The following is a 72,089-nucleotide window of genomic DNA, read 5'->3' as shown; positions in this document are numbered from 1 at the left end:
GTGAATATTTGGTGAACATTTGATAGAGCATTTGTTATAAGGTGATTGTATATTAATAATTTGCCATAAATAAGTGTGTAAAATTTTTAAGAAGTGTTTACTAATCTATGAAGATATGTGTGTAACTGTGCATGGCAATAAGATGGAGTTGATGATAATTTTTAGTGTTCCTGATGCTGTTTTCCGAGTTTCCTGATGGATTGTCTAAAGTCTTCCTTTTGATGTTGCAGTAAGATCTTATGGAACAGAGGGTCGGAAGAAGGATGGTCCACAAGTGCCACCAAGTGATAAGGTGTATGAATACGTTCTCTTCCGTGGAAGTGACATTAAGGTAAGTGAGAGCATTTCATGAATCTGTCCTCGTGGTTCTTTTCTTTTGAATCAGCAATAAAATTTGCATTTTGTTGCTCATGTTATGTGTACAGTGTTGCTTGTTTATTTTTGGGTTGGTTGGATGTCCCTTGCTAACGGGTCTTGTATAATGTGTTTATGGTGTTTAAAGCTTTTTCTATTTTATTCCTCTCTCTGTTGTCGTATGCTGGACTATTGTGAACGATAATTTTCTCTGCTATCGCAACTCTTTGCTCAAACGATTGTGCATCATAGTAGATTTTATCATTTTCGAAGATGCTTTTTGGATTACTCTGATGAACATAATTCTTTTTTCTTTATTTTTTATATATGGTGCTTATGCATTTATTTACAAACTATGAGTAGATGTATCAGTCTTTTTCTGGTGCCAGTTTGTCCTGCTACTTTTCTGGCAGCTTCCGTTGATAAATTAAAATTCTTAGTAATTGCTGGAAAGGTAAAGTCATTTGTTGAGTCTCACATACGTGCATATATACCAGGAAAAAAAAAAAGCAGAAAGATATCTGATTTGAGAATGTGAAACCTCAAGTGTCAGTAGTTATCAAAACTTGGCATGACTATAATTGTGCAAAGTGAAAATGGCATTGGAATGTGTAAAGCACATGATTAATGGGTGTTTTGTCTGTTTGGAATGTTCTTTTAGAGTTTAGGTATTTGGCACCATTAGTGTCCAATTGATCTTAAGCTTCAGGACTCTTCTTGTCAAATTTCAAGAAAGTTAATCAATTTATTATATTATGCTTTTAGTCTCATGCATCTGAAAGTTTTACTTTGTACTTTGCCCCTTCTCTTTGGCTCTTTTTGGGAGTTGACTGTCTACATTGACCAATGCATGTTCTCTTTTAACTTTCTATGTGATACATTTCTTATTCTTGTTAGAACGAGTAGGAGTAAAAGCACAGAAAACTAACTAAGGCATTTATGTGAAGTTTAAAAAGATTTGGTTTGCATATAATCAAAATATTAGATTTTAAGGTAAATGGTATGATGCATAGTCTTCTAGTTTGACAATATCAGAGGAAACAAGAAACATTGTCTCATATTAAAAAATGTCATAGAAAACGCTGTTGTTTGTAATGAAAGCATCTCATGTAAACATTGCTATTAAGAGTGATTAAGCTATTTAATATCAATAAGAACATCCATGGAAATTAGAGTTTGCATGCATAGAAGTAGTTCTGTCGGAGAACAACCATTTAGGCACCACAACGAGGTTTTGGGTTGAATCTTGTCCACTCAAGGATAATGCTAAATCTTATGGCAGGCCATTGGGAGCTCTTCAAATTTTTTGCTCATTGATTCTGATTGTACACATATACACATGCATGTGTGCTCATAATAAATTGTTAGAATGTTATAAGATAATGATTCATGGTGTTTGCTGATTTCTATTGAGACATTCAATCCAGGATTTGCAAGTTAAGTCTTCCCCTCCTTTGCAAATAGATGAGCAGATTCACTATGACCCTGCCATTATTCAGGTATCATTTAAAAATATTTAAAATCTAAAATCTTCCAAAGGTCAAATTTAAGAGTAATTAATTTTCCTCTTGTGTTACTTCCCTTTGCAGTCACGGTTTGCAGGTGTGTCTCTTTGCCCTTCTCCATCAGTTTCAATTGGTTGTAGAACTTTAACAGAATCAACTCAGTGGCAGGATACCCCTGCACTAGCCAGTAGGGTCTATCCAAGTGCTTTGCCAAGACATCAATTTCCACCTCAGGTGGATCCATCAAATTCATCAAATCATTCTCAGGCTGCTCAAAATGCTGGTACTCCATTATTTTCCAATCTGTTGTATTGGCACGGATATAGTGGAACACCAATCAATGTTTCTCAAGCTCAACAGAACCCTATTCCTTTTCAATCTCTATCAATGTTGTCATCTCCTATGACAGTGCAGAGTCATGTAAACGATCCTGATCTTCGCTCTTCACCCATTATGGGATTGATAAATGCACCAGAACCTGTTAACCCTCTCCTTTCGTCTACTACATCTAGTTCTTTACACTCTACTGCTACAGGCTCTTTTACTCCAGTGCAATGTTCCATGTCCCCTGATATGCCATCCTGCTCATCCTTAAAGGCACCACCCTCACAGGCTGCATATACTTCTAATAAACTGACAGTGTCTTCTTTTCCTTCATCTTTTGAAGACACAAACATCTCTCAATCTCAACCTGTCGGCAAAGCTGTTAGTAGCCCTGCTGCTGCTACCGCCAGTCCTTTATCTATTCTTCTCACCCCCATGCCTTATCTGGCTGGTTCTTCAGGTTCCTTGCTAACATCATCTCCATCTTTATTAACTCCGGGTCATCTAGCACAGACCAGACCCCATGCGCTTTCTTCAACACAGAATACATATCCTGATCGTAAGGATACAACTGCTTTTACATCTCTATCCTCTTATACTCCATCTGTGAATTCTACTCCAGTAACTCAACCACCATTGTTGCCTCTGCCAACTCCTGCACAACAGGTCAGATAATTTTTCTTTTCCTAAAGTGTCTTTGTGCTTTGTTGAATCTGAAAACTTATGCTTGTGAATAGCCATGCATAAATATTGTAGTGTTCCCATTAGTTGGCCTCAAAGGAAATACAGATGTTAGCCATCCTGTTTGTATTTGTACTATTTTGACAAGATCCTTAAATGGTTGTACATTTTGTCCAGTTCTAGGAACAAAACTACCTGGCAGAAATTCCAAGTTCCGTAGATTGTCTTTTCCTAAACGTTAGACTAACCAATATATTGAATCCTTTGAAAAAAAGTATTCTAACCTGTGCCTTTGATTCTTTTATTGTATATATAAATGGACCTATATGGAGTTGAAGAATGTGTAGATGTTATTGGATGGTCTTGTTTTATTCATTTATGTAGATAGAATTGGATAGGTTGAAATCTTAGTAAAAGCTACTTGTTGCATATTATTGAATTTTGCAGTCTTTAGACTCCACCCCACAGTTTACTGAAGAATTTGATTTTGAAGCCATGAATGAGAAATTCAAAAAGGATGAAGTGTGGAGCTACCTTGGGAAGGCAAACCAAAAGGATATAGCAGAAGAAGGCATAAAGGATGATGTGTCTGATCAGACCTTGGTGGACAAATGGGGTATTGGCCGCCTACTCTCAAATTTTGATCCAAAGGTTTTTCTCTCTATCTTTATATACAAGTCAGGGTTTGCGAGTTTCATAATTTTCAATATGAATTAAAGTCACAGCTTGTATGGATATTGTTATTATTTCATATAGATTCATATAAACACTTTTGAGTATTTCTGCAGCCTGCTTACAAGAAGGATGACTTTTTTGACACAATTTCCTGTAATTCTCAATCCCGTAGTGCAAGGAATGAACAGAATCGTTTCTCTGAGAGAATGAAGTCAGATAGTGAGGTTTGTTACATTTTTCTTTCCTTTTCTTTTTGACCAAAGGTTTGTTATATTTTTCACAAAAAAGAAAATAGGTACAAAACTTCGTGAAAAGTTTTGTTAAATAATTGATTTCTTGTTCATTTTTAACTTTCCAGACGTTTGGCAACTTCCAACAGAGGTCTCGTGTCAGTTATGGACCTTATGGTGGCTATAGTACTGGACATGGTCAGAACTACAGGGCATCTTATAACGGGGGTAGGGGATATGGCTATGGTGGGAGGGGTCGTGGGAACATGTATTTCTGATGCTACATGAGTCTAGTATCCTGTTAAATCCCATGACTGCTAGAGACAGTGTCATCTGTCATCTCAGTTTACCCGATCAACCTTTGGCTTTATGAAGACATGAATTATATCAAGGTAAATGAATGTGGTTGTTTGGGATTTTCTTGCTGAGGTGCTTGATAGGGAGCTACTAAACTGATATATTATGGCAGGTTCATATGTGTGTGTGTTTTTTACTCATATACTGGCCTTTTCCCAATAGGAAAGAATCATTGTAGCTTGATGCCTATATGTGAATGATGATTTACCGTCCACCATCCTTGTACGTCAGAATTCCACCATCACAATTTTTTTGCTGGATTTTGGTAATTTCCATCTACGACACTAACACCCATTTTTAACCATTCATTTTATCTGCAGTAAACCTGCTATAATGCCCTTTTTATCTTTTCTTTTCTTTCTTTATCAAGTTTTAAATCATTAGTTAGAAATTTCGAGACCTGGACTCAACATAAGCTAGTAACCACTCACTGACAACTGGTTTGGCAGTGTGAACTGATATTTTACAAGGAAAGTGTTCACACTGAAAGGGATGTAGTGCCTGTTAATGTTTTAAACCACTTTGTAACAATGAAAAAGTAGGGTAAAGAAGGTGATTGGATTACGACTGGTTGATCTGTAGTAATTATGGTATGTATATTTCAAAATTAAATGTTTATGTAGAGAAAGTGCTGTGGAATGTCTTTTTGGTGCAGCCACCAATTTTAGACTGCCACTGACTGACCCGATAGAAGAAACGGTTCAACTTGTAAAAATGATTATGATGAAATGGTTTAACATGTAAAATGGACCAGCTAGATGTTAGAGGAAACTTTGTAGGAAATATCAATGATTAATAATAAAATACTATAAGACGATGCCTGTCGAGATGTGTAACCCCTAGGAAAAGGCATAACAAGAATAAGAATTTTTTGCTTTGGTATAGTTAGTTATGACAAGTGTGGAGCCCTCTTTGGAAGTGTTGTTCAAGCATGTATGGAAGAGGGGTCAGAAAGATTTAGTTCCTCCCTCGTCCATTTGGTATTAGTAAAATTTCCCTTGGTATCCAATGTGGTTTCTTCACTCTTGCCTTAATCCCTGTCATTCGTGGAATGTTGCTTTTTTTTTTTTTTCCCATTATAAAACGTTGTTGGAGAGAACTCTGAACCGTCCCAAGTTTCATTGTCATTAGCTTTTTCTTCTCAGGGCGTGCTATTGTTTTTGTTTTTTGTTTTTGTTTTTCTTTTTTTGTTGCTGCATAGACGTTTGAAAATCTTTAATTAAACCCCAAGTATAGTGGTATGGGACTTCAATTTGTTGACCAGGGAGCCAGCTTTAGTAGGTAGATCCCAAGAAGCTTAAAAAAAAAAATTGGCGCTTTAGTTTGCTTGAATAGGGAAAACATTTATAAGATCTGGATTAAATTAAATTCACTATCGTGGTGGAGGGTCTATCTACATCATCAACTAACTTTTGTGGGGAATATATGCAAAAGAACCATCTCTTATATTTTTGTTCTTCTGACTTTAGGAAGGGGCCGAAGAACTGGAGTGGGTAGTGGGCCATCCCCTTTGGGCCCTGACTCATTGTCCTTTGTTCTGTATATCAAATATCAAGTTGGAAAAGAATTCTAGTATTGCTTTTGAAGCCTTCGGTTGGGCCTTTTGGCTTCTGTACTCTGCACTGTTCAGTTGTTTGACTTTGTTATCAGTTGTGGTATTGATTGTTTCTTTCAGAGTTCAAAACCCATCGTTTCTCTTGAAACTAAGCCTCCAAAAATCCCGAGTCTATCACTGGTTACTTTGTTTTCTTCACGCATTCTGTGCACACACTTTATGGCCTTGATCAACTTGATTCATCCATATCATCATGGCGGCTGCCCCAAGCAGGTCCAGCACGGTAGCCAGGCTTAAAACCCCAGAGCTTATGTACACTCCGTCTCTAACTCTGTAGCATTCACCGTCCAACCACCCTTCTCCATAGGGTTGTTCTCTGCTCATAATCGTGGCCGCGCTTATTAAGATAGCCACAACTCCAAAGCTGATCCTGCAAGAACCGAAGCTTTTTAACTTTTTTTTCTTCTAAAAAAAATGAAGACCGTGTTTCTGTATGACTTTTAACAGTATAGCAAAGTCCAAGTGTCACGGGTCGAGACTTAAGCTCCGAACCCGCGCGGTTCCGGGACCCGGGCATTCACCCTTCCGGCGTCCCAGATCAGCCTTCCGCCACGGTTCACACCCTTGTGAGGTATTGTCCGCTCTGGCCCCCTGACCTCACGGTTTTGTCCTACAAAAGGCGCCTCACAAGGCGGAGATGGTGTGAACCCTTATATACCCCAGGGACCCTCCTATTATGTTCGATGTGGGATTCAGGACTCCCCCTTAGGTCTGTGACATTCTCCCGCACCCAACCTCGTGACGTCCTCGTCACGGAGGCCGGCCACCCTGCCTACCTCCCTCGAGGCGCTCGGCGTGGATCGAACGGTTTAGGGCTGGCTCTGATACCACTTGTCACGGGTCGAGACTTAAGCTCCGAACCCGCGCGACTCCGGGACCCGGGCATTCACCCTTCCGGCGTCCCAGATCAGCCTTCCGCCACGGTTCACACCCTTGTGAGGTATTGTCCGCTCTGGCCCCCTGACCTCACGGTTTTGTCCTACAAAAGGCGCCTCACAAGGCGGAGATGGTGTGAACCCTTATATACCCCAGGGACCCTCCTATTATGTTCGATGTGGGATTCAGGACTCCCCCTTAGGTCCGTGACACAAGACCATTTTTCTGTTATCTTTATTAAATTATATTTTCGTCGGCGTTGAATCTGAGGGGAGATTATGAAACTGAGACATTTCCAGCTGTTCATGTTCATTTATTCGTTTTCCCAACTAGTTGGTCTCCTCTATCTCTCTCTTAAATAACATTCTAGGTCTGATCTGTACACAATCTGATTCATCCACATCACTCGAGTTAGCCCACCGGGAAAGGCTGGGAAATGTGTGAAATTGATATGAAATTAGGCTTTTTTTTTTCTGGCAAGTGTTATCCGATTCCTATTCTGGTGATCAGAAATTCTAGAAATTAAAGGGTTAGAAGATTTTTAGCAAAGGATTCTATGATCAACCTGAAGGTTTTTTTTTTTTTTTTTGGGTTTTTGGGTAAATGAAACTATGTACGGCTTAAAATATGGATCCACTTTACAATTCTACCAGCAGTTAGCAGCCCAAGATTGTCTCTGTTAGCATGGCAATCCACATAACTGATTGCCTCAATAGACATACAAGAGATGGATCACCTACCAGGAAAATGCTAGGAGAATTGCAGTAAGAATTGGTTTCTTAGCCTTTCGTCTCGACCAGTAATATGCACAGACTACTATGTTCCCTATGATTTGAGCGATTGAGAGACAGATTAATGCTGCAACTCCGAATCCAAAGGCATGACTCGCAGGTATGAAACACAGATTTCTATCCAGTTTGAGATCACCCTTCTGCAAAACCACCTCAAAAACAAACAAACAAATTAACAAACAAAACGAAAACACACGCATTAGTTGCAATAAATGAATAAAATTCATTAGTACTTTTATCAATGATCGATATAGCAACCTACGTACGTACCTTGGGTCTCTTAGCCTCAGCAACAAGGCATGAGGTGAAGGAGACAAGGCCGAGGGAGGCAATGACAGAGAAGAGTAAGACGCAAGTAACTTGATGTTTTCCCATGGCAGGCAGCTTTTTGTTGGAAGTGCCTTGAAAGGAGAATAGAGTTTAGGTAGGGGCAATAAGAAGGAGGCTTGGGGCTTACTTAAGGCCTGTTGGACGTTATCCTCCTCTGTCGGTCCTTTAGGTTTCTTCCTTTTGCGGTGGTTGAGCTTTTCTACCAATAATTCTGTCATTGCTTCCAAGGAGAGACACCATGTCCTAACCGTATTTACTCTTTAGGTGGTCTTAAGATTATATATGGAAATTAAGCTTTATTATTATTATTATTATCTTCTTTTTTTTTTTTTGTGAGAACCGTTTGTTTTTGTTAGACATTGGGGTGGCCAACAACGACCTCAAGAGTCAAGCTGGATAAGTTTGAACTCCATTTGTTGAAATACAAAATGATAAAACACGACAAGCAGTAATTTGATAATCATAATATTGAGGTTTAATTGAGGAGGAGGAGGAGGAGGAGGAGTGGTAGTAGTAGTGGATATAAACAAACAGTGATAGTAAGTAATTGATTTTTAGTGGTTTTAAATAATAATAATAATAATAATAATAGTGATACAACTATCAATATGTGCCTATTTGAAGGTTATTATTATAAGATAAAGATGGGGAAGTGGGCAATTCATTACATATAATTTCAATGTTCGGTTGCAGATAAATATTTTTGTTTATGGTTATTATTAGGCTTTTCCAGGGAGATGTATAGCTTTCGCTTTATGCGGTGCAAGTTGGGTCTATAAATACTATATTAAAATAAGAGAGGAAAAGGTTAAGGCATTGCCATTGCCATGGGAAGTCAAATTAATTATCCAATAAACTATTGACATATACAGTTACGTGAACAGATTGGGTGCAAGCAGTACTACTGCCGCCTGATACCAAGGAACAAATTAAGGATGCTTTCAAATTTCTAATTCTTTAGATCAGATAGAGATTTGCTTGCTTGAGCTGTTTGTGCGTTTTGTACTTGGCCAAAAGCATCTGATTCCAATGCTGAATTCCTGTGTGGCTAGCACATTAATCCAACCATGAAAAATTGAAAGAATGTATGATTCCTTGCCTTTTTTCTTAAAAGGACAAATAATATTTCACAACAGTTAAATCTTTCTACTTAATCCGCCACTAAATGCATATGTAGAGAGATGGATTGATGGTCGAAATCGTACATCAATCATTTCATTTTGGAAAGCAAGGCAAGAATTAGGGTTCCAATAGCTCTACCCCCCAACCCAACCAAGTTTAATTAGCTACATGTTCTATTGTTATGCATTGATCAAGTTCTGAATGTTTTTGTTTGTAATTATTAAAACATATTAACACTTTGATTCTTCATTCATACATTTTCACTAGATGATTTATGCAAGAGTTGAGGTTTAAAGGTCAAATACATAAATAATTATTCGAGTTTAGGAAACCTCGCAAAGCTAATGCTTAAAATACTCTTTTTTTTTTTCCAAGCCCAAGTTTTTAATGTTAAATCTTGACTTGGGTAAGCTCCAATTGAGCCTTGCTGCCTGCCTTTGGTTCAGTGAGCTAGGGAGTTAGTCCAAACTATAAATCAAAATGCTTAGTTGGGTTGGGCTCACGTATAGAGGTGTTTCAGTTGACATCTTAAAAATTTTGGCCAATTTGCCCGTGTTCCCCGTTCAACTCAATTAAAGTTGAGAACATACTACTGAGTGCAATGCTGGTGTACGTCTGTAGCACTGCGCCATATTAGCAACAACAGTAGACATTGCTGTCCTTCATAACTCTTCTTCTCTTTCTCTGGCCAAGCATCGGACAAAGGTGCATCTGAAAATTAAGTATCCCCAGGCCATTGCCACAGGATATGGAGAATCAAAATTTTCCTAATGTTAACCACTTCTTTTCAAGCAAGGTGAAGTACTGAGAGCCCCACAAGCAACAATGGTCGCAATGGCTTTTCACTACTCCACAATGAACATGTCTTTGGCCGATGCCTGCATATTTTAGCCACGATGATGAAGATGTCTTTTGCCCCTACCACAATGAAGATGGCTTTGAGTTGCCTGATTCTTCACACTCTATTCTCAAAACTGCAACACATTAACAAGCCTCCCCTTTCTTGGTGGATAAAAAGTAAGAATCCAAACAAATTATAATGGATAACATTTTATCCGAAATTTTTTAAATAACTTGTATTAAATAAAATATTGAATAATTTGTCTCAAGTAGATGATTTGCACTTCTCCCTCTTGTATAAAAATAAAAATAAAAAACTCATAATTAAATTCTATTCCGTTACATAATTAGATTTCACTATAATAGATAATATATCCAAATTTTAGTTTATTAATTTATCAAGTTTTGATGTTTGATTTTAGTTTTTTAATTAACTTAAGTTTCCTATTATAAAATAAATTTAGGATAAAGACTATTCTATCTATTGTTTAATAACCATTGAATATTTACAGAGAAAAAGAATAGTTTCTTTTTTTTTTTTTTTGTTTGTTTTTACACAATAATGCATGCGGATGCCATTTTCAAATATAGTTCTTTTTATATTTTCTAATGTGGATTAGTTCAAGAAAATAAACTATATGATTCTCAATATCTTTTATTATTTTATTTTTCCGTTTTTTAGAATGATATTGTTCTCATTATATAAATATATATATATATATATATATATATTAAGTCTTTATTTAACTAATGAATATTCATAAAGTTTAACAAATCAAACATAAAAATCCTGTCACCGACCTTAAGCAGCCTAGCTAAGAGACGGGCGGAAAGGTTAAGGCCTGAGAAAGACAAGGCTGCATGTCAAATACGTTCCACTTAATTACTGGTCATGCCCACCCAGCAAGCAGTAAACCCAGTATTCGAAGATAGAACTATTGGTACTCAATTTCCAAACCACTAGTTGATAAATTGATATTTTGCATCGTCAAATTGCATTTTTCAATTGCTTAGATGATCCATGGCCAAAACACTACTACGTACTACTACAGAGTACGTACATGTATACTATACAACTTTAATACTCTAATCCATCCTACGCTTTAGCTTTAGATTTAGGGTTTCCACTCTTCAAAAGCACTCATATGATCTCTTTGTAGTAAAAAAATGCCAGTACCTGCAATTAGCAAGAAACACAAACAAAACAAGTTCCATCATTCTTGAAAAATGCAACTCATCAACATTAATGGATACACGTATACGTAGGTACAAGAGCAAATATTTCTCCTCTATCTATTTATCTATCTATCTATATATATATATATATATATATATTTATATATATATAGGCATCAACGCTTGAAGATTCTCAAGTTAATTTTTATATATTTGGAAATTGAGGGATTCAAAGCTGCACGTTTTTTAACCCAAAAAAAAAAAAATCATTTAAGTTGCTTTTTAAATCAGCTCTAATTGTCAAACTCGGAGAATTAAAATTATAATAGTACGAATATGTAATAAGATAAGTTCAGCCTTCGAAATTAAGGTTACTCAGTGGTTACCAACTCATGACATATATGTTTGTGCATTTACACACAAATGAATTTTTAAGTATGAATTTAATTACAGCAACTGGTGTACATGTAAGGCGTGTACTTAACATTAATGCACGGTAGAATTGTAGATTCTAGTTCTTATATATTTCTCAATGACCAATAATTACCTTAACCTTAATGATATGATGATGATTAATTACAAGGCATTTCAGGAAAGAAAAAAAAAAAAAGAGAATTATTAAATCACATGCTGGTCTGCCAAATTCCCGTGTCATAAGGACATGTCCATTGCCGTGGGATTACTTGAAGCTCAATTTTTTTTTATTTTTGATACTGTTAAGGGTATATAACGATAAAAAAGATATAGTAATTTTTTTTTAAAGTCTTTAATAAATAATTAAAGATATTTTGATTATTTGTATTAATTTAATGTATTAAATTAATTTGACATGATCAATATTATCTCATCTCAATTCAACTTTATCTTAATTATTTTATTTTTGTTCTTCTCAATTTATCTATAAAAATGAAAATTCAAATGCCATGAAACCAAACTATCATATTCTTCTTTTTTTTCTTTCTTTCTTATTTTTTTCACTTCTTTTTTTTATCTGATTTTTATTAATTTATATATCAAAATACAAATATAAAAAATACTTTTCAGTTTTACCTTTTAACTACCCTTTCTTTTTGTACTTACAAAACACCCTTTAAGACAAAACTCGATACCAACAAATACCAAAACTTCAATTCCAGCCCTCTCCAACTCAAGTCCAGCTCAAACTGACCACAACAACTGTACTTCAAACAAATTTACACCTGCAAATTACAAAAGAAAATAAAAAATCGCGGGGCTGTGCTTGCTGCTCTCTGCTGGCCGGGCAACTGATAATCGACTTTGTTGGTGGGGGCATCTATCGAAGACTTTATGGATACAACTTTCTAGAAAATAATAAATAATGCAAACTGGGGCCTAGGAAAGATATTTTTGAGTATCAAATCTGACCAAGGCAAGAAAGATGTGCAGAATTTTATATTTACTCCAAAAGCTAGTATCAAAGGACAGGACAGTTGAATCATCACAAAAACCAAAATCGATGATGTGATTGTGCTGCCTTTTCGTGTTTCAGAGAGAAATAGAAGGAAATTGATTCAGTTGGTTAGGTTGATTTCTTTTTATAAAAAAATTTTAGATTAAAATTTTATAAATAATTATTTATTAAGAATATTTTAAATATATAATTTATAATTATTTATTTTAAATTATTAAATATGATATATTTTATTTTAATTTAAAAAATTAAATAATTTATCTATTTCAAATTTATTCTTACAAAAAAAGAATTATCATATATGGATATTCAAATCAAACAATTAAGTCATTTGGATTCTTGAATTTATCATTTTCTTACTTAAATTTAAATATTAATTTTAATAAAATTTATTTAATATGAAATTTTTTTTATTTTTTAATTACAATTATAATAATTTATTTTAACCATAATTATAATAATAATAATTTTTTTAATTTTACTAGAGTTGATCTTATTATCTATCGCAATGAAATTTAAAAATTTGTTTAGATGAATGATGAAATTAATATTAATAAAATTAAAAATAATGATAACGATAAAATTAATTATTATAGTGATGAAATTAGATAATGTAACAATAAAATTAAAATTAATAATAAGAAATATGTTTGAATGTAAATGCAATGGTGATGATGATATAAAATATAATAAAAAAATTATTATTATAGATATTAGATTAAAATTGATATATAATAAAATTTATAATATATTTGATATTTATAAAGTTAACAAATAATTAAAATTTAATATTATTGTTTTTATGTCAAAATAATAATTATTTTTAGTTTAAAATAAAGTTTAAAAAAATAAAAGAACGAAAAAAAAAAAACTTGAATGCATTGTAGTTTCAAAAGTAAAAAAAAAAAAAAATAAGGTCTTTTATGAAAAATGAAACTACTGTGAGAGTGAAAATTCTCACCTTACTCCCATTCCTCCGGTGAAAATTTGAAGACACGATAACTTTTTTTTTTTCAATCACATTGATAATATGATATCCAAACAATTTATCAATATATAATTGCATAAAAAAAGAGAATAAACGCACTGAAACAAGACTTCAGTCATATCCATATGCAGCCTAAGTCATCCAAGGTCGACAAGTAGGATTTTCCCTTAAATTAATTAGGAATCAAGTTCTTGGTTGATCATCGTAACTAAATTAATGTTTCTTAATTAATTTATTACCACTATAAGTAATATTGAAGATGATAAACATCATCATACTTTTGATTGCACCTAATCCAACCCTTCACTCATGACATACATATATATGATCTCAGAATGGAAAAATAAAACAAAATAAAGGAATAGCGACTGGAACTGGATATATAAATATTATTGCTTCAAATCACTCTTGCACTTGATTTCTCAGCCAATATCCAAGATGAAATAAAATACAACGTCTAGCTAGTGATATATATATATATATATATATATGCCATCAGAAAAAGAAAAATTACCTTGAAAATTGAAGGTGCTAAAGGGAACATCCTAACTCATATATCACTCTGTCACGCACTCGGCAACTAGAATATATATATATATATATATATATATATATATATATATATATATATATATATTAACCTAGCTGGCTACCTAGATATTGAGATTATTGAGATCAATCGATTCTCAATGAGCAGTTGGGGGATCGAAGTGACCAAAACCAGGGCTATGGCCGGGACAAGTTGGCCGATACGCAGCAGTCTCAATCATCTTATAGCGATTTATGATAAACCTATCAAAATTAAAGGAAGGAGGACTTGGCTTGCTCAAAGGCGATGCACGAAATGGTACTAGCAGGCGTGATGCTGAAATCAGATCAAAATGCTGCTGTAAAAGTAGAAACATAAACAAAGAAAGCATCAAAATATCAGGTCTGTTTGCCATCAATTGATCAGAAAGAGAACCGCGGGGGGGGGGGGGGGGGGGGGGGGGGGAGGGTATATATGGACTAGAGAAAATAATATAGGAAGAATTAACAAGAGATGAGAGCTTCTAAGCTTCAGTTATCAGTTTGCGGCACACTATCACTAAGACTGAGCTATTTAAGACGATGGTAGTAGGGTCCACTAGCAGTTTTTTTAGTCTTCGAGAAAGCAAGGGAATAATTTCCATGAATGGCTAGCATTTCTTACCACATTCTCCAATTCAGTCACCTTTCTCTCAGCCGTAAATTGATTAGCTTATAGAATTTTTAATGAGGACGGCATGGATTTTGATTAGACAACACACCATTAACATTATTAGGAAAATGGGATTCAGTCTTATGTAAGTGTTTTTGGACTAAATAAAGGTCATAGCCTTGATCTTTCATTTTACACAAAACCCTAATTATTTAATAAAAAAGAGTTGAGGTTGTTTTAAGAGAGTGTCGAAAACCAAGTAGAAAAAGAAGAAAAACTAAAAAAAAAGAGAGAGAAAAAAGAAAAGAGAGAGTTAGTTGAAAGAAAGTCGATCCGTGGTCCGATTGAGTTGAAACCTTGTCAGGAGGTTTATGATTCAGAGTTCTACATTCTAATGGTGAAGATCGAGTTTGAAGCTTTTCAAGAATAAATCCAAGGTATATTTGTTGAATCACTTATTTGGTGAGATTTCTCAAATTGTTTCTCTAATTGTTGTTTAGCTCTAGTTTTAGCTAGAGAAGAACTTTGTATACCTATTATTTGATAGTGAAGATTTTTTTGGTGGTTCGTGATTTTTTTCCTCTACACTAAAGGGTTTTTCACGTAAATTTTGGTGTGCTTTATTTTTCTTACGTTTTTTATTATTAATTGTTGTCTATTACTTCTATATTGTTGTGATTATTGCTTCAGGCGCAACAAGTGATATCAGAGTGAGGGTTATTTTGAGACATCGATACAGAAGCAACCCATGATAGAAGTAAATTCTATTTGAGATCATGGAGGGTGATACAGGTTTCATGATAAAATTGACAGCATCGAATTATTCAATTTAAAAGCCTATGATGGAGGATCATCTATACTGTAAAGATTTGTATGAGTCAGTATTGAGTGATTCGACTAAACCAGTAGATATGAAAGATGAAAGCTGAAAGAAGCTAGGTAGAAAGATGCTGGCTACAATCAAAAAATGGGTTGATATCAGCGTGTTTCATCATGTAGCGCAGGAGTCAGATGCTCACATTATTTGAAAAAAATTGACAATATTGTATGAGAGAAAAATATGTATGAATAAAATTATGCTTGTTAAAAAGCTTATAACTTTACAGTACAGGGATGGACAATCTGTTACAGAGCACTTGAGTGATTTTCAAGATATATTTAATCGGATGACTACTATGGAGCTTAAGATAGATGATGAAATAAAGGCGTTATTTATTTTGGGCTCACTGTCAAACAGCTAGAATACTCTAGTTGTGACTGTTTTTAATTCAGTTCCTGATTATAAGGTGACATTAGAGATGATAAATGACAGTATGCTTAATGAAGAAGTAAGGTGAAAAGATGTAGACCCTGAGAATCAAGCTCTGATCACAGAGAACAGGAGTAAAAACATCGACAGAGATCAGGACTCAAAAGGTCGTGGTAAGTCTAAACATAGATCAAGTCTAAAGGTAAAGTGAAGTATTTCTATTGTGGTAAGGTAGGTCATATAAAATGAAACTGTAAAATCTTGAAGCAAGAGCGAAAAGATAATAAAGATAAAAGTTTAGATTATGACAATGTTATAACAGTGAATTCAGATAGTGATTCAGTTACTTTGATTTGTACACATGATGATTGTAATCATGTTAGTGATCTCGATATTGAGTGGATAGTTGACACAGGATCGGCATATCATTGTGTTCCTAAAAAAGTTATTTACAACTTACAAAGTATAAAACTTTGGTTGTACCAAGATGAAAAATAAGAGTGTGTCACAGATTATTGAGATTGGTGATATTATTATACAAACTAATACAAACTGCATGTTGACTTTGAGGGATATCAGACACATTCTAAATATGAGAATGAACTTATTTTCTATTAATATCCTTGATAAGGAGGGATATGAAAGTCGATAAAAGAATGGACAGTGAAAGCTTCTCAAAGGATTTATGGTAATTGCAAGAAAAAAAACTATGTTGCACAATGTATAAGACATGGATACAATTAAAAGGTAACAAGATAAATGCTATTGAAAATGATGCTTCAGCAAACTTGTGACACAAGAGGTTGGCACACATGAGTGAAAAGAGGTTACAGGTTTTGGCAAGATAGTCTCTTATTCCCTTGACCAAAGGTATGTCTCTCGATTCATGTGATTATTATTTGTTTGGTAAGCATCATAGAGTTTCTTTTCGTAAAAGTTCTCAGAGAAAAGAAAATAGATTAGAATTAATTTATTCTGACGTATGTGGTCCAATTAAGGTTGAGTCATTAGGTGATAGCAGATATTTTGTTACTTTCAGCAAACTTGTGGCACAAGAGGTTGGCACACATGAGTGAAAAGAGGTTACAGGTTTTGGCAAGATAGTCTCTTATTCCCTTGACCAAAGGTATGTCTCTCGATTCATGTGATTATTGTTTGTTTGGTAAGCATCATAGAGTTCCTTTTCGTAAAAGTTCTCAGAGAAAAGAAAATATATTAGAATTAATTTATTCTGACGTATGTGGTCCCATTGAGGTTGAGTCATTAGGTGATAGCAGATATTTTGTTACTTTTATTGATGATGTTTCACATAAGACTTGGGTGTATATGTTGAAATACAAAAGTCGAGTACTATAGTATTTTTCAAAAATTTCATACCACGATTGAAAGGATGATAAGGTTACCCTTAAAGTGTATTCGAACTGATAATGGTGAGGAATACACATCTAAAGGCTTTAAAGAGTATTGTTCAAAGCATGGGATCAGGTATGAGATGACAGAATCTGAAATACTGTAGCATAATGGTATAATTGAAAGAATGAATCACACTATTGTAAAAAAATTTAGATGTATGTTGAGGATGGTAAAATTATCAAAGTCATTCTGGGGTGAAGCAGTCAACACAGCTTGTTACTTACTTAACAGGTCACCATCAGTTCTTTTGGGCTTTAACATTTTAGAAAGAGTGTGGACAGGGAAAGATACTCTATACTCTCACTTAAAAGTTTTTTAGTGTAAAACATTCATGCATGTGTCAAAAAAGCAAAGATCAAAGCTTGATAGTAAAGTCACACAGTGTGTGTTTGTAAGATATGGTGATAAAAAATTTAGTTACAGGGTATGGGATCCAGTAAAGAAAAAGATAATCAGAAGCACAGATGTGGTCTTTCATGAAAAAAAATTTATAGCAAACCTTGAAAAAAATAAAAAGACTACATGAGTTACTATTGAATGTGATGTTTCAACACCGACAGGGATTTCACAAGAAAGAGCCACAGATAGTGGAAATGAATAAGAAACAAAACTTGAAGATATGAATGAGCCAACCATAGTTAGTGATGAGCCAAATGCAATTAGTTTTGAGCATGGAGAGCAATCCTCTCTACCTAAGAGTGTTGAGCAGAGAGAGCTACCTTTGACATCAGGTGATGTAGAGTCTCAGCCCAGAAAATCTATTAGAGAGCGCAAGCCATCTACTAGGTATCTAAGTTTATATTTTATTTTAGTTACCAGTAAAAAAGAGCCAGAAAGCTTCTAAGATGTGCAGACTGCTTTGGATAGAGAGCATTGATTAAAAGTAATGAAAGAAGAGATTGAGTCATTACGAAAGAATGGTACTTATGATCTTGTTAAACTTTTAAAAGGGAAAAGGTCATTAAAGAATAAATGGGTGTTCAAGTTGAAAAAAGATGGTGACAAACTGTGAGGTATAAAGCTCAATTGGTAGTAAAAAATTTTTCTCAGAAACTAGGCATCGATTTTGATGAGATCTTTGCTCCAGTTGAAAAGATGAGTTATATTCGAGTGATACTGGGATTAGCAACTAGTTTGAATCTTGAGCTTAAGCAACTTGATGTTAAAACTATATTTTTGCATGGTGATTTATAGGAGGACATTTATATGAATCAGCTTGAGAATTTTGAAGTAAAAGAAAAATAGCACTTAGTTTGCAAATTGAAGAAAAGCTTGTATAGTTTGAAACAAGCTTCGCGATCGTGGTATAAGAAGTTTGATTCTTTTATGATGAGTCATAGCTATAAAAAATAAGCAGCAGATTCTTGTGTGTATGTTAAACAATTTCCTAATGGTAACTTCATTATCCTATTATTATATGTTGATGATATGTTGATTGTATGACAAGATCCTAGTATGGTTTACAGGTTGAAAGAACAATTATTTAAGTCTTTTGATATGAAGGATTTAGGTCCAGCAAAATAGATTTTTGGTATAAAAATTATCCGGGATAGGAGAGCTAAAAAGCTGTGGTTGTCAAAGAAAAAGTATATTGAATGAGTGCTTGGTAGATTCAACATGCAACATGCTAAATCAATTAGCAGTCCACTTGCTAACCATTTTCATCTAAGTAAAAAATCTTGTCCAGTGTCTAAGGAAGAGCAACTAACTATGTCTAGTATTCATTATTCTTTTGCAGTCAATTTTTTAATGTATCTTATGATTTGTACAAGGCCTAACATTACTCATACAGTTGGTGTAATGAGTAGATTTTTTTTAATCTGGGGAAAGTTCACTGGGAAGCAGTTAAATGAATTTTTAGATATTTGAAGCGTACCTTAAAAATGTGCTTGACTTATGAAGTTTCATAACCAATTCTAGAAGGGTTTACTGATGCTGACATGGCATGTGATCTTGATGGTAGAAAATCTACTTCAGGGTATTTGTTCACTTTTACAAGAGGAGCTATATCTTGGTAATTTAAGTTGCAGAAGTGTGTTGCTTTGTCAACTACAGAAGCTGAGTATATTGCAGCAATCGAAGCATGTAAAGAAAATGCTTTGGATGAAATGTTTTTTTCTTGAATTGGAGTTGAATCAAAAAGAGTATGTGGTATTTTGTGATAGTTAGAGTATTTTAAATTTGAGTAAGAATGCCATATACCATGCTAGAACAAAGTACATTGATGTTAAATATTATTGATTACGTTTAGTGATTGAAGAACATCAGATGCTATTGAAAAAAGTCCATTATGATAAAAATATAACAGATATGTTGACTAAGATACTTTTAAAAAAAAAAAAGCTTGAGCTCTGTAGTAACTTTGTTGGAATGAGTTCCCTGACTAAGGTAAGTTCCAAATGAAACTGCTATGGTGATGAATCTCTTCTTAATAGGGCTGAAGGGAGAGATTGTTAGGAAAATGGGGTCTAGTCCCATGTAAGTGGTTTTGGACCAAGTAAAGGCCATGGGCCTTGATCTTTCATTTTACACAGAGCCCTAGCTACTTAATAAAAAAAAGATGTGGTTGTTTTAAGGGAGTGTCAAAAACCAAGTAAAAAAAGAAGAAAAGCAAAAAAAAAGTAGAGAGAAAAAAGAGAAAGGAGAGTTAGTTGAACGGAAGTCGATCCGTAGTCCGATTAAGTTGGAACCTTGTCAGGAGGTTTATGATTCAGAGTTCTACATTCTGAACGGTGAAGATCGGGTTTGAAGCTCTTTAGGAACAAATCTAAGGTGTATTTGTTGAGTCACTTATTTGGTGAGATTTCTTTAATTGTTTCTCTAGTTGTTGTTTAGCTCTAGTTTTAGCTAGAGAAGAACTTTGTATATCTATTATTTGATAGTAAAAATTGTTTTGGTGGTCCGTGATTTTTTTTCTTTACATTGGAAGATTTTTCACGTAAATTTTGATATGCTTTATTTTTTCTATATTTTTTATTATTGATTGTTGTTTATTATTTTTATATTGTTGTGATTATTACTTCGTAACAAACATGTATATTTTGAGAAAGGGACTGAAATCTGAAACATTAATGTATATATCTAGCTCCGGTAAGGCTTGGTTTTAAAAGCAAATGCTTCTTCCACTAAGCGGATTACTTACTCGTTAAAAATTTAAAGTGATGGCTTATTTTGTTCTTTCTCCTTCTTAATACTATAAATTGTGTGGGTGTGTGTTCTTTTTCCCTAGGAAATTTGCATTTAATTAATGCAAATGGCTCATTCCTCAATATTGTCAGTTTGCTTAAAGAGGAAATTAAACCCAGGTTAATTTAATGCAAGTTAATTTTAAGCATTAATTAGCTCATCACTTCCACGGGCTGGGTATACCTTTCAAGCTTTGACGATGATTGATTGGGTTGAAGGTGTCACTTTGTTAGGTGATTATCAAGGTAAGTCCTAAAATTATGAGCAATAAAGCAATTTTTTTTTGTATAACAAAAAAAAAAATTTCCCAGTCACACAAGCATTTTTGTAACCTTTTTTTCTTTTTTTGGCCAAAGAAAGAATTTTTTTTTTTTTTAACCTGTTTAAACGACCCTAAATTCCTTTGAAAATTAAAATACAATTTCTATTTTTTGGTATTAACCATATATTTGCATTAATATAATATCCTTGATATTAATTGTCTTTCTAAATAAAAACTATGATAGTTAACAAAATTTGATTAGATTGATATTAGTATATTTTAAAATATAAATAAAAATACAAATTATTTTCAAATTTTTAAAAAATTATTTATTCATCTTAATAAAAATATTTGCTTCTGCGACAACGGTCATATTCATATATATATATATATATATATATATATATATATAGAGAGAGAGAGAGAGAGAGAGAGAGAGAGTACATTGGTTGCTTTTAATTTTCTGCTCGATTCTTCTCATTTTGTCTTTACTTGCAGATTGTTTTTTTATATATATAGAAATCAATCCCCATCTAAAAAGAATTTTAAATCGTCGAAACAAACAAATATATATATATATATATGTACGCGTGTGTAAATCCTTTCGATTTTGTTTAAGGAAATCCTAACCTTAAAAATCATAAGTAGCGCTTAGGGCTATCAGCTGATAGTCTATGCCTATATACCCACACGGTAGGAAAAAAAACCTATCCACCACCCTTTCTATGCCTGGGCCTGAGCAAACCATATACGCCAAGAACCGAGTTTGTAAAAGAAAATGGGACAAAAAATCCCTTGGTTTACCGCATTCTTCGGAGCCATATGATATTTATATATCGAGATATTATAATGTTCAATTCTCCTACTTAGACATATGCATATATACCGTTAGTTTGATTTCCACTATGTCTTGTCACTTGGCATTTTAGAAAGACTGCCTCCCACTTGTTCTGGTAGGCTTAGGAGGAAAAACACTTTAGGATTTTGAACCAATCAGACGGTGAGTGATGAGTCAGCCGCTGATGAGATCGCAATGCTGAAATTGTTTTGTTTTTTAGCTAATTTGACTATATGAAGAATGGAACATGATCATGGTTTTTGCCAATTAGAAAGCATATCTGCTGATCAGATTACTTGTCCATCACATTCACGTTCATTGACAGAACCAACAATTAGGATTTTGAACCAATCAGACGGTGAGTGATGAGTCAGCCGCTGATGAGATCGCAATGCTGAAATTGTTTTGTTTTTTAGCTAATTTGACTATATAAAGAATGGAACATGATCATGGTTTTTGCCAAATAGAAAAGCATATCTGCTGATCATATTACTTGTCCATCACATTCACGTTCATTGACAGAACCAACAATTAGTACTTACTGTGCGATAGATTGATGAGTGGTATATACGAGTGGGTGCACATACGTCCTCCAAACACTCATGCAGATCCATCGACACCATACATGGACAGACATATATAGATGGAAACATAGACTTAAAAAATATTTAGAATATTATCTAACTTAGAATTAAACACGCGTTTCGTTTACTATATTATAATATAGTATAGACGACCCAAATTAGAGCTGGCGATATTTAAAGGCATGAAGACTCAGTGTGATTTGGTTGTAACTTTGTACACAGTTGACTGCAACTAATTTTGTGTACATCCCTACCTTAGCCATTAATTAATTTGTTTGAGAGCTAGGTATATATTATATATATAAGTATCTTCTTACGGAATTATTTTACTATCTCAAGATGCATAACCTACTTGAGAGTGTTAGTATGCAACTATGCATGGACACTTTGATCTTCACCATGGCACACATCAAAACTTTTACCCTAGGCACCATCGTGAAGAATTTTATTCTCTCTAGTAAATTAAATAGATATTCAATTTTATTCGAATTAATTTGAATTTATTCTAACTGGTTTAAGAGTTTTTTTTTTTTTTTTTTTGAGCTCAATTTGAATTTTTTGAGTCTGTTTTAACGTTAAATTAAATTTGTTTAAATTTGTTTTGAATTATTTATTTTTATTATTATTTATTTAGAATTAATTTAATTAATTGAAAATTTACAAAAAAAAAATATATGAAGAAATAATCAATTAATCAAATTATTATTACTACAATTAATCAAAAAAATATTAAATAAAAATTAATTAATTACAAAAGTTAATTTAAAAAAATAATAAATAAAATTATGAAAAGGAGAAAAAATAGCAAAAAAGGAGTGGCCGACAGCCACTACCGATTCTGTCTGGGTCACTGCCTTAACAAGCCAAATGCCACAACAGAGCCCCCCAAGCCAGCACCAGACCATCCCAGTCCCTGCTCCACCACTACCCTGCAGTCCACTACTCTGTGATTCTATAAGTTTTGGACTGATTACAAATGGTTAGATTAAAAACCAAGGGAGGAGGCTAGCCCCCATCAGAGAGAAGAGAGGAACACACAAAAAAAAGCTCTATTAAACCGTCCCACCCCTATCATCGATCCCCTCCTCAGCACCATTCACAGTCCTAGCAAAGGAGCCTGGGCATCCTTCACATTGGCACCTTGCACTCTCGCACAAACCCTGGCCAAGCCCCAAATCGTGTCACATTCAGCCTTCACCCATAGAACCCCAACACCATTTCAAGCAAACACCAACCATTCCTTTTGCACCTTCATCCAAACACCCAAGCACCTTCATTAGAACCCAGCCTCCACCTACATCCCCGAGCCCGGTCGACCCTCCATCTCAGCCAACCGCACATCGTCTCAGCTCTAATCCCTTCACGAGCACTTACTTCACAACATCGACCAGAAACCCTAACTCACCAGAACCATCCTCTGCCCGCGTTAACCCCTACCAAACCTCCTTACGGGCCTACCCCATTCCCACAGAAACCACAGCCAACTCCCTAAGCCATCAAACCCACCAGAGGAAACAGCCCCGGCCTAGCACCTCGCCCGCACCCTTCACCCAGGCATATGACCAGGCCCTCACCTGTCACCAAACCCATCCCCAACACCATCCCAGACTCCCTAACAGCCTTGCTAAGCCTCACCCTAACCAATACCCTGGTCCCAACACGAACCCAACCACCAAAGCCCCCAACAGAGGCAACCAACCACCATAAAATCCAACAAAAAATCAGCCACAAATGAAAAAAGAACAAATGCTAAACACAAAAACTAACACACACACATATTCACAGTCCTCCCCCGAGGGAGGAACCCAACGCCGACGACCTAAAAAAAAACAAACAAAAGCAAAAAAAATAAAATCAGTCCCTTTATAAAAGATAACAAAAAAAGAAAAAAGAGAGAGGAAGACGTCGATGAAGTAACAGAGCAATGCTGGCGGCAGGACAGAGGTGACAAGGGATGGCAAAAACGGTGGCGATGCATAAAAAAAAAAAAAGGAAAAATTTAGTCTCGCCAAAAAAAAGAACAAAAGAGTGAACGGCAGCAATCTTCTGGGCAATCCACGATGGTGGAATGATGGAAGAGAAGAAGGAGGACATCATATTTTATTTTGGGAAAGATCAGACGGTGGAGGTGAAGGTTATGGTTAAACTTCAATCCTAGATTAATCAATTTAGAGGGATTTTTTTGGATAAATCTAAGGCTAGAACCAAGAAGAGGAGGCCGAGGGGAACTGCGGGTGAAACTTTGGGTTAAAGGACGTCAGCCGACAGCAGCGCCAGCGACGGAGCAGTGGCAACCTTCGCCGCACACTGTGCTGTGGAAAGTTTTGTTCTATTTTTGAAGAAGAATTTTTTTTTTTTTTCAGAAAAAGAAGCAAGAAATGATTATTTAAAAAATTGGGGATTTTATAGTGAACTAAAAGAAAAAAAAAATGAGTGAATTGGGTGGACTCGGATCCGATTTGGATCCTACCCGACATAACCTAACCAACCCGGATGACGGCCTAAACCCGCCAACCCATTGGACCAGAGACTATCCAATCCACCACTCACTCAAGCTTGTGGATTTCTATTTTGGGCTGCAATGTGAAAAGCTTGTTGGGCAAAATTTTCTCTTTTAAATTTTTAAACATGTTTGTATATTTTTACATACCTTTACTTAATTTATAGAAAAATGCATGTTTAGGAATTAAAAATTATATATGTTTGCATTAATATTATATTTAATTTTTCTAATAGGATATGATTATTAAATAATTTTTATACAAAATAAATGATTTTTGAAAATTTTGCCTAGATGTTGGAGGAAATTCAAAATCGCGTTTTAAAAAAAAAAATTTCGCATAGATATTGAAAAATTAAAAAAATTAATCAAATCAAAAATAAAAAATTAAGTCAAGTTAAATTAAATTAGAATTTAAAATATAGGGTAAAAAATGTCATAAGTAAAATTAAATGCCAAATAAAATTTATTTCAGTTTTAATTTCTAAAAAAAAATTAATAACAAGTAAATATGAATATAACACGTATAAAATCAAATAAATTGGTTGTTTTAATTTTTTATTTTCATTCACATAAGTTATTTGTTTCATGTTGCATTAATATAAATTGTCAAGAAAAAAAATCGTAAAATTGAACTTATTTTAAAAGTTCGTCTAAATGTTTGAGATTCTTAGAGATGTTAGTAATTTTTTAAAATTGGAACCAGACCTACCTAAAACTCCAAACTCGTTTTTATTTTATAAACATTTGCATGAAAACCTTTTACGAAATAATCTATTCCTAAATATTGTCTAAATGTTGGGATATTTAGAGAATTTTATTTTCATAATTAAAAAAAAATAACGTCGTTTCATTTGAACCATGATTATAACAATACAATAATAATAAAATAATAAGATGAAATTTTAAATATAAAAATTTGTACCTAAACTCTGCTTAGATGTTAGAAAGTTCAAATAGTTTCTTTATATTTGAAAACTCAATTCTTGAATTTGTGTTTGATCATCATTTGCATACGTTTCATTTAGATTAATGTTCTCATTTATAATTTGTATATATGTTTGCTCTAGTTATAGTCGTTAAATATTAATTACATTATATTTCGTTTTTTACTACATAAAAAGTTTTCTTAAAATTTTTTATTTTGAATAAATAAAATTAAAATAGCATTTTGTGAATTATAATTAATTGATACTTTGTCTAAATATTAGAGAGTTATCAATAATTATCATTTACAAATAATATTATTTTATTATTTTTAGAAGGAATGTTATAGTAAATCTTAAGTGAAAAAATTATCTTCAAATTCTACTTTTATATCAGAGACTTTGAAAGTATTGTTTTAATTTAAAGATTTTCATAACATTCTTAAGTAAAGATTTTTTAAAACTAATTTTATTTCTGATAAAATGAAGGCAATTATAATTAAATTTCATATAAAAATCATTTTTATTTACAATTATAAATAGTGTATAATTAATTGGTACTAATTTATAGGCGTTGTGGGAGTATTAATCATTTTTCACTCGTAATCGACTTTCAAATCCGATCTTATTTTCATATACTAAAATCATTTTTTAATAAAGTTTTAAACTCGTTTTATTGTTTTATTAAAAAGATAAAATTTTTTAGTAATCAATCACATCCTAAAAAAGATTAGTGACTACTTATCGTATTTTTTGATGATTTTAAATTTTTACGTCAGTAATTGAATCCCCAAATCGATAAGTTATGACAAACTATGTTCTTAATCTTGCATCCAAATTTGCAATATGACAAAACAAATTAATTAAAATAACAATTCTAATACACTCAACCCATTTTTAGGAAAATAGATAAAACTTTCACAACCTTTGTCATAGATTCTAATACCTAGCTACGCGTTATGCAGGGCAGCATTTGTATCTCTAATAATTTAGCTCAGACTGATTTAGAGTTGTAAGGGCTTTGTATCTGGTCCCAAGCGTCAAACAAATGCACCTTGAATAACAACCAAAAGTCAAGGACCTCATACGGTTGGAAAGCTAGCCAGGTAAGAATGTGAGATTGTTGAACATGGCAAAGATTCTGGCCAAAAGAGGAACATGACAAAGATGACAACTAATTAACTAGCCTAACTGCTAGTTCACATACCAGGACCTCCATAATCTACCTCAAGAGATGATTAATTGCACGAACAAAGTGTAGCATATAGTTCTGCATGAGGCAGCAAAAAGGACTCGCAAAATTCTCCGGACTTAATTTCGAATTAAAAGTGTAAAGCCAAGGAACGTTTGAAGAGTCTTATATTCATTACTCTTACACATAGAATATCAACACACTGTACTGCTCCTAAAAATCAGCAAAAGAACGTTTGAAGAGTCTTATATTCGGGAAAGGAAATCTTGAAGTCGAAATTATTCTAGAAGATGATAATCAAGTAAACATCAGAAAATCAGTGATTAACTCAAGGGGGAGGAATATGATACACAGCAGTAAATAAAACAATATCAAATTACCCTATTGCATTTCTACTGTATATTACTTGGTTCCGAAGTCTAGAATGGCAATCTTAAAATGAAGCCATGATGAAACAAAGGAACAATCCAGTTAAAGTCCCCAAAAGAGCCAGAAGTGTCATAAACCGACAAATAAATGATCTGCAAAATACATCCAAGAAGGAGATAAGTTTGAGTGCCCATTATCTAAAACAAAGTCTTCTCTAGTCAATCCTATATAGAATATCTGACCTTCTCTATGTCCTCCTCTATAGTTTCCGACTTGTTGGGTAAGCCCTGAAAAACACAGCTGTCCGATTGGGAGTTGGTTGCAGCAAGGGCTACTAATAGGACTTGAGCATTTGGTTACTGAGAATTTAGCGCTAAAGTTTGAATACCCTTTAGAATTGCATCAGAAGTATCCTGGTTATGAGAGGCTTTGGGGTCAAATTCAAAGGAGAAGGGGTTATGAAATTCACGTTGTATAGGCCCCTCGATGGTTGGGCTGCATCGGATTCGGGTATAGACATGATATTAACCCATTTTTAATTTGTTTAGGCCCAGTCCAACTTGAAATATGGACTTGCTTTTTGCTATCCAAATTCAACCTATTTTAAAAAGGAGTTGCTAAACCGCTCAAATTCGCTCGTACCTCAATTTAAAAGATAAAAATAATTTTTATAATAAATATTCATTAAAAAAAAAATCAATTAAATAAATCTAAAAAATAACTTTGTTAATTTAATTTGATATTTGAATGGGATTGATACATATAGATATATAATATTAATGTGAATACACATATTAATTAATTATATATTTATTTTTATGTAATATAATTATAAATATAAAATATATATAAATTATTTTGGTTAAGCCGAATCTTAAATGTCATATCTAAAGTTGGATCTATTTTTTAAATAGCTTAAAATTTAATTTTTAATTCATTTAATAAGTTTAAAATTTATATTTAAAATTCTCTCAAATTTAGATCTTGAAATGAATAATTCAATCTTAGACAAATCTAATATAATAATAGCAACATGAGCAAATATATATATATATATATATTTTATCTTGTTATAGAAAGTTTTAAAAACAAAGTTCTTTATTTTTTTTTTCAGTACGCTAATTATCATTCCAATTCCAAGTAAATTTCTCTCTACAAAATTAAGTTGAACATCTTGAAATAATGTAATAAGAGTAAAATGACCAAAGTTACTTTTTTTGTCCTTATCTTGTTATAGAAAATTTTAAAAACAAAGTTCTTTCCTTTTTCAGTCTGCTAAATATCATTCCAATTCCAAGTAAAATTCTCTAAACAAAATTAAGTTGAACATCTTAAGATTTGCTTGTTGTTTTATCATTTGATTTATTATGTATAAGAAACATTAAACCAACCATAGTTGATAGTCCATATATATATATATATATATATATACATATACAACAATTCATTCGAGTTAATAATAATTAAATCAAATTATTAAAATTAAAATATTTATTTGAATTATACTACGTAAATAGGATGTTAAGATTTTTTTTCTTTTCAAGAGAAAAAAAGAAAATGTTGAGATTAAAAGAGTGTTGATTGAATATTGAGGTATTATATTGAATATTTCAATAAGAAACTATATCATATAATAGTTAAAAAAATAAAATAGGTTTTGTTGTAATACTATTTTTTTATCATTAATAAATATGATAAAAAATTTCGTAACAAATTTTTGGTTGTTGTATAAAATATATATATAAAAAAGTGTTAAGTAACAACTTCAAAAAATTATTAAAAATGAAACAAGTTTATATCAACAATTTTTTTTGTTATAAATATGATTAAATTTTTCATATTAATTTTTTTGTTATTGTATAAAATATTAAACAAATAATTGAAGCAACGATATTGAAAAATAATTACAAATAAAATAAATTTTCAAAACAATTTTATCTTGTTGTTACGAATATTATACACTTTTTTGTAGCAATTTTATTTGTTATTGTATAAAATATTAAAAAATATTTTAAGTAATGACTTCAAAAAATCATTGCAAATAAAATAAGTTTACACAATAATTTTTTATTTGGTTACGAATATGATCAATTTTTTTGTAATAATTTTTTTTTGTTATTGTATAAAATATTAAACAATGATATTAATAAATAATTGCAAATAAAATAAGTTTTTACAACAATTTTATGTTATTGTTATAAATTTTATTTATCGTTGTATAAAATATTAAAAAATATTTTAAGCATAAAAAAATAAGATAAGATTATGCAACAAAAATTTTTTTTATCATTATAAATATGATCAAAATTTTGTAATAATTTTTTTAGTCATTATATAACATTTTAAAAAAAAACCTTAAGCCATGATATTAGAAAAACGTTACAAATAATATAAATTTTCACAATAAAATTTTTTGTCCTTATAAATAATTGAGAAATTCAAAACAATAAATTTTATCGTTGTATAAAATATTAAAAAATTTAATTACATAATATTTATAAAGTATTATTGTAAATATACCAATAATTCATAATGATATTTTCAGACGCAGGGTTACTAAATCTCCCTTTCTTGTAGTGATTATAAGTAGTGCCTTTGTTCATAAGACGGACGACTAAGGATTTAGAACCCAACTGAAAACATCTATGGTATTGGGTTTGGGTTTGGGTTTAATCCATCCAGGTGACAATTGACAATGTTCAATGCCAAAATAAATATACGGCAATGGCAATGGCTAGCCGACTGCAACTTGGCCGGAAGATGACAATGCTCTATACAGTGTAAACGAGGTGAATACCTGCGAGGGCAATAGATTGTTTTCCGTCCCCGGCCATCCCCACTTTCACCCCAAAGGCTTCAAAGCTTTTTCGATTTTTGGGCAGAAGCACGACAGCCATCTCTCAGGTTCTTTCTCTGCAACTCTCACTCCGTCCGTTGCCTGACTGATTCTTTCCAATTCAATTTTTTAGGGTTATTTATTATTATTGTTTTTATGTATTCGAACTCTCCTGCTTTTGTTTAGTTAAAAATCGAATGAGTTCAAGATTCGGACGTGAAAGGTATTGATATTTTAAATCAATTTAATTGTTACGATATATATTAATTATAAGATATTATTTATTTTAATTGTTTTAATTTTATAATTTTATCTTTGAAAAAATATCTTATAAATTAAACGTAATATGAATTTTTTATTTTTTTAATCTCATAATTTTATTTTTTAAAAGGTATTTTTTAAGTTAAAAATAATATAAATTTTTATATTTATAATTAATTATGATATCAATTATCACACATCAAAATTTTCGTTGTTACGAATTTAAATTTAAGCTTCTAATTTACGTGGGTTAAGCTTCAAAACTTAAGCGTGAACTCATCCGATCATAATTTACATCAATTTATAAAATTTTATTTTTTAACCATTTTACCTTCATGAAAACGCTTGACGCATTCAAGTAATTGAATACTTATATTGTATGACCAATTTTAATACACGGTCAGATGTGTGATTCAAAAGCCTCCTCAGGACCGTGATAACAGCTCAATCCCCAACAATCTCCAAGATCAACACTTCCTCACGCACCTTGATTCACCCGATATTTCCCCAACAGTCCCAATCCTCTGCGACCTCCTCGCCCGACCCTTTCCTCATGATATTGAATCTGCGCTCTTCTCAACTGGGATTACCCCTACTTCGGAGGTCATCCAACAAGTCCTTGGCTTTTCTTACAATGACCCCTCGTCCGCCGTCAAGTTCTTCCGCTGGGCTGTCCGCTTCGTCAAGCCCTCTGCTTATGCCTGGAATCCCATGGTCGATTTGCTTGGAAAGAATCAAAGCTTCGAACCCATGTGGGATGCCTTGCGCTCCATGAAGCAAGAGGGTCTTCTTTGAATTGCAAAATATTTTTCGGTTTCCAGTAGCCATTGTACTGCGCATAGATTTAGTGATGCTACCATGAGTTTTGATGTCATGGATAGATACAGTTTACAACAAGATGTCGTTGCATTAAATTCGCTTCTCAGTGCAATTTGCCTCGAGGACAATCAGATGTCAGTTGCAATAGAGTTTTTTGATAGTATCAATATTAAGATCCCACCTGATGGGGATACTTTCGCCATTTTGCCTGAACGGTGGGAGAAAGAAGGCAATGTGGCTAAGGCCAAGAACACTTTTGGCGAGATGGTGGTCAGAATTGGGTGGAGTCCAAAGAATATTTCTGCTTATGATGCATTTTTTACCATGCTTATTCATGGGTAACATGTTGATGAGGCCGTCAAGTTCTTGCAAGTTATGAATGGACATAACTGCTTACCAGGTTTGAAATTTTCTCAAATGCTCTTGATATTCTTGTCAAGCAGAATGACTCAATCCACGTTGTTCCCTTGTGGGATGCAATGGTCGGTGGCGGGCTGCTGCTCAATTTGATTGTGTACAATGCAGTGATTGGTTTGGCATGCAACAACAATGATGTGCATAATGCCGTTTGGTTCCTTGATGAGATGGTGTTCCCTGGAGCTTTGCCTGATTCTTTGGCTTACAACATGATTTTTCAATGCTTGGTGAGTAATAAGAGGGTTCATAAGTTGGGAAAGTTCTTTGTCGAGATGATCATTGCCTTCAACGAGTTCTAATTATGTTCTTGCTATTAAGATATTGTTGGAGAATGATGACCCTGAAATGGCAATTGATATGTGGAACTACATGGCTGAGAATTGTGTCTCACCTCTTGAGGAAAGTGCAAATCAGTCACTCATTGGGCTTCTTAACTTGGGTAGGTTGGTAGAGGTGAAAAGGTTTGCCGAAACAATGCTTGATAGAAGGATAAACATATTTGATTTGACTATGGCGAAATTGAAGAATGTTTTCTACAAAAAGGGCGGAAGTTTTAGAGATAAGTATGATAGTCTTTCAAGTAGATGGAAGGCTGTGCAAATGTAATGATATGAATTTCTTTTCACATATTTTATATATAAGTTTCTACATTACATTTTTCTTCTCATTTTGATAACATGTAGAGCTGTGGTAGTCATTGGCGAAATAAATCTTTTCCAGTAAAAGCAGCTTGTGTTTTTTTATGATATCACCTTGTCTGCAGTGTGATATGGCAGTTGCTCTCTTTCCCCAAGTGTGTTGTCCTTGTTGGTTTGTTTTTTTCTTCCTTTGCTTCCGTCTTTTGTGTGATTACAAAATCCCTTTTAATCTTGGTTTTGTTTGCTGCTTTTCTGAACTGAAGTTTGGATGTTGTGACCCAAATGACTTTTGAACTTTCGGTGATTAATTGTATGACAACGCAATTGTCACGGGTCAAGACTTAAGTTTCGAATCCGTGCGGTTTCGGGATCCAGGCATTCATCCTTCCGTCACGGTTCACACTTTTGTGAGGTATTATCCGCTCTGACCCCTTGATCTCACGGTTTTGTCCTACAAAAGATGCCTCACAAGGCGGAGATGGTGTGAACCCTTTTATGCTCCAGTGACCTTCTTATTATGTTCGATGTGGGATTCAAGACTTCTCCCTTAGGTCCGTGACATTCTCCCACACTTAATCTCGTGACGCCTTCGTCACGAAGGCTGGCCACCCTGCTTACCTCCCTCGAGGTGCTTGACGTGGATCGAACGGTTTTGGACTGGCTCTGATACCACTTGTCACGGGATCGAACGGTTTAAGGTTGGCTCTGATACCACTTGTCACAGGTCAAGACTTAAGCTCCGAACCCGTGCGGCTCCCGGACCTGGGCATTCACCCTTCTGGCGTCCCAGATCAGCCTTCCGTTACGGTTCACACCCTTGTGAGGTATTGTCCGCTCTGACTCCCTTGGCCTCACGATTTTGTCCTACAAAAAGCGCCTCACAAGGAGGAGATGGTGTGAACCCTTTTATATCCCAGTGACCTTCCTATTATGTTCAATGTGGGATTCATGACTCACCTTTAGATCCGTGACACAATCACCAAAATAACTAGATAATTATATCTAAGTCGACTCTTCTTCTTCTTTGTCTTTGTGATAATATTTGCTCAATCGAGTTTATGAAATTTGCATATATTTTCAGTTATTATTCCTATTTGGAAACGTTACCAAAGAATTTCATGTCACTGCTTTTTTTTTTTTTTTTTCCAAAATCTGCATGTCTAAGAAGTAATACAATGATTCCTCCTTTAAACTATCAAGTTTAGGTGACTGTCCCTACTTTGGGAATGAAGGGTTGGTTCATTATTCATTTTTGCTTCTTTTATTGTTATGCATTATTTTCTTCAATTAAGTTTGTTCATTATTCATTTAATGCTAGATGCAATATTGCAATTGGGAGTATACATTGGCTTTTTTTTGGTATAATAGCAGGCATGTGAAAAGAAAATTGAGTAACTCGTTGACATTAAGCTAGCAAAAGTTCAAATTTTGAATCATATGAGGATCAAGAGAATGATAGTTTATTTGATAATGCCTTAGACAAGTAGCCTAGTGCACTTTACTCATTTCAAATTCGAAAGTTATAGTATTTGATTTTGGGTCCTATGAGTGGCGATATATGCACATTTTAAATGCATAATCACTTCAAGAGTTGCACTTGTTGATTGAAACGGCATAAGGTCTAAAAATGCATTCTATGATGGAATTTATTTTGAAAAAGGATCTCAAATTTTTTGTACTTAAAAAAATTAAATTAAATGTTGAAGGATTTTAAGCAAGTACTAAAGTACTCGCTAGAAAGAATGCCTTGAGAGGTGTTATTTCATAATAACTCTTTGTCTCTGTTTTGTTTTCTCTCCCTAACCATCTTAGTTCTCTTGTCTTTCAGTTTATATCTTTATTCCTCTGCCTCTCTTAATATCTTGCTGTTTCACGATCACTAGTGTCTTTTCTCTTGCAATATGATAACAATCAAAGGGAAGATGATAAAAACTTCCATTCTACATGGATGTTGTCCATTTGAAAACTTTTTGGTTGCTGATCTTGTTGTATCATTGCCACCAGCATCTTCTCCTGTTTATTATAACTTTGACAATACCAAACATTCTCTTTAAATGGTGACTTTGACGATGGCATCTTTTCCCCTTCTAACATTGATGGATACATCCTCTCAATATATCTCTCTTTGCATTTACTTTCTTTTTATTTGTATTGGTTTATCTCGTTTGGGGTTCTTAGTTAATGAGTTGGTGGTGGATGGTTTGTTGGAGCAAAATGGATGTAGACAATATTTCTAGCTTTGCTAAAGAAAGCCTTGATTTGAGAAATCTCTAATCCAAACTATCAATCTTGAATTTATGTTGAAACTTGTAACCAACGTGCCTATGGTTATCAATTTTCTTTTATTAATTTTCCATATCCTATGTATTTTGCTTTTGAAATTATCTTTTCCCTTTAATCACTAGACTCTGTGGTCAAATTATCCTATTATTATCATTAACTTTTTCATTATGTGTCTTGGCTATGCATCTATTGACTTGTATTTTTGGTGACACTTACGTTTTTATTGTATTTTGACTAATTAAAACACATAATTAAATTACATAAATGTGTTGCCATTTACTCTGCAAAGCTTTGACAACATGAATGTGCGGAAAGTTGATGCTTGACGATGCTAATTAAAGACATGGATGGTTCCAAATGATATTTCGTCAATCGGAAATTGCTGTAGAGATTCATTTTAACTGTTTGACTGAACAAGTAGCAAAAGTTGAATTAATGTCATCGTAATTATCATGATGATTACTTGGAGAAATATATACCTCATCAGGCACTGGTTTTTGAGTTTGCACACCATCATTTTTGTTTTTGGATGGCTGATCAGTGGACTGTTCAAGGCATGGGGAAGTTTTTGTGAGAGTGAATTATGTGAATGGCACCTCAATACTATAGGTAACCAAAAGTGATGTGGATGAGAATGGAAGTGCTGAATGCATTGAAGAAACTTATTTGCAGATAGAAATGAGCAATTAATGGTGGATACCTGATGAAGTAGCTAGCTTATGAGTTGGTTCTCTATATTTATTCCTTTTTGAAAATGGTTTAAAATGGGTGTGAGATATTATACTAAGTTACAGGATTGTATTTATTTGAAAACTGATCAGGTGATGGAATGCTAATGCATGTATTTTCCACCAATACAGAAAAACACAAAAATATATGTCAGAGAGCGGAGATGCCCCAGAGATTTGTTCTCTTTTTATTTCTGCAACATCAACATGGCATTATTAATTGCAGACCACGCAGTTTCTAAAATAATTTTATTTCATTTTAAGGTAAGATGCTATTGCTTGCCTTATTATAATTAACATAAATCTTTCATGTTATGGTTACTTTTTAGATACATATATAGATAGACTGATGGATGAGCGATATTGCATTTATGCATAGATCCGGGTTTATGTGGGAAGAGAGGAGACTTAGGTATTGACAAGTTAAGCTAGGTTTTTCTTTTTTTTTTTTTTTTTTTTGGGGTGGGGGAGGTTATAGTTCGACATAAAAGTGGCCTTAAATCAGATTCCTTAATACATTGGTTTATTCATGCTATTACATATAATAAAAAATGAAAACAAGAGAAAATGCACGCTTTAAATGTAGGAAAGGTAGATGCCAAAACCTTCCCCACCAATTACAGCTAATTCTATACCTTGCCAATCTTGAGAAGCCTAAAACAGATGAGAGCAACACCTTCAACACACCTTCCACTAGTGCCCCTACATATATATATAATGTGTTTGCAAAAACCGAAAGCAAATAAATCCTCCGAATGTTGTCATCGATCGGCCCCCAATCCAATGCCCTCAAATCCAAAGTTCTCATCGGGTAATGATGAACGACGGACGCATCGCTTACTTTGGTGTGCTGCCATCATCTGCACCATCCTCACCTTAGCAGTCATCATCGCCGGCATTATTACCTTCTTAGGATACGTAGTTATACATCCCAGGGTGCCTTACGTTAGCGTCATAAACGCTCGCCTAGACCGGATACAGCTTGATTATGCGGGTGTTCTGGAAATTCAGGTGACGGTAGTAATTCGAGCTCAGAATGGGAACGAAAAGTCGCATGCCAGCTTCTCACATTCGGGTTACATTCTTAGCTTGAATGGGGAAGACGTGGCGAAGTTGATTGCACCACCCTTTGAAGTAAGTAAGAATAGTTCGGTTGATTTTAATTATGATGTTCAATCTTTACCCATACCCTTAGATCCTGAACAAGCAGAGGATGTGGAGGTGGCTTTGAAGACAGATTTGGTTACATTCGATTTAAAAGGAAGCACCAGGGTGAGATGGAGAGTAGGCCCTCTTGGGTCGATTAGGTTCTTGTGCCGTCTCAATTGCAAGTTGCGTTTCCATCCTTTGAATCGAACCTACATTCCTTCACGTTGTACTTCCAAGGCCAAATAATTTTTATTTTTTCCTTTTTCATACGTGCACGTTCGCATGACAACAGCAACTCAGCCTCTCCGTTCTCCACCCCAGTTTCCTTGAGTAGTGTTTTTTATTTTCATCGACATCATCATCTTCATTTTCCCTTAAATTAATTTCACTGAAAGTAATTTAGGGTTAGTGAAATGATGATGATTATTATTATTATTATAAGTTAATATTATTCGATTTTTTTTCTTTTTCTTTAAAATGAATAATTATAAAAAATTAATACCACATTCTGACTATTTGAAGCGTTTATATATTCTTAATTTATTGGAAGCTGGGTGAACATGGCTTTCTTCTACAAGTCAATTTCTGTTAAAATATGTAGTAGGAGGAGGAGGAGCTAGATGATGCAATTACTGAAAAAAGCTTCTTTTGCATTTTAATTTAATTATATCCTTAGAATTTAAGTAAAATAAGAATTGAGAAAGAAGAATTCGTAAAGAAGTTGATCATTGAAGAAGGTGGGTACACAACTTTCTATGTGAATATGAAAAAAGGTTTCTGCATTTGCTAAAGTCATCAAAGAATGGTAAGTATATGTACGTGTCACTACCAAATCCAAAAGGCCAAAAGCATCGAAATTCCATAATAATAATAATAATATGAGGGTGAGAACTGACTAGAGAAACCTCTTTTTTTTTTTAATACCTAGCCCCTCTTTCAGCCTAATAGTTTCATTTTTTCTCTTTTGCAAAAGATACGAGTTATTTCCACCCAACCCAATCCGACCGGCGGCTGGGAAAAGGGCCTTGACTCCGAAGACTTACCACCTAGCTAATACTATACTTTCTTTCTTTCAATTCTTCCAACTTCCCCACTGAATTAGATTCATTAGCCAAAACAATGGCAGGACAGCAGCGTTCTAAGTTCTGCCATTATTTAATAAACTCGTAAGTTACCTTATACTACTAATAATTACGATTTATGTGTTTAGTCCAATAAACTCTCTTACCCATTTAAACAAATAACTGTTGTCTAAGAAAACCACTGTTGGAGTAAATGGTTGGGGCAACATAGACATCATCAAAACCTTATCTAAATGCTACTATAATGAAATACTAACATACCTACTACTAAATATTACTTATTATATTATTAAATACTACAATATAGTAACGCACCCAAAATAATAATAAAAAAAGACCAATAATATAATGATTATAAAAAAATTTATTTCATCCACTTTATAAACTTCAATCTTCACAAATAAAATTATCAATATATTTAAAAAATAAAAAATTAATTTAAAAAGATAAGATATTTATGGATCTTTTACTCCACTCGCGAAATTAAAAGAATTACAAAATAAATATAGTAATAATATTCAAACTTTATTTCGATAAATTCCATGTAAACAACTTACATACGTGTCAATCAAGGCGCCATCTGCTGCCGCCTTTCTCCCTTGCTTCTCACTCAACTCTTGTCTCTGTCTCTGTCTCTGTCTCTGTCTCTGTCTCTCCCAAACACTCAAAAACGACTAAGTTGTAAATTCTAATGAAATCTAGCACTGCTCTACTCTCTGCTCTCTGTTTCTCTGTAAGCATTTCTTTCGCGCTTGCTGCTCTGGCTTCAGTATAAGTTTGGTTCGTATACATATACGTACGTATATATATATATATATAAAGTATAAATAGTTCCTTGCTTCCATGTTTTCAAACTTGAAATATTGCTTTTTCCGTGCTAACAATTATAGAAGAAAATCATTTTTCCCTTAAATTTTGGTGCTAATTTTACATCCTAATGAACGTTGTAAAAAAATCCTTTTACACTGTCAGTAAATGCTTCAAGCCTGGGAACACTAACTTTTCCGCTCCTAAAGTATAATCTGGTCGGATGGTTTTTGAGCCTTGATATCTCGTCTAACAGTTTATTCTTTTACCTTTTTCCCATGTTTATTACTTTACCTCATTTAAAATTTTTCTCTTGTTTGAGGTTTTGGATTACGATTTTAAACTGCAATTTTTGCACTTTTGGTTTCTGGCATAACCAATAGAAATACCATTTCAGAAAAAAAGAAGAAAATATAGTTTGGAAATGTGAGACAAACCCAATACTGTAGTTTTCTTAATGCATAATTCTCATGTTTTAGATTATCATTATTAAAATTTACTCATTTTGATTTTTGAGTTGATTATTTCAAATGGGTTTGTTCTGACTTCTGATTGTCCACCTCTTGTACTGATACCAATACTATCCTCGTATATTGGTTTTGAGATGCCATTACACATTGTGCAATCTTTAATTCTTCACACCTCATCTATAGCCCTTCGGGAAAATCTTTGAAAGTTGAATACATCAGTTGAGTTCTACAGCTGTTTGATTCTATTCATAACAAATGTTTCTGCTTTCTGTTTGATAAACAAGAATAGAAATATGTATCTTTGGTTTATCTCTAATTTATTTTCTTAGTTAATATTACTTTTATCATCCAGGATCAACAAGGATTCACTCTAGGGAAAGAGAAAGGAGTTAAAAAGGTAAAAAGATATCATTTTTCAGTTGTTTTCATGTAAACAGTTCAATATCTCAACAGAAAATCGTCAATTAGCATAAAAATCTTATGTTATAGATGCAACTATGCAAGTCAGAATGTGGGTCTGATGCTACAATTGAAAATTTTACTATATTTATCTGCTAGAACTTTACTGATACATTAAGTATAGTTAATATTTGTTTGCCTTATTACATCAATATAATCAGATTTTGTTCATTTAGAGAATGAAATTTATCTCCAATTGATCCAGTGAAGCTTGTAAAGAAGAAGAATCGACAATTATAGCTGCTGTATAATGCATATTGTGCAGAGGAGCTTGTCTGGCGCATAGATTTTTGGTGTCTGGATAGCTTCCGTTGTCTGTGTTTTGCTTCTCGATGTAGCTTGTCTCCCTTTTGCAGAGGCCAATTAATGGTGTATCATTTGCTGAATTTTCTTAGGAATGACATTACTTTTGAAAACTATCTCTGAGAAGGTTTCTTACAACTTGATATGTTTGTTTTCACAAAGGTATGCCTAATTTTGTTGGATCTTATGCAAAATGAAGGTGTAACACAATTGTTTTTCTTGCCCTGTACTGGTTCTTTTTAGGCAGAGTACTGTAAGCTGAACCTTTAACGAAGGTTATGCATGTAGGCATGTGATTTTTAAGGAAGGAGCCACCCTGGTTTATATGGCTGGTTCCATGATGCTGTTTCCCAAGTTAATGACTAAACTAACAATCGTGGTAATCATGCCATTTTCACTTTGCAAATCGACATGCATGTTTTGTCTGAAAATCAACTTTATTGTTATTCAAACCTGGATGGATTTGGTAAAGGCAGCAGTTTCCTTCCATGTGAATATGCTCTGGAAAGCTGTAATTTGGACGGTTGCTCTTTTATCTCTTCATGTATGAGTGTTGACTGCCATGCGGAGGGAAAGAGTGGTTAGTTTTTATAAGCTTTGCTTAGAAATTTTATCTGCAAATTAGTTTCTGCCTATTTAATCATACTAGAGACTGATGAGATTGATATTCAAATTTATGTTGCTTTAGACTGTGAGATTGTTGTACTTAATTACCTGCTCTCGGTACATGCTTGCTTTAGTCATCTGCAGTTTTTCCTACAACACAATATGTCAATATTCTAGTCATTGTAAACCTAGTTCCTTAACGTGGCTTAAAAGTTTTATCTGCAGTGTTATTCATAATTGATATAAGAAGCATGGTGTGTTTTGCAGCTGGAACAGAACCTGCATGTGATGCAGTTTGAGTTGGAGACTCTTGTTTGGAACAGGAAGGAGCTTGAGGACCATCTTCAAGCAGCTGTTAGAGAACGCAGAATTGTGGAGTCAATGTTAATAGAACTTGAGCAGGAACACGACAAGGCTGTTGCTAAGATTGAATATTAGAGGGTGAGGTAAATTTAACTGTCTGGTGGGCATACCAATAGAGAAGAAGAAATTCCATAATCAGACAGCAAAATCCGCAGTTTTTGTAGGATGCAAAATATAGTAGGCTTTAGAACAAGCCTCTCCCTCCCCCCAAAATTTCCAAATATTTATATGAATTATTAAAAATATCATATTAAAAAATGGACCATCAGCCATTTACACCATAAAGGATTTAGAAATGGACACAATAATGTTAGAACCACAACATGATACCCTCAAACTCAATTTGGTCCTGATTTACTGATATTCTTTTCTACTAGTTTCCAATTTGCTATTTCATTTATTAACATGCTGATGGGAAGAACTTAATCCATGTTTTCTACTTATTTTTACATGTTCATATGCTTTCTACAGTGTACCTTTCAGCAGGGATGCTGAATATATTGTGCACCCTATCAGTTGCAGGATTTAAAGGGTGAAAACCTTCGGCTGAAAGAAATTCAAGGTAACGCAGCATGGAGCTTTAAAAGTCATAATACGACATATAAAAGCCAAAGTATAAATACAGTTGAGAATCATGTCATTCCCTATGGTATTTCATCATGGATTTCCAGTTATAGGGGAAGCGGCATCTCCTTCCAAGAACTGATGATGAACAGAGAAGTATGGAGGGGTAAGAGCAAGGGTAATACTGGATTGTTGGATTTCTTAAAAGCTAACCATGCACTAAGCGAATCTGAGCAACCATTTACGCCCAGGGTCACTGTTGTTGGCATGTCGCTTAAAAAGCATTATTCAAATTTTCTTCACCATAAAGAACAAACCTGCTTCTGATGCAGTTACCATCTTGAGCTTCAATTGGTTCATACTTGGGACACTCAGTTATCCAACACTGCCAAGGGTTACCATTATGCTGGCTCCACAGACCTTGAGCCTTTCGGGACAGATAGCAAGCTGGCTTGTTCAACTAGCTTTTATACATACATACATACATCCATATATATACATGTGTGTGTGTAATACTTGGAAGACATCATTGTTTACCATATAATTCAAAAAGGTGATGCCAAAATAGTGTACGACTAGATATTCAAATTTATGCTTTTGGATGGGCATGGTGAATGAGACTTCCAATTGCAAAGGCCAGAATGAATCAGTATTTGTTCATTTTACGTTACGGTTAATGCTTAAATACTATTTGGTTTGTGAATGGGTTTGGTTGTAGTAAGTCAACCCGCCAGCTATCGGGTTTTAGTTGGTTTAGCTGAGGTAGCTTTATAAGTAACGTTGTAAAATTGCTGTGTAGTTCATATGATGAAATTTGTGTTGTGTGCCTAGCTAGGATAGTTGGCCTATCTTTCAAAATAATCTAATTTGTCTTTGAACGTGGGAAAAGTGAAGTTGCACGTTATCCCTAGCCGTCTGGTGACATTATTAATTAATTAATTAATTATTTAAGTATTTCACAAGTGAGAACATAAAATATCCGGGAATTGTGGCAAGTAGCAAATCACATGATCAATAATTAACGGGAGTTGACTACAAGAATGAAGGATGCAATTGATCTTGACAAATTTTATTTTTCTTTAACTAGCTTAATTTCTGATCGAAGTTTAGTCAAGCCTTGGTTACTACTAGTGAAGCGGAGGAAGGGCTTGCAATTTTATGATTTCTTTAGCATTGGCGATAGCGGAGGTAGAAAAAGGAAGGATGGAAGTTTTGTGGTCTTTCTGTTTCACGTCCCAAATGCCCAAAAATAGGCCAAAAGCCCAAAACAAATGCAGTCCATTAATATCATACCAACCAGTAATAGAAAAAAAAAAAAAAAAAAAAAAAAGGAAAAACCTCCTACATGCTGGTGTCGGGGGATTTTTGCTCCCACGTTTTCTTTCAAGCAAAAAGTTACATCCCGGAAAATGTAGCCTGAGAAAAAGTTGACACCTTCAAACTTTTCTAAGTTTGGCCTTTATTAAATACTATATTAAATTAATTTATCAGTACTACATCTCACCTTATTATCATATATTTTTATTTTCATAAGGTCATATTGTATGAATTTATAACCAATACTCTAAATACAAATATAAAACTTTTAAAAATTTATTTGAAAGTTACATATTACTAGTTTTTGTTATAAAAATGAATAATAAAATTACTTGTTTGATCCTTCCCTTTGGATTTCATTAAATTTTAAAGGGATCAGTATAAAAAATTATACAAAAATTTACTATCACATATATATATATATATAAGCTCAATTTTTCTAAGAATTGAGTCGCCTACGGTATCTTACATATATATATATATATATATATATAATGCTAGTGCTACTAAGAATTTAAGAAAGAATTATAAAAAATAAAAAAAAATTTAAGAAAGAAAAAGTAGGTATAATAAATTAGAATAAATGAACGTGTAGAAGAATAAATTCAAACGACAGGACAGGCGGAGGCAATTTCTTTTCCTTTATCATCTTCGTGTCCCACGCCTAATTCCACGTTGCACTTACAGCTGCAGTTAGTATGCGGAGCACTCGCACGTGCTCTACTGTAGCTCCACGTCAATCTTCAGTTTTCTAGTGCACTTCGTAATTTCACTCCAATCCACGCCTCATTTTGATTATCCAATCCAACATACGTGAAAACTGTTAACTTGTTGCAGTCTATGTTACTAGCTTTACTCATTTTTGTGTTATAATAAAAAGAAAAAACCCCTAATAATTGAAATTTCAAAGCTTTTGAAGCCAGTTGCGCTTTTTTTAATTTGCCACATTGGACCATCGCGGCCTTTTCTTTTTATTTCCATACGAAAGAGTCGGTAAAGAGACACGTGGAAGGAAGAAATTGGTCTTTTGTGGTTATAAATAACTGTAAAGAAAGCAAAACACATGCGCTTTTTTAGCAAAACAAAACATTTCCGAAAAAGAGCTGGAGCTGTTGATTGATTCAGTTACTGGCGGTCTCTAATTCGCTTGGTGCAGGTCGGGAACTGATTGCCTTGGATTCGATATGATTTAAGCCAGATGGCGGCCCGTGGTTGGAGGAAGCACGAATTGGATCCCGCCTTGCATCAACTGAATCGGAGACCGCGGTGAAGGTTGCATGGATCTTTGCCTTTTTTTTTTTTTTTTTTTCGGTTATGTTCAGATCTCAGGTTGGGATTTTCTAACTTCTTACTTGATTTTCGTAATTCATTTTTGTGATATGCTACTAAATCTACGGATTTAGGAGGACCTTTTGCTTTTAAATTCTTCTGGTTATTATTTTTCCTTCAGTTTTTTTGAATCATTTTCCAATTTCAATACATCAACGGAACTACACGACGAAAAAGAGCAAGAAAGAAAGCTATTATTAGCCATTTACAGATCTATTGCCGGTATATCTTAATGGTGAATATATTTCTTTTCTATTCTTTTTTTTTTTCCTAAGTTTGATTATTAGTGGAATTTATAACTGAAAAAAGAAACTGTGAAATATATTTCAAGCTCGCTTATTTAAATACTAGCAGATACCTGAAGGCAACTACCTTGGCCTATTCATAGTTTATTTCTCTTTGGACGATGCATATGTGGAGACGATGGCAGGGGAATAAGAGAGGTAAAAATTTTTAAATCGCTCATATTTTTCTTATTTAAAAAAATGATGGTATTGTAGTAGTAACAAAAAGGCAAGACTTATTGCGAAATGCTTTTACTTCAATATTGTAATTACTCAATAATCTATCTACATTATGTATATTTATTGAAATTAGTTAATTTCTATATCTTGTTAATTAATGTAACATTCACCATGTTGGTAGCCTTTTATGTTATGTAGGGGCTAACTTTTTCTGATAACTTTATGTATTCGGTCAGAAGTGGTCTACCGTTCTTTTTGGTGAATTTCTTTTCAGGTTTCTGATACCAAAAAAAAAAAAAAAAAAAAAAAATCATTTGAAAGAGAAAGTTAAACTCCTCTTAAATTGATAAAACTTGTTATTGCACTTTATGGGTATAAGAAATTTTCTAATACTAGTTTTCACAATTTTTAATATTTTGTTTATTTAATTAGTCTAGGTTCTTCTACCGAAAAAAGGTTCTATTTCTTATTATTGTTTTTGTTTGAGCATTCTTTGTTGCAATTTAACCATATCCTAGCTAGCCTTTTGGGGAATAAATCTCAGTTGTCACACTAATGCTTTTGTTTATATTGATTCTTTGAATTTGGTCAATTGGTAGGGGGGCCGCGGGGTAGGGTAGCTAAGTTGTCCAAAAATTGCCATTTTAACTTTTGTTTAATCTGAGCTAATTTTAGGATCAGTTTAACCTTATGTTTATGTTGTGTATTTGAAAGTTGGTCCTACCATATGGTTTCTTTAACCGGAATGGCACTTACAAGAAAAACTAGCATGTTTAACTTTTTCTCAACTCTTTTGATCTTTGTAAGTTTGCAGTTGTAGGTTTGTGGGGACATTCCAGCATCATCTCTCCATTGCTTTAAGTGGCCTGGTGTGGTGGGTAAGTAGGGGAGCTTTGTCTATCATTTTGTATGGTCTAAGATGTTTGGGCTTGGCTCTTTAAATTTTAGAGTTACGTAGGATTTGGGTAGACAACAGGCTTTAGGCTTCATTTATTGTTCAATGAGGTTGCATTTCATCCCTGGAATACTAATTAAATTAAGATTCTATCTTTTGTTTTTTTGTCATATTTGGTAGTCCATCTAGATTGATGTCTGGTCTTGACTCTCATTTTTAAATATATTTCTTGATTCTAATTTGATGCAAATTGTTCATTGTGCTGACGTTTTGATTCCGATTGTTTCCTGGAATGTGATTCTAATTTGATTTACTGCAACAAATTTGAAGTTTTGAAAATCATACAAAATGCCATTTAAGGGCCTGAGATTTCTGTGCTCAAGAATATTCCCTATTTCAATTTATTTTTATTTTCCTCGCCTGGCACTCTATAAGCTGTATTATTATCTGCTATTTATTGTTTCATTTAAAGGCTCTGAGATTTACTTGATGGTAGCTATTTGGTGTAAAGTTTAACATTTACGGTTTATGATTTTCAAATTACTTGTAATGACCTTAAAATTTTCAAGAGGTGCTGTACGTTTTTCAATGATTGGATGATTCCCTTAGCAATATATCGAGACACTATAGTGTGTCTGGTTTTTTTTTTTTTTTTTTTTTCTGCTGTTTGGTCTTGCGTTTATAGTTATATTTTTTATATTTTAGCAACTTCAGAAGATGCATAGCTTGAAATTCAATATTATTGGTGAAGACAGCAATTGCTTGTTAGAAATATTCATTGATAGTTAAAACTTGTCTTTTCTAATTTAAGTGCTCGTTGTTTGATTTGTTATGACAACAAATGTGACACCAGAGTATTTGTACATCATACAATTTGAGTTGAGATTAAAATAGACTTATCCAAAAATAAGATGGGTCTATTTTTGGTCTAAATCCATTAAATAAATACATAAATAAAGTGAGCTAGAATAGAGAGATTGTGTTCATACTAGCTGAAAAAGATGAGCATGAATATGGATGAGATTTTGATTAGATTCATCATGTAATCGACAAGAGTAAATGGGTAGATTACATTCACATGCAAATCCCATGATTTTAGCCATGATTCTAGCAATGTAATCTAAAAGTTTTCATACTTGGAGGGATGTTCTTAGCTTATATATTTTCTATTATTCTTTGATAGAAGACAGAATAGAGTTTTTTTTATCTTTAGGTAATCTTCTAGATTATTTTTTTTCAAGTTCTATATCTCTTAGGTGGACTTCTTAGAGTAGTGAACTTTTATTATTCTGTATCCTTGATTAGAATTCTTAGGGTGGTGTTTCTGCATCCCTTAGTTTCTAGTCTTGGTAGTGAATTTTTATTCCTTTTAATCCAATAATCATATTCTATCATTATTCAAATCTTTGTAATTTATTTTCTTTGTGAGTTTTTCTGTTTGCAGTTAATCTCCACATCTTAAACATCAATTTTTGACATCAAATTTGTATTAGAGCTATGGCAGGTTGTCGTCGTCAAGCACCAGCAGAAGAGATTGAAGCCAACGCTAACGTTGCAGCAACCACCAATGTTGACCCAAAAGATGCCTTCATAGAGGAGATGCAGCAACAAATCCTTCAACTACAATATTAGCTGCATATACAAGAAGAAAGAGAGGAGATAATAAGGTAATGAAAGAGAAACGAAGAAAGTGAAGGAGAAACCAAACCATACTATAAAAACAACAGCAATTCTGATTGTAGCACCTTATTTCACCCATGGCAAGTTAGAGACTATCTATGTAAACACCAATTTCAACCTAACATATTCAATCCGAAGATAGAGATTTTTTAGTTTAGGGAAAAGATGCAACCTGAAGAATTCTTAGATTAGCTACACATGGTGGAACGCATATTTGAATACCATGATGCCCCTAAACATCGTAAGGTGAAGCTAGTGGCCATCAAACTCAAAAAGCATGCATCATTTTGGTGGGATAATCTGAAAAAGTAAAGGGAAAGATAAGGTAGGAGAAAAATTATAACTTGAGAGAAAATGAAAAAGAGTTGAAGAAAAAGTATCTCCCAGATAACTTTCGATAAGATATCTCTTTTATGCTTAATAACTTGAAGCAAAAAGATCTATCAGTAGAGAAGTATACAACTGAGTTTAAGATCTATCAGTAGAGAAGTATACAACTGAGTTTGATCATCTCATATTAAAATATGAATTGATGGAATAGGAAAAATAGAGTATCTTAGAGGATTGAAGATTGAAATAGCTAATGTGGTACTACAACCTTATTAAACTTTCAATGATGTATGCAAGCTTGCCCTTAAGGTAGAGAGACAACAAAAGGAGACCTGTGATAGCAACTTGAGATTTGAGTCCCGAATAGGCAAGCCTCAGTCTAGTGCATAGATCAAAAAGTGTTTTAAATGTCAAAAGCTTAGACACATTGCCCTAGAATGCCTAAATAGAAAGATTATGACTCTAATGGAGGAAAACTTGAAAGAAAATAAAAAGGAGCTAGCAGAAGAAGATCAAAACCTTGAAAAGAAAAAAGAGGTAACCTATGGCGATTGTAGAGCATCCTTAGTTATACAATGCAGCCTGAGTATTGCACTTGCTAAGAAAGAAGATTGGTTACGTAAAAATATATTTCACAATCGATGTACTGCCCATGAAAAGGTATGTGATGTTATAATTGATAGTAAAAGTTTTAAAAATGTTGTTTCTACCTTTATGGTTTAGAAATTAGGCCTTAAGGCAATAGATCACCCCCAACCATATAAGCTGTCTTGATTACAAAAAGATGATGAAATCAAGGTTAGCAAGAGGTGTTTAGTTCTTTTTTTCATAGAAAAATAATACAAGGATGAAGTGTGGTATAATATAGCCTCGATGGATGCTTGTCGTTTATAGTTCAGAAGACTTTGGCATTGTGATAAGAAGGTTATTTATGATGGTTACTGCAACACTTGCACATTTATGAATGATGGATACAAAATCATACGAGGCCTTACCAAGCCCATGGTGATGTCTAAACCAACCAAAGGAAAAAGAAGCAGCTTGTTTACTAAGGCCAATTATAGAAAAAAATTAAGATGAGTGGTACTATGTATGCACTGGTGTTGATTAAGAAAAATAAAAATAATGAAGAGCCATTTGCAGTGATACAACCATTATTGGTAGAATTTCAAGATGTTGTTCAAGAGAAGTTACCAGTTGGTTTATCACCAATGAGGGACATTCAACATTGCATAGACCTTATCCCAAAAGCCGTTCTACCCAACATTTTGAAATTATTCTTGATAAAAATACAATATGTCTTTTAGATTTAATTTAACTTTATGCTAACTAGAATTTTGATAGAGATGTAAAAAAAAGAGTCAAGAGTATCAAAATATTTCATGAACAGGCTTAAAATAGAATTTTACAGAAAAATGAAAAATATAAAATGACAATAATCATGTATCGAAGACATATGAAGTTCAAAAAATGTGATTTGATATGGATTAACTTGCAAAAAAAAGAGATTTTCTTTAAGAAAATTTGGCAAATTACAACCCAAGATAGATAGTCTATTTAGAGACCTCCAATGTATTAGAGAGAATGCCTACAAGATAAAGCTTTTTGACATTTATGAAGTGTCTTTCACCTTTAATGTTACTGTTGATTTGTCATCTTATTATGGAGATAATACTAGTTCAGACTTGAGGACAAGTCTTTTTCAATCAGAGGAGATTGACATCGAAGTGTCTACACATCATACAACTTGAACTGAGATTAAGGCAGACTTACCCAAAAATAAGATGGGCCTATCCTTGATCCAAATTCACTAAATAAATACATAAATAAGGTGGGCTTAAATAAAGAGATTATGTTCACTTCAGATGAAAAAAAAGCATGAATATGGATGGGATTATAGTCATATTCATCTTTATATAATCTGCAAGAGTAAATGGGCAGATTATGTTCACATGCAAATTTCATGATTTTAGGTAAATTCTGGCAATGCAACACAAAAGTTTTCATGCGTTGAAGGATGTTCCTAGCTTATATATTTTCTATTATTCTTTGGTAAAAGGCATAATAGAGTTTTCTTTATCCTTAGGCAATTTTCTAGATTTTTTTTCAAGTTCTATATCTTTTAGGTGAATTTCCTAGAATGGTGAACTTTTATTATTCTGTATCCTTAATTAAAATTCTTAGGGTGGTATTTTTGTATCCCTCAATTTTTAGTCTTGGTGGTGAACTTTTATCCTTTTTAATCTAATAATCATATTCTGCCATTATTCAAATTCTTATAAATTATCTTCTTTATGAGTTTTTCTGTTTGCAATTAATCTTCATATCTCAAATATCAATTCTCAGCATCAAAATGTCTTGTTTGAATTGTTCATTTAATTGGCACTAAGTGTGGTCATCTTTAGAAATTAGTGTAGACACACCGTTTGGGGTATTTTTTAATTTGTTAACCTTGAATTGATCTTTATTTTGAAATGATAAAACATTAAGCTAAATAAGCTTGATCAAGATTTTGAAAAAGATTTATTTAGTACATTTTCTTAAGTTTTATATTTTGGTACTAAATAAATAATATGATTTTCAAAGCTTAAACAAACCTTTCTTTGTTTTCATATTTCTCAAACCAAATCTACCTTTAAAGATTATTTTTTTGAGCTTAAATGAAAGTTTAATTATTGCTTTTAAAGTGAACTTATTCATTTTTGACTTAATACAATTTTGACAATATTAGTTTTGAGAAATAGATTAACTTAAGAAAGCTATTTTACAAGAACAAAGTTTTTCAACATTCAAATTATTTTATTTTTCTGTATTAATTCATAAGGTTTTAATATTTGAATTTTGTATGGTTAGAAAGCTCTTTGAGTATACTTTCTAATGAATTAAACAAAATCAAAATTCAAATTTTTTAAGAAAAGATTTTGAATTTTTACTAGATACTCCACAGTTGTCAAAAAAACTGCATAATGGGTAAATTTGAAAATTCACTATAATTTTTACTCAATTAATTAGGTGATAAATTTTATATGGATAGAAAGCCCTTTAAGTCTAGTTTCTAAATCTTTAAATGGTTTCTGATTTGGATTTATATAACTCAAGATATAATCAAATAAGTAAGTTGAGTGCAAAACAAGAGACAACCACCTAGCCATTGACAGGATCAATCCCCTCATGGAAGGGATCAATTGGGTTGTATTTTTTAAGCATGAAATGGCATAAAACTTGAACCAATCGATCCCTTCAAGGAAGGGATCAATCGGGTCTGGGTGAAATCACACCAACGGCTATTTTTTCATGCATTCAATGGCTACTTTCACTTCCCAAGCTTCCCTAACGGCTACTTCTTCAATTTCTCTATAAATTGGGCACTCCAACACACCAAGAGGATGGATGAATCAAGAGAACAAGAGCCAACAAGCCATATTTTTATTTTCTCAAAAAATTAAGAGTTTTTAGAGCTTCAAAGTCCATATCTTTGTATTTATTGTATCCAAATTATATTTATTGTTCATTCATCATTTTCTTGTACTTAAACTTAGCAAACACTTAGCCTTAGAGAGGTTGTTGTATTGTTTGCAAAATTACATTTGATATACAAGGGTGGAAGAGAACAAGAGGTGAGGGATCTTCTTGATATTGTAAGGGTAGAGGTTGTTATCTAAGCATTGAAAAAAATATAGAGATTTAGTACAAGATAGGTTTGTATCTTGTAAGAATTTTTTTTCAATTAGTGGATTGAAGCCTTGGTGTGGACAACTAAGATAGAGGATGTAGATGCCTTGTGGAGAAAGGCCAAACCTCTATAAATAATTGTGTTTGATTTTTCTATCCCTATCTCTTTACAATTTATTATTGTTTACATTTGATTTTAGGTTCATTAATTGTTATTGTTTGTATTATATCTTCATCAAAAGTGCTTATTGTTTTAATTTCTATTCAATTATATTGAAATCATTTGTTTGGAAAGAATTTGGAGAAATCCAATTTACCCCCCTATTGGATCACCATTTCACTTATTAAGCTACCATAATTTAATTTTAAAATTTTAGTATTTTGTTTAGTTTAAGATTATTTATTTTGTTAATTAATTGATTTATGGGTTTTTTTAAAGAAAAAAAGAAAAGTTTGATTCGGTTTGAAGTCTAGTGTTTTAATTGAATAAAAGAATGTATTGATTTAAGAGGTGGACTTAGATTAAAAATCTAAAATTGACTTTGATTAGGAGATTAAAACTAAATAAACCTTTTTTTTTATTGTGATTTGAATTAGAGGCCTACAAAAAGATCCCATTAGAATCAATTGAATACAATCAAGAATCAATCAGAAAAATTAAAAAAAAAAGAGTAAACAAAAAAAGTAAAAAAATTAGAGGTTTTTTTATATAATTTTTTTTAGTGTTTTGAGTTTAGATAATTAGAATTTTTGTTTGAGAGTTCTGTATTGGAGAAAGGGATTGAGAAAAAAATACAAAAGAGAGGCATTCAACAAAAAGTTTTGATAGTAAAATTTTTTAGAGTTTCGGGTATATATTTTTTAAGTTTTTATTTGATTTTTGTTTTAAAAAAAAAAAGACAATCACCACAGGCGATGGGTGTTAGCGAAGCCATAGGTTGTTTTGTATAGAAACAAGAAAGAAGACAAGATAATTTTTATTTTTTTATATATTTATTATGTTATTTAGTTATTTCTTTTTTTTTCTTTTATGCATATTTAAAATAAATTTTTATAATAAATTCATGATTCCTACCAAATGAGTAAATGATTAAATATTGAATTATGAATTTTACCAAATAATTGGAGAATTTCATAATGAATTTTTGAAAAATAATTTTTCAATCCTACCAAATGATTGAAGGATTTAAATTTTGGTTAAATCTTACCAAACTATTAAAAGATTTAATAACTTTTTTTTCAAAAGAAAATTTTGAGGTTTTCAAATAAAAATCTCACAAAATGATTTGAGGATATGCATTAATATAAAATTTTATCAAACGATTTGAGAATTTTATTATTTGATTTCAAAAAATAATTTCTCAGAACATATGTTAATGAATCTAACAAGAGAGTTTATTTAGAGTGGGGTACGAGTCTCCATAAAATACTCTTGAAGTGAGGAACTTGTTTTAAATCACTACCAAATGATTAGAGTAATTTTAAGATCAATTTTCAATAATTAAATTTACTTGAGAAAAATTCAAAAATATTTTAAAGCTTGAATAATATAAAATCAAATTGGTACCATCATTTGATAGGCGTTGTGAGGCTATTATAACTTTTTTCGCACGTAATTATATTCCCAAATGTAGTATTGGTTTCATAAATATAAAATTTTTCTTTTAAAGATACGTAAGTTAAGTTGAGATTTTTTTTAAAAAAGTGATAGATTGACTTAGGTGACCAATTGGTGATGACTCCATAAAGTTAGATCTAGTGATAAGTCTATGGATCTATACAATATGATAATTAGTATTAACTAACTAAAAAATTTCCCTCCCTCTTTTTCAGTTGCTAAGAAATGTCTCAATCATTCTTGTCTTTGATTTTTTATTGCTAAGTTTGCATTTGTCTTTAACTGCCTCATCTCAAGAAGATCTTTACACTTATTATCAGATTTGTATGTCATGACTTAATTGTGACTTGGTTAAGGTTTTAGGAGTAAGAAGAGAATAGAGGAGAATTGAAAAGATTAAGGAGAGAACAAAAAAGAATTGAGGAGACTAAAAAGAGAATAGAGAGAGATTCAGAGAAGAAATTATCTTTTCCATTCATTAGAGATCAGTTACAGCTATAAATTATTTAAATAAGTTATTATGAAATTGTCATGCAAACTGTAAGAAATACAAACTTGTAGAGTATTACTAGCCATTAGATTAATAATTGACTCTAATCCTAATATATTAATAACCGACATCACCATCTTCTGCCATAGTCCTGCTTATGTCACTATTGCTCTTTTCCATTAAGTTCATCACAATACCTTCCCTTTCACCACATCCTTATCCCCAAGGATCAAAATTGGAAACTATGACTTCAATACTGTATAGTCTTTCCAAGTTGCTTTATTAGGCCCTAAATTCGACCATACCATAAGGAGTTAGGTGACGACCTTATTGTGCCTCTTAACCTTTCATTTATCAATCACAGTAGCAAGATATATAAGCGATTGTCCATCCTCATTAGTTTCTGGTAGAGCTAGGTTAAGAACTACTTTGTTTCCTATTTTTTTTTTTAAGAAATTGACATGAAACATTGGATGAATCTTAGAAGTATGAGGTAATTGTAATTTATAAACAACTGAACCAATTTTGGCTAATATAGGATAAGGACCATAATATCTTAATGAAAGTTTTAAACTCTTTCGAAGCACCAAAAGGTTTGTTTTTAAGGCTGAAGTTTTAAATATACTTCATCTCCCACCTGAAATTATCTTTCACTTCTTTTCCTGTCAGCATACAATTTCATCCTCTATTGAGCTTTATTCAACTGATCAACCATCAACCTATTGACTTGTTCTTTATCTTTCAGTAATTACTCCACATTCATTATCTTTGCTTGACTACTTGCATCCTATGCTAAGGTTGGTGGTTTATAATCATACAAAGCCTAAAATGGAGACATTCCCAAATAAGTGTGATAGCTTGTATTATACCACCATTCGACTAATGGTAGCCATCGAACCTAACTTTTAGGCTTAAAAAAATACATACACCGTAAATACTGTTTCAAATACTAATTAACTTTATCGGGTTGCCCATCAGATTTTGGATAATAAGTTGTACTCAAATGAATAGTAGTTTCTAATAATTTTATCAACTCCTGCCAAAATAGACTAGTGAAGACTAGATCCTTATAAAAAATAGTAATTTTAAAAGTCTCATATAGTTTATGAACTTAGTTGAGATATATTTGAGCAACTTTCATAACTATAAAAGGATGAGACAAATGAAAAAAGTGACTATACTTAGTGAATTTATCCACTATCACCATAATACAGTTAAATTTTTTAGATAAGGGTAACCTTACAATAAAATCCATGCTAATTACATCCCAGGCTTACTGTGGTATATGAATTGGTTGCAGAAGACTAGGATAAGAAATATGCTATTTTTTGTTCCTTTGATAGGTATTATACTATTGGATATACTTACATACTTGTTTCTTTATCCCATGTTAATAAAAATTCAATTTAAGTTTGTGGTAGGTGGCTTGAATTTTTTAATGCCCCCTTGAGGTAAATCATGCAAGGCTTGCAAATTTTTCTCTTTTAACTATCCACTATTACCTACATACATTTTTTTTTAAAATCTTAAAACTCTATTATTGAATGAATAGTAAGAATTATCAAGAAGATGGATGATAAAAGCCTTAATTTGCTCATGTGCCAATATATCACCATTATAACTATACTCTATCTCTTTCACCCATTCTGGTATAAATGTAGTGGATTACAAGTTATAGCTTTGTATTTCCTCCTTATATTGCTTGTATAGGGCATCTACTGCTATATTCATCCTATTTTTTCTATACTGTATAGAGTAATCTAGCTTAAGTAATTTGGTTGGTCCTCTTTTTGGAATGGTGGTGGTCAACTTCGATTCAAGCAAATATTTTAAGGTTTCATGATATGTCTTGATAATGAATGGTTGTCCTTTCAAGTAATGTCTCCATTTTGTTACTGTCATTAGTATGGCTAGATACTTTTTTTCATAAATAGAAAGATTTTTGTGTCTAGTACCTAGAGCCTTACTTAAGTAAGCTATTGGCTTTCCATCTTAAAACAAAATGGCTCCAATCCCATTGTTGCTAGCATTAGTTTCTAATATAAAAGGTTTATTGAAATCAGACAATGTTAGGATAGAGGCAAAACACATAACCTTCTTGAGTCGATTGAAAGCTGATATTATTGTAGATGTCCGCTTGAACCCATTTTTTTAAGCATATCTGTCAATGGCTTATTGATTTCTCCATAGCTTTTTATGAACTTCCTATAATATCTAGTCAATCCAAGAAATCCCCTCAAAAACTTAAGGCTCTTAGGTTATAGCCAGTTTTGCATTATTTCTATCTTAGCAAGATCTGTAGATACCCTTTCAAGTGATATGATATGCCCTAAATATTCAACCCATCTTTGACCTAAAAAATACTTGCTTCTTTTTGCATATAGTTTGTTTTTTCTTAGTATTATAAATACAATGTTTAAATGTTCTTTATGTTCTCTCAAGTTAGAACCATAAACAAGAATATCAGCATAAATTTTCTCAAATAAGGAGCAAATAAATCATTCATGAGAGAGTGAAAAGTTACAAGTGCATTGGTAAGTCCAAATGGCATTACCTTAAATTCATAATGTCCTTAATGAGTTTTGAAGGCTATTTTATAAATGTCATCTTCTTTCACCCTTATCTATCAGTATTTTGATTTAAAGTTTATTTTTTAAAAGTAATTGGCTTTTTTTAGCTTATCCAAGAGGTTTTCCACTATAGGTATAGGGAATTTATTTTTCACTGTCACTGCATGTAATTGTTTGTAGTTGATACACATCCTCCAAGTGCCATAATTCTTTTTAATTAACAAACATAGAGAAGCAAATGGGGTTTTACTGGCTTGTATGACATAGGAAGATAACATTTCTACTATTTACCTTTTAATCTCATTCTTCTGATAATGGTTAAATTAGTAAGGTATTAGGTTAATAGGTTGAGAGCCTGGTTTCAAGGGTATGCTATGATTTTACACTTTCTCTGGTGGTAATCTTGTAGGGTCTTTGAATATATTCTCGCAGAAAGCTATTATTGGCTCAAGCACAGCTGGTGTTTCTATATGATCACATTTTCTATTGATCATGAACATTTCTCCCAACATCTCAAAATCCTTGTAGGCTGGCTTCCGTAATTTATCTCCAAAAATAAGCTTTAGGCTAACTTTAATGAGACCACCTTTTAATGTAACTTCTTGTCTTTCTTTTTTGAAACTCACTGACATGTCACTGAAATCAAATACAAAAGGACTATATTTCCTTATCCAATCAACTTCAAGCACCGTGTCACTGCCTCTTATTGCCAAAACTCTTAGATCATGAGTAAATTTATGCCCCTACATTATCCATTCAAGCTGTTTACATTTGGCTGTGCTATCAACCTTTCACCATTAGCTATAGTTATAGCCAAAAGATTAGTACACATCAATTCCATCCCATCTTTAGCCAATTTAAGGGTCATAAAACTATGAATACTTCTGTTGTCTATAAGTATATTCAAAGGTTTTCCCTTCACATTCTTTTGTATCCTTAATGTGTTTTACCTAATGCTACCTGTTGAGCATTAATAGAGATTTCCAAATTACTTAGTCTATTTCATTGTGGATATCCTGACTATTGTCAATTTGTTCCTCATTATCCTTATTTTTTTTTTGAAAATTCCTCTACCATGATGGAGTTCAACTGTTTGTTCTTGTAAATATGGCAAGAAAAAATTTTTTCACCGCATTTAAAGCATAAGTTTTGCAATCTTTTTTGCTCCAAAAGAGTTTGCTTTTGTGCTGTATTGAGGGTGACTTTTTATGGTTGGGACCAAGGGTTATAAGGGTTCTTGAAAAGAGTACAAATGTTATTGGTGGAACTCGGTTTAGTAGGTGGTTTGTTTTTTTTTTATTCAACTTCCAAGGCTAGCTGGTGTACTTAGCTTGCCTATAGGCTGTCGCCAAGTCTGAGGCTCACTAGCCTTTACTCTTGGTTTGAGATCTTCTTTTAGGCCACTTATAAAACTGGATACAAAATATAACTCATCCAAATGAAGGTTATTCTAAAGCATGAATGGCTTAAGCTCTTCAAATTTCTCTTGATATTCTTCCATTATGCTCTTTTGAGTCAGCTTGTTGAATTTTTCAGTCACGTCTGAACAAGTCTTCTCATAAAATCTCTAGCAGAGATCATTAGAAAATTTTTGCCATGTAAATCTTGAGTTCTGCATCAAGTATCCATCAAACCATATTTTTGCTCTACTAGTTAAATACATAGCAGTTATCTCCATTTTTTTGATGATCTGACACTCCAAAAATGGTAAAATACTTTTGACATTTTCTTAACCATCATTTAGGATTCTCACCTTTAAATAATGGAAGTTTGATTTTTGGTCGAGGGGTAAAAGTATTTAAGCCTAGAGGGTAGTTGGTTCTAGATGAAGCTTCAATATGTTTGCCTGCCATCATGCTATTATGTATATTATTAAAGTTATTGTCCTGTTGAAGTTTGGGTAATAACCTTGGATCATCAAGCTTATAACTAAGCTTATTATATTTATCAATAATAGTTATCTTAATAGGATTCTTACCCTCCCTTTTAGTTTGCACTAATGGAGCCAAATGAGTACTACCAACATGCTCATTTCCTCTTAGATTTAGCTGGGTTGGAGATTCCCTTTTCTGCAATAAGGATTCCAGCATCTTGGTCAAACTATTGTGATTCTTAGCCATTTTGATTTCCAACTCTTTTTTTTTTATCTTCCCATAATTTTGACATGGAAGTCTGTGTTGCCTTCATGTCCTCCAACTGCGTCAAGATATTCTGAACTTGTTCATGTAAACTATTCAACCGAGTGCCTTTAGCCATGGAGAGTTGTTTCCTAGTCTTTCCAAATGTTGATATGAGATCGCAACAGGCTCTGAAACCAATTTATCACGATTTAGTTGTGACTTGATTAGGGTTTTAGGATTAAGAAGAGAATATAAGAGAATTGAAAAGACTAAGTAGAGAATAGAGAAGAATTGAAGAGACTAAGAAGAGAATAGAGAGGGATTCAAAGAAGAAATTATCTTTTCCATTCATGAAAAATCAGTTACAATCATAAATTATTTAAATAAAGTTATTGTGAAACTATCATGTAAACTGTAAAAAATACAAATTTGTAGAGTATTACTAGTCACTAGATTAATAACTGACTCTAACCCCAAAATATTAATAACTGACATCACCATCTTCTATCATAATCCTGCTCATGCCACTATTGCTCTTTTCTATCAAGTTCATCGCATTATAATTCCTGTCCTTAATGATAATCACCATAGTGATCTCATTAATGGATAAATAGTTTCTACTGGGTATATATTGACATATTTGCTCATGAAAACAGACCTTTTATTCCTCATGTGTTGATATCCAGAGGTGGAGCCATTTGTCAATCAAGTCAATCAATGTCTGAGGGCCGCTACGATGACCTTTCCAAATTTGTCAATAGAATGCTTTTGTCTCTTTATCCAGTCATCATTCTTGCTTCAAATTTTCAACATAACTTTTGTTCTTTTATTGTCTTCTTCTTCGTGGCTGAAGGTTCAAAATCGTTAGCATCATCCTTACGATAGGTGTCCCGTCCACCCAAAGTTCATGTTTGACAAATTGAAGATATTAGTGCCAGAACAGTCCACTATGTAATTTCGAAAATGATAGTGAGAAGATGTGAAACTGTGAAAAGGTACGGGGATTATATTGGACCTTGTGATATGGATGTTTTCTCTATGGGAAGAGAGATATAAACTGATGAGACAATTGTCATTAGCTTATTCTCACATTTTTAGAATTTGCCTGCCTCTCTTCCCCTGTTTTAAAATTTAGCATTTTACAATTTCTCAAGTTTGTTTACATGCAGGTCCTGTGTATTGATGCATGTATATGCAAGTTTAAATCAAAGCATCTTTGCTTGGTCAGGATAAATCTAGTGAATGCATCCAGCCTAGTGTATTGCTTGGAATTAGAATCCTTCCCCTAATTTTTGTCGGCATTATTGTTGACACATTATCTTGTGTTATTAATGTCCTTGTTGTAGATATAAGTAATGAAGTAACAAGTCATTACTGTGGAATGTATTGGCATTTATCACAGATGCCAAGGACAGACGGAGGAGGATTCTTGGTTAGTTGTTCTCACTTGAAATGATGCCTTTTTTTTTTTTTTTTAATTTCTGCTGTCCTTTATTTGAAAATTGTTAACTGGGAAAAAAAGTCCCCCTTTAATGTTTATTTCAAGCAAATTTCCATTGAAACTGCTTTACCGTTGGTCTTTATGATGGATATGGCTGGCGTTTTGTTTGGGACCATGTCATGAATTTTCAATTTTGTGACCTTTGCAACTGTGGCCTGGCCCTTAGTTTCTCCGATTTAGTTTTGTGCAGCTAGGTTTATGTAACTGTTGCTTTAGAGTCATCTTTGAAGTTGACATGAAGAACCACGGATGCACAAGTTTTTTTTTTTTTTTTTAAGCTGATTGTCAGTACATTCGCCGACAATTGTCTTGACAATTGGCTCAAAATGAAAAAGGGGTGGAAGAAGAAGCCGTGATATAAACTTAGAAGTTGGAAATTGAGAGGAATACTGTAGTCTTAAGAGGTTGAAGCCTCAGGTAGAATAGTGGCTGTGGAGTTAGATTGATTAATCAGGAAGTTGCTTGGTTTCATTTATTTACTGTTATAATTCAAATGACAGAATCTAAGCTGATTGATTAAGAGTTGAGACTTTTACAATGCATACAATGAATGAGGTGGTAGAATAAACTGAACGAATTTGAGATAAATATATAAATTGGTATGCTAAATGATAATTATTTTTGTTAGAAACTATATATATTTTGATGATATGCTTTCCTTTTGAGATGATTTTTTTTTTAGAAAAAATGTAAGAAGCCAGTGGCGGATCATATGGTAGCTAAGGGTCGACCAAAAGTTAACAATTGAGTTCAACATCTTTGCGGCGGATGCCACAAGAGTTGGGTCGCAGACGTGGACTTTCGATGGGGCAAGGCCGTTTACGGTGGTCCAACTGGGGCTATATCTCCTATAAGGCTCTATGCAAAAAGCAAACAAACTAATAATAAGAAGCGGAAAGAATTGCTTTTCCGAATATAGATTGTGGTGCTGAAGCCCTTCCGGATATATGCCAGAAAGACTTGGAAAATTGTAGTCTAGAAAATGGGCCTCTTCTGCTTAGGTGTAACTGAGGGGCCTCATGGTTACCAACACCACCTTGGAAGGTAATGGGCCATACATAAACATAACCATATAGAAAATTTTCTGATGTACAAAAAATTTGCTATCACAGAATGGGTCATGGACTCATGGCTGCCTCCTGGGTGGATTATTAATTTTATCTTTTCCTCCCAAATAAATAAATATATATATTATTTGTAATTAAAAATATGGTGTATCTCATATTAAATAAAAAATATCACTTGTATGTAATTTAGAATAAATTATTTGTTGTTTAAATAATTGAATTAAGTTTTGAAGTTGATCAAGTTATTTGGACTTGATAAAAATTTTTTTACTAGATAAAAAAATTTTAAAAGTCAAAGTTTTACTTGAGTTTGTTTGTTAATTAGATTTTTTAAAAATATTTTATTTATTAATTTTTATAATATTAATAAATTAATATTATTTTTATTTCGAATAAATTTATATGAATAAAAATAATTAAAATAATTATTTATAATAAAATAAAATATCATAATTATTTATAATAAATAATTATTTAAATAATCATAACTATTCAAATAAAAAAATTATGCAGATTATCATAATTTTTAAATAAAAATTTATAAATATTCTCTTATTATAAATAATTTTTTTACATAATCAATTTCATTAATTTTAATTTAAAGAGATTAAAATTTTATTGTATCCTATAAATATAATTATTTTTAGAATAATATTTTTTACATCTCAAAATCATATTTTTTTTTATTATTTTTATTTTCTCAAAATTTTCCACCATAAATGCAACACTAAGTGGGGTTCGAGCTTGGTGCATAGGCATATAAAGGAGTGTCTCCTTGATATGGAAATGGAAGTGTGATTTTCAATGGAGCTTTTGTAAATGATTCTCCCCCTTCCTATTCCCACAATTAAGCTTTGCGAAATAGTACAAGTTTTGATCTCCCTTCTTTACTCTGACTCTCGACTCCTGAGAGTAGTTTACGTTACTTACGTAGCCAGCACAATGCCAACCAAGTTGATATTAATCGGTTCAAATAATAATTTTTTTAAAAAAATTCATTACTTTATTTAAATAAAATTTTATATTTTTATTACATTCAAATACATTATTAACTTTTAATTTATATTTAAATAAATTTTCTAAATAAAATCATTAATATAAATGAATATTTTACTGAAAATAAAAAGTTCATATGAATATAAACGTAAGGATAACAGTTTATTTATATACAATAAAAATTTCAAAAATTATTTAAATAAATTAAATAATCAAAATTTAATTTTTAATACCTCAAATATTAAAAAAATTTTATTTAAAAAAAATCCCATTGCAGAATTTTTAATATATATATTTTCTTCTAGTACATATCTGGTGGATTAGGGAGTTAGATCAGACAAGTAAGTAACCCTCTGTCGTGATCCCTTGTTAAAGTTAAAGGCTTCCATTTGATAATCCGTAAAGGCTAAAGCAATTAAGAAGTTCAGTTGGGCTTTGGGATAATGCTTGGGCTATTTTCAGACTGGTGACTGCTAAGTGAGGAGCCATCGTCACCCAATCCAATCCATCCTCATCAGTCATCGTTTCCGTTTATTAAAGAAGGGTTGGATCTTAGCGGGTTGAGTACGCTGTTCCCACCGTTTGAGTAGGACAACGCCCAGACAAGAGATCAGAGCCGTAACTCCTGCGTTGAAAGTTAAGACATTCGTTCTCAATTACTCCTCTTGCTCGCTGTGCTGTGCTGTGCTCCTTTTGCCAAGAAGTCAAAGTACAAATATGTTCCTCTGCTTTTTCTCTTGTTTAGTCTTTACAAATTAATTCAAACTGGTTCCTGCTGCATGATTTTATTTATTATTTATTTTTTTTGAAAATTTTCTCGTACTAGTCGTATCGTATTGTATCATTCAATGAAAATAACCTTCAATTTGCCCGTCTTTCTTGATTTTGCATCTGCCCCCATAATCCCATTCCCCGTGTTACGTCTATTACATGGAGTGGAACTTGCAAAAATTGGCCTAGTAATTTGTCCACTTTCTCTATGTAACGATCATTTGTTATTTTTCAAATGCTGCATTTATCACTGACACCTCCAATCCCCAGAGCCCAACAAAGAAAACCAAAAAACTAAAAATCACAATGCGACATTTTTTGTATTACTAGGTAAAAATTTTGGATTGTTGTAGGTTTTGAGATGGATTTGCCCAGATTTGTTCGTACGAAAGAAGAAGATGGTGAGTCAAGTCCAAACCTTTATGTGGCAAACTGTGGCCCTGCAGTGGGACTTTCATATGACACCATTGCATCTGTGTTTAGCTCTTTTGGGGAAGTCAAAGGAGTGTTTGCAGCTGATGAAAGTGGTGTTCGCGTCATCGTTTCTTTTCTTGAATCAACATCAGCTCATTCCGCTTTCAAAGCCTTGAATGGGCGGCCTTGTCCTCACCTTGGAGGCCGCTCTTTGCATATCCGTCATTCCATATTGCAACCACCATCTTCCACGGTGTGCATAATCTCACTTGCTTTTCTTGTTTCACACATATGCACTATGAGGTGTACTTTTGTACTTTTCCCCTATATTTAAATGTACCATTTACACTCAGGTCCATGATTCTGTTCCAGTCTCATTAATCGCTTCAGATTTAAACATTCCCGGACTCTACTTGTTCCATGACTTCATCAGTACTAAGGAAGAAGAGGTTAGGATTCCTTTGTACTAATTTATTTTATTAATTATTTATTATGTGATACATGCATTTTCAAGTAGCAGCACCTCCTAGATTGTTGCATAAGATCCTTTTATTTCTCTTCAGGAATTGATTCAAGCTGTTGATATTGGACCTTGGAAAAGCCTTTCGAAAAGGAGGATTCAACACTATGGATATGAATTTCATTATGATGTAAGATGGATGGACTCTCTTTCTGTGTAATATTGTCTACCTTGTTGATATTTCTGATTGAATAAGGTACAAAGATGTGGTGAATACAACATTTGTCCTAAGTTTCATTTTTCAGACTTTTACTATTAGTGAAAATGTCTGATTTGCAATGTTGGAAACACATTTGCTATGGCAGTTTTAATAAGATTGGTTATTATAAGGTATCGCCTTGAGCTCCTGGGTGAAAGACCTATGATTTTGCTACCAAGGGTTAGGATATTCTCTTCTTTACCACTTTGAGTATTTGATTTTTATTGAGCTTTGACTGATTGGTGTAGAGCATATAAACATGTATGAATGTATTGATAGGTAAATGCTGTTTTCGACCTCCTGATACCAGTATGGATTGCTTTATGATCTGATAATTTGCTTGTTAATATAAGAACTATGAAAACTCATATAGCCATCTAACTCCCTATATATCCTTTTTCATGTTACAGACTAGGAATGTTGATGCAAAACAACATTTGGGTGCACTTCCATCATTTGTTTCTTTCATACTCAAGAGGGTTTCATTATTTCCAGACATTCCTGTGAATTTGGTTTTGGACCAATTGACGGTATGTAGTAGCAGGTTTCCATCCTCTTCTTCTTTTTCCTTAAAATTAGACTTTGTAAACCTATTACATATTTACTCTGTTTTGTAATTATACCAAAGATTTCATATTTTTATTTGAAAGAAAGAAAACCTTGATACTATGTCATGGTTATAGATATATAACTTGGAGGGTGGTGATGTTCTTTAAGCAAGACTGAAGATCGGTCATTATCTTACAGGTTAATGAATATCCACCTGGGGTGGGCCTGTCTCCACACATAGACACTCACTCAGCATTTGAAGGATTAATTTTCAGCCTTTCACTAGCAGGGCCTTGCATTATGGAGTTCAGAAGATATACAGCAGGATCATGGATTCCTAAAATCGCCTCAATAAGTGAAATGAAAGTTGAAAACCCTAACCGTTGCACTGAGCTTTCTAGGAAGGCTATCTATCTTCCTCCTCGATCTATGCTCCTTCTATCGGGGGAAGCACGATATGCTTGGCATCATTATATTCCACACCATAAGGTATACTTTACAATTAAATGATTATCAAATACTTTCATTCATGCAAGTTTCTCTTCAAGAGGTTCAGAAATCTTATTTTTACTGTCACCATCATAAAACCTCAAAGATTAGTGCTCCGAGATCAAGAGTCATGAAAACTAAACTAGGAAAAAGAGACAAAGAATCGGGAGAGAGGAAAACTTTTTCCTTCAATTAGGGCTTGGTTGGAAAGTAAAAAAGAATGAACAGAGTGACTAGATCTTTTTCTTCAATCATTGTTTAATTATTTACACTGTAATTCATTTTACTTAAAAATTTGAAAGAAATTAACTTGCAGAATATTTTTGCATAAATTTTTTTTACCTTGAGAGCTGAACCTTTTGAACCAAGGAATTTCAAATCTCTTGCATACACAAATTTGGTCATTCAGTTTGAAAAGTATCCAGAATTCATCACTGCTTCCAGTGAGTGAAATTTGTTCAAGTACCTTCTTTCAATGTTTGAGCACATAGACTGGTTGCCAAGGGTCTGTTAGCACTATTTTGAGGTTTTTAATTGTATATGAGCTGCATTCTAATTAAAACAGATGTTAATAATCACTGTATCTTAGTAATCATTCTAAGTGTTAACCAGGCTGTTTCTAGTCAAAACATAGCATGCTAAGGCATGAACCTTAGGGAAGAAAGCACATCATTTTCCATTTGACTGATATATGGCAGAATTTGAAAAGGCCTGTAATTTGGATAGAAACAAGAAAGGAATCTTGAAATCTATAGCATTTCTTCTCGGTGATGCTTGAAGATCTTCCTACCAATTATATAAGTTTTTGTTTTTAATTCATTTTAAAGAAAATTTTAAGTAAGATGGACTGTTGTGATCAGGTCATAGTTTTCTCAATAATAGAAAAAGGGGAAACCTCCCAGCTCTGCATCTTTCTTTTTGCTTAAATACCTATAATTTCTCTTTGACTGTTAGATATTTGTATTACTGGGCATGTAATACCTCTGATGGCATTTGAACTGTCCATTGGCTTGCATGCATTGAAACATTTTTGCATCATTATTTATCTTCTGTGGACTTGGAAGTCCCTTAATCCTGAATTTGCAGATAGACAAGGTGAAGGAAACTATTATCAGAAGGGGTTCAAGAAGAGTATCTTTCACATTTCGTAAGGTGAGTTTTAGGCTGTGGTGAATCATTAGATTTTAGGTGGAGAAACTTGAATTGAATGCCTTCTTTCCTGCCTGCAGGTAAGAAGAGGTCCTTGCCAATGCGAATTTCCCCAATACTGTGACTCTCAAAGATAAGAGGCTGATTTCTTAATGAACCCGAAGTTACAACTGACAATGGACAACCTCATGTTTTCTCTCAAACAAGGATACAACTCTATGTAGGATTTTTAGTCTGGGATTTGGACAGTGTAGTGTAGGACATGTGCATGTATTAGATTCTTTTGCATTATTGCATTAGCTGGTATTTCTCTGAATTAACGCTGGTTTTTACGTTCTGTTCATTTTTTTTTTTTAATATTCATTCTTACCTGAGATTTTTTTAAAAATTAAATAATCTATTAATGTTGTTTCCGTTGTGATCACAATATATTGATATTGACTTGTACGAGGGGTAAGCAATTAATAATTTTCTTCTGCACTATAAATCATGGTAATATATATAGTAGCTAATTACTTTTTGCAACAGTAGCTGTGTATGGTTCTCTCAAATACTCCTACCTCTGGTCTCAAGGCCATCAACCCTCCTTCCTCGGTGTTTTCTGTGGTGATGGTGTTTGTTTTCGGTTCCAATGGCTGGAGGAGTTCTTTGCATGCTTAATGCACGCCTTCATTCAGGCACCATGGTCTAAGCTTAGTTCCAGTGATACATTCAGAAGCCAATATAACACCTGACAGTGAGTAACCATGGATTCCCATTCTTTGGCCCAACACAAAGAGTGCAGTCAAGTAAGACAAGAATGTGAATCCCTGGACATCCTCAGGTTTCTTTTAAATTCCCTGAAAATGTGCTTAGCCTCATTCAAAGTATCCCTGTTACCTACTTCAAAGTGGAGCTGACTCTGTGTTGAAACTATCTGCGAACAGGGGAATTCTCTTTGGCTTGTGCATATAAGCTTGCCTCTCATGATAAATTACAATTAACATCCAAAGAGAAGGAACGGTGGGGACATGGATTTGAAAACAGAGGATCTATCCCAAGTTGCTGATCTTTCTATGAGAATGCATGCATCAAATACTGCCAACAAGGGTTTCTCTTAGAAGGCGAGGCATGGATATTCAGGAACTGTGCCCTTTCTGCCTAACCAGAGAATAAACATTGGTCCATCTCTTCATTGAGTGCCCGATGGTTATGTCCTGGTGGGAACAAACGAAAATTCCAATCCAAGAACGATATGAAGAACCACGCCTCTTGGGCCAAATGGTCACAATTCAATGCAACTTCAATCATTATTTCATTAACTACAAATTGTCATAGAAAGTCATGTTCACTTTTATTATGGGAAATATGGACAACCAGAAACAAGTTGATATTCGACGGAATGCTGGATTCAGGAAGGGCAGTCCCCCGAGCCACGGAACGTGCAAGACAGTTCCAAGCGATTGCGTGGAAAACCAAAAGAGTGCCTTTGCCCACTTTCATCAGGGTTCAATAGGAACCACCTCTACAAGCATGGTACAAACTAAATACTGATGGCTCTTCATTTGGGAACTCGGGAAAGGCAGGAGCTGGAGCAATTCTACGAGATCAGATACTGCAATGGTTAGCAGGATCATCTCGACACATCCCAAAGGCCACTAGCTTAGAAGCGGAGTTATGGGCACTTAGAGATGGTCTCAAGCTTGCTATTGAAGTGGGAGTCCAAAAACTCGAACTGGAACTGGATACTGCTGCGGTGATCAACCTGATTAACAATTTTGACTGTCCCAATCTTTTTCTAAACACCTTAGTTTATGATTACAGGATGATGTTATTAGCTTCCAAAAGACCATGACGAAGCATATTTTCCGTGAAGAAACAGGAGTGCAGATGCCTTTGCCAGGCAGGAAAGTGATGCAAGCTTGCTGGCTAATCCTAGTTCTATCCTTTTTGAATCTTTTCTTTAACCACCAGATTATGTACTTCACTTGTTATTTATTAGCTGAGACTAATGAGATGGTGATGTACTGGAGTAGTGTATAATTCTATGCATGACACCTTTTCCAAACAAAAAAAAAAAAGAATTTGAGTTAAAATGATCCATTTTGCATAGTTGCCAAATTTGAAATTATGCCAAAGGAAAAATATGGGTAGATAATTTTGAAATATAATTGAAAATTGAAATTAAAAAAAAAAAAGAATGAGGTGGGAAGCGCAATAAATACCTATCAATTCTTACTTGAATTCGAATTTTTTTTAATCAGAATTTAATTTTATTTGATTTGATAATAAAAAATCAACAATGTGAATTTTCTCAATCCAAAATTGAAAAGAACCCTAACCTAAATTGATTCAAATTAAAATCAACATAAACACGAAAGATTAACCCAAAATAATTCAAGACTAAATTAAGTATAATTCTATGCATAATATATATAGATATTAGTATTATTTTTTTTAATTTTTAAATATTAATATATTTTTCCTAATGATTGTACCAAACTTATTAAAATTATTGAAAATATTAAATTAATATATATTTTTAATATCAAATTAATATAAATTATATATATTGTGTTACGTACAAACATTTTTGTAAATTATAATATGATTTAAAATAAATTATATATTTTTTAATTAGCAGAGCAATACATCTCATTTAGAATAAATGATATAATTTCTTATAATTTATACACGGACATTAACTATTATGTGGTTTAGAATAAAAGATATAAAATAAGTAATTGATTTTTGCATATACGCTTTGTTATGATTATATTATTAATTTTGTATCCCATAATTCTGAATAAATTATGTAATGAATCATAATTAGAGATGGCATCGGGGCGGGACGGATCGGTTTTTCACTTTCTTCGCCTCCGACTTGATGCTTTAATGCTTCTACCCGATACCCGATCCGCCCCCGCTCGGAGGTTGTAGCTGAAAAACCCGACTCCGACCCGCTTAAATATTATTTACCCGAATTTTACCCGACCCGACCCTAATTTAATCTACTACCTATTCAAAATTATTGCAAATGTAATAAATCATAATTTAAATATATTACAAACATAAACAAATTTAACATAATCACTCACAAATTCAAACTTAGTACTTACAAATTTTTTTATTTAATAAAAATCTCATAAATTCTTACCATAAATAATAGAATTATAAAATACATAAAACATATTAAATCAAAACTAACAAATTCTCTCAATAAATGATGGAATTATGAAATATATAAAACTTAGTAAACTAAAATTTAAATATCAAACAAGCATAAGTTAATAACTAAAATTTAAATATAATACATAATACAAGATAAACATTAAAAGCTTAAACTACCACAATAAAAAGTTAAATTGTTTGAACATTCTTTCATCCAATATGGTGAAAATCTTCCAAGACCACAACAAATTATTTTATCATCACTAAGCTTCATATCATCATTCTCCTCTGACCACACTAGTCCTATAAAATAAAACAATAAGATGAATAAATAAATATCATAAAATAATATATTTAAAAATAATAATATAAAAAATGAATTAGTTAAAAAAGATAATATTATTTACCAAACTAGTTATCTTTTCCTCAATCTCACTATCATCAACATCCTCGTAAAAAAAATTTTCTTCTAATGAAATTGACCCTACAAATGAAATAATAAAACATTAACAAATAATATATAACAACAAAATATAATAACTAACAATATGCTAAAATAAAAAATAAAATTACATAATATGAATTATTGTACCTTCTTCTTTAGCCCGTAACCAACTTTGACAACATGTTAAAGCTTCTATAGTTGATGGATGAAGTGTATTACGTTGTGCACTCACCAACCTCCCTCCAGTACTAAAAGTAGACTCTGAAGCAACAGTAAAAACTGGTATGGCATATATATCTCTAACAATAAGTTGTAAGGTCGAAAATTGAGGCCCAGTTAGTTTTCACCAATTCAATATATCAAAATCTCCTTTTCTTGGTATGACTTCTTCATCCAAGTAACGATCTAACTCTGATTTTACTTTTGATTTTTTCTTTTTTTTCCTTGAAACAAAATTATCATAGTCTCCCAAATTTTCCAATTCAATAACACCAACACCATCTAAGAATGAAAAGCTTGAACTAGAAGGTCCTTCTTCCTTTTTCAAAGCCAAAATTTCCTCATACTCCTTAAGCAAATCTCGACATATTTGCACAATCCTTTCAATTTCAAATTCAGCATTTTTTCCATAAATCTTTTCAAAGTAATACTCCAACAACTCTGTTTTATACCTTGGATCTAAAATTGTAACAACACCTATTATACCAAGCACATCATTCCAATATTTTTCAAATTTGCCTAACATGCTCACAGCTATACATGAAATAATTATATCGGTCTGCATAATCCATTCATTCAATGCCAATATGATTTTGCAAATATTAGAAAAATAAAGATTTGCAGTAGCATATTTGGTGCCAGAAAACCCTTCAGTGATATCATAAAACAATTTCAACTTTTCACAAATCTCGGTTGCAATGATCCAATCATTTTCAGTTGGTAAATATTTGTACAAAGGATCACCATGTAATTGCACACAACGAGAAAAAACATCTTTATAAAACAAAGCTGTTCAAAGCATCAAATAAGTAGAGTTCCATCATGTTTTGACATCAACACACAACTTTTTTAAAGTTGGAATGCGCAATTGACGCGCTGCCTCTTCAAATTTTTTTCACCTCTTTGGTGTAGCACCCCAAAAAAGGACACTATCACGAATTCTTTCAGTTTCATCTCCAATCACACTCAATCCATCTTTCACAATCAAATGCAAGATGTGTGCACAACAACGCATATGAAAAAAAACCTCATTAAGCAAAAATGCATTACAACCAATTCTATCAATTAATAACTCAATAACACCATCATTCACACTACAATTATCCACTGTAATAGATGAAAGTTTTCTATCAATATTCCAATCTAGGAAACATTTCATCAAACTTGAAGCAATGACCTCTTTTGTATGTGGAGTTGGCACATATTCAAACCTAATTAAACAATCAATTATTTACACTAATTTAATAATTAATTCAATAATAATAATTACTTAATAAAAAATAAACATTATCAAAATAAGACAATTTAATAAAATATACCTGATGATGCGTTTTTGTAAGTTTCATTGATTATCGATGTAATGAGCAGTGACAGTCATGTATCCTTTTTTTTTATGATCAGCAGTCCACAAATCAGTTGTGATAGCAATTCTCCCTTCATTAGCTTCCAACTTGGATATTATTTTTGCCTTTTCCTCTTTGAAAATCTTTAAAATATCACTCTTTATAGTATTTCGAGAAGGCATAACAAACAAAGGTTGGAGACTGTAAGAATACTTTTTGAATTGCACATGATCAACCATTGATAAAGGATATTCGTGCATGATTATCATGTTGGCAAGCTCCCTCCTTGTGACATTTTGATCAAAGGAAAAGTTTTTTAGTGTTACTTTTCCATCTGTCTTCCTTTGATTTGCTACCAGCACTTGTTGACGAATATCCATTTGAAATCGCTTGCTGCACCTGTCTGAATGCTCACGTAAATGACTTGTCCCATTCTTTGAAGCACCACCAAGTTTTTTCTTACAATAATTGCATATTACCTTCCATTCATTATTGATTTTCTCTTTTTAAAAATGTTTCCATACTTCTGATTTTAGCTTACTTGAGTTATACCCACTATCATCAACTTCAGCACCATGATTCGTCACACTTAATGATTGAGTTGTATTTTCATCAGATGTTGGAATTGGAGTTTGCTGAATTGGTGATTGATGTGAGGTAGAAGTAGGAGGTGTTGGGGAACACGAATTATCTCCCAAATTAGACATTTTACCTTCATTCAAAAATAACAGACATGATTAATTTCCAAACACCACTAAAGTTTATGCTAATGACAATAAACTAAGATTATAACTTGAAGGGCAAAGCAAGCTATTCAGAAAAGACTAGGCTAATTATCTCAAACAGAACCATTTTGTTATGATTCCCCCTTCAAAAAAATGCTAAGGTAACACACTGAGAACTTCAATATTATTGATATGCATGGATCAGAATCAGACGATGGCATATTCAACTATAGACATATAATCTAACAAGAATCCTCACCTATTATATAAACAAGAACGAAATTTCTTAGTGAATTTCATACCAGCAAGGTAGTAACTCATCAACTTAAATTTTTTGTAGATCAGAATGTTATCATCATTATGTTTGTTATTACCTTCAAATAAGGCAACAAGAGATAAAGGGAGAATAAGGAGACATAGCAAACATGCCTGAAAATAACATTTAGTAAAATCATCTATGGCCTGTTTCATACTTAAATCTAGCGAACTTTTCGCTAAAGTCGTCGGCGACGCTGATAACATCATTTTTGAAAGAAAAACCCCGAAAATCAACCAAAAAATTTATTTTTTTTAGAAATTCAAATTAATATCCTTGCTAAACTCGCACTGAAAAACTTAGAAGAAGATCGACATAGCAGACATTTTGAGGAAGAAAAAGAAAATAAAAGGAGAAAAAAAACAAAAATTGAAACGTTTCGGATTTTGTTGGAAGAAACGAAAATCAAAACTGCTTACTAAAAAAATCGAGAAAGATGAACAAGAAAGTAAAGCAACGGTTTTTTAAAAACGAAAGTTAAAAATTCTAAAAAATTAAAAAAAATTTCTTACAAAAGATTAAGGTTGTTGAGAAACAAGCCTTTCAAAACCAAGCAATAAAAAAAAAAAAACTGTTAAAATTGTTTTCAGAGAAAAAAAAATAAGCTTATTCTCCTTCTTCTTCTTGTTTTTTTTTTTTTTCTGTTTTGCTTTGGGTTTTATCAGACTCAAAAAAACGGTTTGGATCTGATAAAGAGGGTTTAAATTAAATGGTTTGAAATTTATTCAAGACTAAAATAGGAGGATTGAATTGATTAAAATAATAATTAAAATAATGTTTTTGGAAATAAAAAATAGAAAGAACTGACGGAATTGAAATGCACGCTTGGGAGTGGGCAGCACCTGTGTGAGTGTGAAGCAGCCTGACAGTCTAGCAGATAGAAGCAGAAATGCAAAATAGAACGGTTGAGGAAGACGAGAGAGAACGGCCAAAACCCAAAAGAAATTAAAATTCAAAAACCCTAAAAAAAA

At 32.8% G+C, this 72,089-nt stretch overlaps 4 protein-coding genes, 1 long non-coding RNA gene and 2 pseudogenes across 8 annotated transcripts in view; 6 read left to right on the top strand and 1 right to left on the bottom strand.

Annotated features, from left to right (window-relative positions):
* Positions 1 to 4,146, top strand: part of LOC111275507 (decapping 5-like protein) — a 4,831-nt gene extending 685 nt beyond the window's left edge. The window contains exons 2-8 of one of the 2 annotated variants that reach the window (XM_022860865.2): positions 231 to 331; positions 1,782 to 1,853; positions 1,944 to 1,956; positions 2,644 to 2,849; positions 3,312 to 3,515; positions 3,653 to 3,763; positions 3,898 to 4,146. In XM_022860865.2, coding sequence (XP_022716600.1) covers positions 231 to 331; positions 1,782 to 1,853; positions 1,944 to 1,956; positions 2,644 to 2,849; positions 3,312 to 3,515; positions 3,653 to 3,763; positions 3,898 to 4,047 — 857 coding nt within the window. In that variant the 3' untranslated portion in view covers positions 4,048 to 4,146. Of the gene's footprint in view, positions 1 to 230; positions 332 to 1,781; positions 1,854 to 1,943; positions 2,850 to 3,311; positions 3,516 to 3,652; positions 3,764 to 3,897 lie in introns of both variants that reach the window. The other variant, XM_022860859.2, reaches the window with a different exon arrangement.
* A 312-nt stretch (positions 4,147 to 4,458) lies between these two features.
* Positions 4,459 to 8,220, bottom strand: LOC111286074 (protein MODIFYING WALL LIGNIN-1-like). Its single transcript, XM_089745879.1, has 3 exons — positions 7,679 to 8,220; positions 7,358 to 7,548; positions 4,459 to 6,111 (listed from the first exon to the last, which is right to left on the bottom strand). The coding sequence occupies exons 1-3, from the start codon at positions 7,781 to 7,783 to the stop codon at positions 5,877 to 5,879; spliced, it is 531 nt and encodes a 176-aa protein (XP_089602005.1). The 5' UTR covers positions 7,784 to 8,220; the 3' UTR covers positions 4,459 to 5,876.
* A 22,265-nt stretch (positions 8,221 to 30,485) lies between these two features.
* On the top strand, positions 30,486 to 33,077 carry LOC111286082 (uncharacterized; annotated as a pseudogene).
* A 2,373-nt stretch (positions 33,078 to 35,450) lies between these two features.
* On the top strand, positions 35,451 to 36,395 carry LOC111286066 (uncharacterized). The gene has a single exon (XM_022875853.2). It carries the CDS (start codon positions 35,641 to 35,643, stop codon positions 36,370 to 36,372), a length of 732 nt encoding a protein of 243 aa, XP_022731588.2. The 5' UTR covers positions 35,451 to 35,640; the 3' UTR covers positions 36,373 to 36,395.
* Positions 36,396 to 38,900: 2,505 nt separating this feature from the next.
* On the top strand, positions 38,901 to 42,087 carry LOC111286061 (uncharacterized; annotated as a pseudogene). Its single transcript, XR_016328993.1, has 3 exons — positions 38,901 to 39,827; positions 40,121 to 40,299; positions 40,733 to 42,087. The product of XR_016328993.1 is annotated as an uncharacterized LOC111286061 (transcript).
* A 936-nt stretch (positions 42,088 to 43,023) lies between these two features.
* Positions 43,024 to 46,901, top strand: LOC149513935 (uncharacterized). Its single transcript, XR_016328994.1, has 3 exons — positions 43,024 to 43,869; positions 44,705 to 44,768; positions 46,279 to 46,901. It is a non-coding gene; the product is annotated as an uncharacterized LOC149513935 (long non-coding RNA).
* A 14,245-nt stretch (positions 46,902 to 61,146) lies between these two features.
* TRM9 (RNA-binding (RRM/RBD/RNP motifs) family protein) lies at positions 61,147 to 65,333 on the top strand. 2 transcript variants are annotated; one of them, XM_089745878.1, is made up of 8 exons: positions 61,147 to 61,538; positions 61,954 to 62,267; positions 62,368 to 62,463; positions 62,578 to 62,664; positions 63,144 to 63,263; positions 63,481 to 63,771; positions 64,858 to 64,923; positions 65,001 to 65,333. In XM_089745878.1, the coding sequence occupies exons 2-8, from the start codon at positions 61,962 to 61,964 to the stop codon at positions 65,055 to 65,057; spliced, it is 1,023 nt and encodes a 340-aa protein (XP_089602004.1). In that variant the 5' UTR covers positions 61,147 to 61,538; positions 61,954 to 61,961; the 3' UTR covers positions 65,058 to 65,333. The 2 variants fall into 2 exon arrangements, 1 of the variants encoding a protein (XP_089602004.1); XR_016328992.1 differs by having other exon boundaries at positions 61,249 to 61,538; positions 64,862 to 64,923; positions 65,001 to 65,240.
* The last annotated feature ends 6,756 nt before the right edge of the window (positions 65,334 to 72,089 follow it).

Source organism: Durio zibethinus, chromosome 17 (genome assembly GCF_047325235.1).
Source record: "Durio zibethinus cultivar Kanyao isolate XHJ-2024 chromosome 17, ASM4732523v1, whole genome shotgun sequence".
NCBI classification, from domain to species: domain Eukaryota; kingdom Viridiplantae; phylum Streptophyta; class Magnoliopsida; order Malvales; family Malvaceae; genus Durio; species Durio zibethinus.
This window is presented reverse-complemented; position numbering and strand designations above follow the sequence as displayed.

Bases quoted from the DNA above. Each gene is read 5' to 3' on its own strand.
- LOC111286074 (XM_089745879.1), bottom strand. From the start codon at position 7,783: ATGGGAAAACATCAAGTTACTTGCGTCTTACTCTTCTCTGTCATTGCC. The intron at 7,549-7,678 runs GTACGTACGTAG...GTGGTTTTGCAG, and splicing joins CTGAGGCTAAGAGACCCAAG to AAGGGTGATCTCAAACTGGA. The intron at 6,112-7,357 runs GTAGGTGATCCA...CGGTTCTTGCAG, and splicing joins ATTCTCCTAGCATTTTCCTG to GATCAGCTTTGGAGTTGTGG.
- LOC111286066 (XM_022875853.2), top strand. From the start codon at position 35,641: ATGAGAGCAACACCTTCAACACACCTTCCACTAGTGCCCCTACATATA.
- TRM9 (XM_089745878.1), top strand. From the start codon at position 61,962: ATGGATTTGCCCAGATTTGTTCGTACGAAAGAAGAAGATGGTGAGTCA. The intron at 62,268-62,367 runs GTGTGCATAATC...ATTTACACTCAG, and splicing joins TGCAACCACCATCTTCCACG to GTCCATGATTCTGTTCCAGT. The intron at 62,464-62,577 runs GTTAGGATTCCT...ATTTCTCTTCAG, and splicing joins TCAGTACTAAGGAAGAAGAG to GAATTGATTCAAGCTGTTGA.